At 33.9% G+C, this 56,439-nt stretch overlaps 1 protein-coding gene across 1 annotated transcript; it reads right to left on the bottom strand.

The window, feature by feature from the left end:
- Nucleotides 1–26,478: 26,478 nt before the first annotated feature.
- On the bottom strand, nucleotides 26,479–47,797 carry LOC128240410 (uncharacterized). The gene is made up of 6 exons (XM_052957050.1): nucleotides 47,732–47,797; nucleotides 31,455–31,519; nucleotides 30,615–30,710; nucleotides 29,952–30,050; nucleotides 28,838–28,923; nucleotides 26,479–26,608 (listed from the first exon to the last, which is right to left on the bottom strand). The coding sequence occupies exons 2-6, from the start codon at nucleotides 31,480–31,482 to the stop codon at nucleotides 26,531–26,533; spliced, it is 387 nt and encodes a 128-aa protein (XP_052813010.1). The 5' UTR covers nucleotides 31,483–31,519; nucleotides 47,732–47,797; the 3' UTR covers nucleotides 26,479–26,530.
- Between the last annotated feature and the right edge of the window lie 8,642 nt (nucleotides 47,798–56,439).

Raw genomic sequence — 56,439 nt, 5'->3', positions numbered from 1 at the left:
CAATGTCCATGTGTTATCATCAAATTGCTTTGGATAATTGAAAAGATAATGCATATCAACATACATGAAGTCTTCTTGTTTTAAAAATGTTCTCTATCATTTATATGCATAATAAAAATACATTTTAAATAGAAAATAAATTAATTTAAATTAATGTAACAAGATAATCACATACATGTTTTATTGATTTATAAATTTAGTTTATTTTTAAGACTTCAACCAGTAACAATAGATTATGTTTTAAGAATACCCATTATATTATTATTATTATATTTATCACGAGCAGAGACATATCATTAGACGCACATGGACATTGTAGACAATTAAAATGTATGAAAAAATAATTTCATTCTTCAAAAGTTTTATTCTTAACAGTTTTATTCTAAACTCAAGCCTTAATTAAGTGGAACTAATTACGAAACAATATAAACTGACTGATAAGTTGAGATTATATGAAACTAATTGGAGAGTACTGATATGTCAAAAAAGCAATTGGCTTGCTTGTACAATATCAAGCCACATTCAGAAGACTCCTCAGATCATTGAAGCTGTTTTTGATATGTATTGTATACACATTGATTAAAGGCTGAGCAGTTAGTTAGATGTATCTCCATATAGCCAGAACGAACACTGTGTTTGTTTTCCCAAGTTTGTTTGCAGAATCAATATGGCAATTTAGATTAACCCAATTCACCATTTATTGAAAGCAGTGTAAGCGCTTAGAGGCTGTAGCGATGACAAGCTTTTATTTACTTGTTTACAATAATGTTCGTAAGGAAATTTAGATCGAATCAAAAATATATTTAAGTGGCCCTAAATTTTTACCAATACACGCCCCTCATAACCTAAGAATACGTAACGTAAATTGATGATACAGACACTGATGAACGTATATGTTCTAGGGGTTATGCAAGTCAATTTCATTTCGCAAGTTTATTTCTTGGCTGAGGCCGTTTTGACTATATGTAGTAGGAACATTATGGCAGGGTCTTTAAGTAAACACATTTTCATTTTCTGCGTAATTATCTATACTCATCTTTACCTCTCGTTCCTTACCAAGATTTGTTTTAGATTCTTTTTTGCACTCTTATGAACGTATCTAAAAAGTGGTATTTTAATATGCCTTATCTAAGCCCGCATACCACCAAACGTCCAAGTTCGTAACCCCGGCTCATTAATTATTTTAAAATGTCATGTCATAAAATAGATCTTACGATACCTTATTTCGATTTGAGAAACTTAAGCTTGTAGGCCTTAGATAAGAGTTAAATAAATTTATAAAACAGTAACAACCTTACAGTTTATCAGGCGGTAGTAACGTTGATAGGACAAACCCTTGTGAAAGATAAACAATGACTTAACACAATACATTACAATTTGAGTTTTGACAGGTGTATAAGTAGTATCTGAGTAAGAGTTATCAACTATTGCTCCGGATTATATAATTGTCCCGTCCTATACACCATTTTGCATTCATTTATATAATACATTAAAGCCACTGTGTCCTTGATTTACCAAGGGCATGGGCTTAAATTTTAGAAATCGCATATATATATAATATATATTGTTTACTAAAATTGTGACTCATCTAGGGCAACATTAACAATACTTTGCTCAAGGACTTTCGTTTCTAACGATTTCTTTAAACAGAACGTATGAAAATTACTCTTTTTTTTGTGGTCACATTAAACGGCAGCGATAAAAATTTCAGCTGTAAAAGGTTTACCAATCCGTCCAGAAATCGGCCAGAATTTAGTAATACAACTTTTGAACGAAGGAAGTCCATCAATTTTGGTTTGAATGCCCTACCTTCCTGTGATTCTAGATCATCTCTTGATATACTTACTTTTTGATTTATTATACATTCATCAATTCCAAAAATGTGATAAAGTCTTCCTTCAATAGATGATACGTCCTCGCTTCCTTTGGCAGATTAAAACAAATTGGGTACAACATATACAGTAATGGCCGTAAAGCAGAATGTAAAATGATGTGATTTGATGACAAATTTGCAAGCTGTGAATTTAAATCAATATGGGCTTTATCAGTCAAATTCTCATCGGAAACCTCATCATCTAAGGCGTAGACTAAGATTAATAATGATTTCAGTTTCAAAGAAAGAATTTTTAAAAAGATCCAGAGTGTTGCCGATATTACAATCTTTACTGAAATCTTAGTACTGTGCGCATTGGATGGTTAGACTATAAGAGCTCAGTTCCATAGATTATTAATATTGTTTGTATTTAATTGCAAACTCAATAGGTAAGGAGTTCAGAACTTATCATCCAAACCTCTGGTCTGTGTCTGGTTTTCTACCTGGTTCTACTTTTATATGAACTCTGTGTGTTGCAATGTAATCCTCAGGCTCAGCCTTGTTCGAAGCAGCCTATTAGCGGCTTTGCCGCGCCACCATAGATCAGGATCTATTTGTGGTCATGTAATCTTAACACCTTCTCCCCTCCTCTCTCCGTTTATTAGCCACCTCCACCACTTCCAAAAACCACAGCCACTATGTCCCAGAATCTCATCGGACCCCATAACCCCGAGTAAGCCCTATCCAAAGTACATACATGTATGGTTTAACTCTCTCTTGGAAAGCGGCAGCATCATTACAACACACTGCCCAAATACCTCCATTACAAGAGAAACACTAACAAGAATAAATAAAGGGTGGCTTTTCAGGGTAGCCCAAAGTGACATACAAAAATAGATCTTAAACTGTTACTTTTATAAATTGGGCTGTCCCTGTAACCAGTGTCGCGTAATGCCAACGCTCACTTAACTTTCGTGATAGTTCGTTCAGTAACCAACCAACAACTGTTCAAGTGTTCTAAGTCTTTATTGTTCCCCGTTCTTTCTAAGTATAATAATCAGTATATAATACAGCATGACATTTAAGGTAATCCCACATCCTAACTGCCGTCCATTAAGGACCCAAGGCCGGTCTCCTTGCCTAACCTAACTCTGTTTTCACATCCCAAATCATCTCTTTTATACTAATTTGTTGTCTACATATGACAGCTTTACAACCACAGGAATACACGTTTTTGTAATTAACATGACCATTTTGTACATTTGTACCAGGTCGGCTGTCAACCATCTTCATATTCAAATGACAATCAAATATGCCCTACATTACTAAACATACAGTATGTAGACACATATCCATTTGATTAAATCTTAATTATATCTTAAATATAAAGTATTACGTCACATTCTATAGTAACTCTGTTACGTGACACCAAAAAATGGCAATTACAACTAATTAAAGCGTAATGGTAACTAATTAAGTCAATCATGATTACAGAACTACCCGTTAAACGGGTATTTTCCCTCAGGATACTGGTCAATCGCCTAACAAGCTCATCCCTTATGATTGCGATCTCCCACACAATCGACCCTAAGTAATACTGGTGACCGACTTTCTACGAAAAAGTGGAGGAATACGGATTAAATTTCACAACCATCTAAATACTAAATGTTTTTATTGTTGCATACTAGTCTCAAATCAATGTAAAGGTTTGCCTTGTACGTAAAATGTATAATTTGATAAAACAGCATATGGTTGGAAGATTTGCTTATGCAGTTCATATCATATCCTCTGACATTGGACGGTAGCATATCATAATGGGGTATGCACCTCTGACATTGGACGGAACACATATCATAATGGAGTATGCACCTCTGACATTGGACGGTACACATATCATAATGGAGTATGCACCTCTGACATTGGACGGTACACATATCATAATGGAGTATGCACCTCTGACATTGGACGGTACACATATCATAATGGAGTATGCACCTCTGACATTGGACGGAACACATGTCATAATGGAGTATGCACCACTGACATTGGACGGTACACATATCATAATGGAGTATGCACATAACGAAATGGAGAATTCACCTCACATATTGGTTGGTACACAAAGTATAACGGAGTATGCACCTCTGATATTGTTCGGTTCACATGTCATAATGGAGTAAGCACCTCTGACTTTGGTCAGTACACATATCATAATGGAGTATGAACCTCTGATATTGGACGGTTCACATATCATAATGGAGTATTCACCTCTGATATTGGACGGTACACATATCATAATTGAATATGCACCTCCGACATTGGACGGTACACATATCATAATGGAGTATGCACCTCTGACATTGGACGGTACACATATCATAATGGAGTATGCACCTCTGACATTGGACGGTACACATATCATAATGGAGTATGCACCTCTGACATTGGACGGTACACATATCATAATGGAGTATGCACCTCTGACATTGGACGGTACACATATCATAATGGAGTATGCACCTCTGACATTGGTCGGTACACATATCATAATGGAATATGCACCTCTGACATTGGTCGGTACACATGTCATAATGGAGTATGCACATAGCGAAATGGAGAATTCACCTCTCATATTGGTTGGTACACAAAGCATAACGGAGTATGCACCTCTGACATTGGACGGTACACATATCATAATGGAGTATGCACCTCTGACATTGGACGGTACACATATCATAATGGAGTATGCACCTCTGACATTGGACGGTACACATATCATAATGGAGTATGCACCTCTGACATTGGTCGGTACACATATCATAATGGAATATGCACCTCTGACATTGGTCGGTACACATGTCATAATGGAGTATGCACATAGCGAAATGGAGAATTCACCTCTCATATTGGTTGGTACACAAAGCATAACGGAGTATCCACCTCTGACATTGGACGGTACACATATCATAATGGAGTATGCACCTCTGATATTGGACGGTACACATATCATAATGGAGTATGCACCTCTGACATTGGACGGTACACATATCATAATGGAGTATGCACCTCTGACATTGGACGGTACACATATCATAATGGAGTATGCACCTCTGACATTGGTTGGTACACATAGCATAATGGAGTATGCACCTCTGACATTGGACGGTACACATATCATAATGGAGTATGCACCTCTGACATTGGACGGTACACATATCATAATGGAGTATGCACCTCTGACATTGGTCGGTACACATATCATAATGGAGTATGCACCTCTGACATTGAACGGTACACATAGCATAATGGAGTATGCACCTCTGATATTGGTTGGTACATATATCATAATGGAGTATGCACCTCTGACATTGGACGGTACACATATCATAATGGAGTATGCACCTCTGACATTGGTTGGTACACATAGCATAATGGAGTATGCACCTCTGACATTGAACGGTACACATATCATAATGGAGTATGCACCTCTGACATTGGACGGTACACATATCATAATGGAGTATGCACCTCTGACATTGGTCGGTACACATATCATAATGGAGTATGCACCTCTGACATTGGACGGTACACATATCATAATGGAGTATGCACCTCTGACATTGGACGGTACACATATCATAATGGAGTATGCACCTCTGACATTGGTCGGTACACATATCATAATGGAGTATGCACCTCTGATATTGGTGGGTACATATACCATAATGGAGAATGCACCTCTGACATTGGACGGTACACATATCATAATGGAGTATGCACCTCTGATATTGGTTGGTACACATACCATAATGGAGTATGCACCTCTGATATTGGTTGGTACATATACCATAATGGAGAATGCACCTCTGACATTGTACGGTAGACATATCATAATGGAGTATGCACCTTTGACATTGGTCGGTACACATACCAATATTGAGTATGCACCTCTGACATTGGACGGTACACATGTCATAATGGAGTATGCACATAGCGAAATGGAGAATTCTCCTCTCATATTGGTTGGTACACAAAGCATAACGGAGTATCCACCTCTGACATTGGACGGTACACATATCATAATGGAGTATGCACCTCTGACATTGGACGGTACACATATCATAATGGAGTATGCACCTCTGACATTGGACGGTACACATATCATAATGGAGTATGCACCTCTGACATTGGACGGTACACATATCATAATGGAGTATGCACCTCTGACATTGGACGGTACACATATCATAATGGAGTATGCACCTCTGACATTGGTCGATACACATATCATAATGGGTCATGCACCTCTGACATTGGACGGAACACATATCATAATGGAGTATGCACATAGCGAAATGGAGAATTCACCTCTCATATTGGTTGGTACACAAAGCATAACGGAGTATGCATCTCAGACATTGGTCGATACACATAGCATAATGGAGTATGCACCTCTTACATTGGTCGGTACACATACCATAATGGAGTATGCACCTCTGACATTGGACGATACACATGTCATAATGGAGTATGCACCACTGAAATTGGTCAGTACACATATCATAATGGAGTATGCACTTCTGACATTGGACGGTAGCATATCATAATGGAGTATGCACCTCTGACATTGGACGGTACACATATCATAATGGAGTATGCACCTCTCATATTGGTCGGTACACATAGCGAAATTGAGAATTCTCCCCTCACATTGGACGGAACACATATCATAATGGAGTATGCACCTCTGACATTGGTCGATACACATAGCATAATGGAGTATGCACCTCTGACATTGGACGGTACACATAACATAATGGAGTATGCACCTCTGACATTGGACGGTACACATATCATAATGGAGTATGCACCTCTGACATTGGACGGTACACATATCATAATGGAGTATGCACCTCTGACATTGGACGGTACACATATCATAATGGAGTATGCACCTCTGACATTGGTCGGTACACATAAAATAATGTAGAATGCACATAACGAAAGGGAAAGTGAACATTCTACACTACAATGATTAGTACACTTAATATAATGAAATGTGAACATAACACAATTCAGAAAGTATCTAACATATTAATAATAAGTACACATAACATAATGATGTGTGTACATAGTGAATTGGAGAATGCACAACCGCACATGTTAATAAGTGTAAATAGCATAATGGGGTAAGCAGATTATAGATCAGTACAATAAGGCAGCAAAGGCGTTCCATGTTGATGATAGCTTGATGTATGTGTATGTATACAAATAACATGTCTTGATCTCTCTGAAACTTTTACCCCAATAATTATACAAAGCAATGCATTATCTGCAATACAAAACATACGGCAAAACCGAAAGTTTAATCTTATTGAGCACACATGAGTCGCTAGTCAGGTGTTTTTCTTAAATGACCAGTATGCTTAATTAGACTTATCAAAGCATGTCATCAACTTCATTTGCTTACCGACAGGATAATAATAGACATTCATTGATCGATTGATTGTTGTTTACAAAAAATCAACAAAACTGAAGTAGATTCTTAATTAAGCGCCCATGTATCTACTTCAGTCCGAAGAACTCCTCTTGTACTTTGACCGGCCCTATTGCGTTCATATCCCCCATAATTACATCAATCCCGAACTTCATTACTAATGTTTACAAAAATAATTATTTTTTCATCAGAGAATTGTTAAAAAATCAACTTCATTTCATTTAAGGAAACCTTAGAATCATATTTTCTCACCCATTCAGTTAATAGAACGACCCGCCTGTAACCGGAAACATTTTATCAAATGACGTCTCAAAAACGCGGGAAAACATCACTCACTTGAAATCCCTTTTAAACGAAAAAATAGAACACTAATTACAAAAATACATTTAATTTATCATAAATTTACTCTTTATTTAATGTTCATTTACTTTTTTTTTATATGTTCACTACTATAAATGGTCTTAAATTCAAAATCAAAGTCAAATCTTATGTAGATACCATTAACCAGAATCAGCAATTTTAAACAGCATATAATACACTAGCGGCTCCAGGAAGTTCATTTAGACTAGTGATGTTTATACGTCATATGACCTTGGTCCTCCACTGGTAGCAATCTAAAGAAAAGTTAAATTAATATTTTATTATCATACAAATTATAAGTTGTATGAGAAAATCTGTATTGTGTCATATCTAAAATGGCTGATTTATGACTATTGGGCGCGGATATCAAAATAAGCCACATGAATAGTTTTAGGCAGTATGGAAGGGGGCGGAAGATGGGGGGGGGGGTGTTCCCTAAGGGCCAATGTTTCTATAAATTTAAAGGGTAAGTTAACAAGAGCGAGGCTAAGAGGAGATGGCTTTCACAATAAACAAACCAGTTATAAAAATGTTGCTTTTACTCAAATGACAGTATGACAGTATACTGTTTTGTTTAATAATTTACAGAAGTAAAAAACTCCTTATTATTACCTCACTGCTCTTGGTGTTTTAATCTGGTGCCAGAAATATGTTCCAACATCACACGGGCTCTACTGGCTTTTGCTGATGAAAAACCGTAAATGATTATTTATATTCATAACCACAATTATGAAATGGTTGTGTACAATTGAACATAAACATGACATGTTAATCACAAAACTGTGTATTTAAAAGCGTATATATATTAATTATAAAGAACACAAAAAATACTTGGGTATGATTTTTTTCGAGTCCTTAGGTCATACAACAGCTGTTGTTTTTATCAAAGATAAAGTTTTTTTATATTATCAAGGCACTGTTCAGTACCTGGTTAGCAATCACCCCATTGGTCGCCGGCATATAAAAAGAAAGCAGTTGAAATAGACTATAGACTGAGGAATTTTTCATAGAATATGCCGTTATAGCAGTCATTAATGTTCAATGTTTACAGGCGGTTGAATTTGATTGTAAATAAGTGTGTGCATAATACTCAAAATATGTCCGAAGTGGGATATATTTGTATACAGTAAGATCGAGACCTGCAGTCAAGTGTTGTTCTTGAACAATTGCATTGAATTTTGAAAGATGTTGGAATTTTTTTAACGCGAAACAAGGTAATTTACAGATTTTTTATTTATCACTGTTTTTGTACATGAAATTGTTTCCTATGAATATTTTTAAAGCATAAATTTGTTCACACAGTGGTTATTGACGATTTCTTAGCTTTTTATTCCTGTAATTTATTGATATGGATGTAATGGAAAAGTTTTCTATTCACAAAGTTTCAATTTGTCTTTAAAATCGACGAAATGAGTTGTGAATCGAGCGTTTGTTTATGTCTGGTCGGCCATCTTAATTCCGGTAACCGAGCCAGTAAATAAATTTACACACCTCTTGAAGGAGAGTAAATTTTACCGTGGTAAATAGCTCGATAAAATCTTGATCCTGTTTTATACAATTACTTAGCGCCGATTTACCAGAAAAATTACCGCCGGTAAAATATTACCCTGGGTAAATCTGTTTATACAATTGGCTGCAGTTGGCAAAACATATTTATCTTTGAGCATATACCTCCATTTGAAAAATCAATATTTCTGCCAACAAACATTAGCTAAAAATAGAAAAAATGATCCGTTGTTTTGTCATCGAATATTATTTATGATCGCAAATGAAAATATATTAATGCCATGTTAATACATAAAACAATAAGAAGTTATATCGGAGTAGTTGTCAGTTCATAAAATGTCAATATAGATCGATCAGAAATTTTGCGATAATCGACAACATTTTAAACATTCCGAAAACTATAAAATCTAATACAGACACCAAACCCTTTCCCAACACCTTGTTGTTACCACAGCACCGCGTATGTAGCCGTCGTTTAATGTGTTTCGTCTGTGTCCGATTTATCTCCCTGTTAATGAAATGTATAAACCATATGTTATTCATTTCCTGAACACAATCTTTCTCACCTGTCCCTTTTCTGTGAAACACCCGGCATATTATATATAATCATCATCGGTCGGCTTCCGGGAGGGAGGTTATAATGGTGCACATTTAAGAATCAAAGGAGCTTTAACTAGTGTAGCATAATTACAACTACACTCCGGCTCACAACCTAACAAGACCAGAATAATATCACTTGGTGCAACGACGATAGATGACTTTCCATGTAAAATAAATGTACGCTTTCAACTATTACCAGCACAATTTCTTCATGAATAACTTATATGACGTTACGAACAAAATATTGGTCGCAGTTTTCTTTATAACTAAATATTTATTATGTTTATACTGTGAACTTATTTCAAACAAATAATAGAAAATGGGAGAACTGGTGTGTAACGACTTTTTTCTTTTCACTGTTGATGTTGTTTTTGGTATGGTTAATAGAATGGTATGAAAATTTAAGATCCCATATAAAAGAAGCGGTTCATTTACCGCGCGCTTACAATGAAAAATGTCTAGGACATCGGTTGTCAACGCGGATAAGCAAACAAATAAGGATGATCAGTAGATATAATCAGATTATATTAAACACTAATATAATTAAGAGTGATAGACGAGCAACACAATTTAAAGACAAAAAGTAAATTACATTAAATGTATAAAGCCTATAAGTTTTATGTACCACCCACACACAAGGTGTGGATAGATACGTCTGGTTTAGGACAGAAACGTTGTAACCGTATCGATCCGTACCTGTCCCGTGCCACACCGTACTATCAATGCGTACTTACACTTGACCAAAACGTTTTCAAGACTTCTCCCAAACTTGCAAGTTCCTCCAACTTTGGAACATGCACAACAGTTTGAGCGATACATGATCATTTGTATGTGACTTTGTTCCAACTTGGTTGAAACCTATTCATCTGAAGTTAAACGTTCTTTAATGCAGTATTCCGTTCTGAACGTAGCTATCTGTAGTCATACATATTGATCCGAAGGTGCAGGTATTTTAACATAGTTCACCGCAGATACGCCAATACGCTGCCCATCGCAGAAAAAACGATTTATGATCGTTATAACCTTTGTTCGTGATCATTATCAATCTTGATATTTCTTTCAATTAAATGTTACCTGATATCTCTACAGTAAAATATGACTGAAAATCATTTAATCCTATGTATAAAATATAACAGGCAAACTAGTTGACTTAGTTTACGATGAATTAATGCTGTGTCCGATGTACTAGTCTAAATTTTGTTCACATGGGACGTTAGTGTCTCGTTGTTTAAAGAACGTAAAATAGTAATAGGAATTGTTAAGGCATTTTAACGGGTAGTTCAACTCTTGACAATCTATGGTGGACAAGAAACGTTTTATTCATCGCTCTTATTGTTTCAAATATCAAGATAAATCATTCAAATTTATGTAGTGTGCGTTTTAGCTTTTAATAAAGGTTTTTATTTCAATGAGTGTAGTCCAACTTGGCTTACTTAATCGAAATTCTTCTCAATGACTAAGGTTGTCTCTTAAATTAAATGCCGAGTTGGTGACGCGAAGGGGTATTTCTTTTCTTTAACTCAAACGCACTCATGGCGCCACTTAAGTAAACACTTAAGGTTGTCATAAATATTTTTTTTATGTTGTATATTACATTTTTTCCATTTGTTAAGCTTTCATTTTGCACAACGTTTAAACAGGAAAAGGTAATGGGAAGAAGATTTTAGTATTTTAATTCCTTGTTAAGAAGGCCAACATTTTCTAGAAATTTCAAATGTATGACATTATATATGTTTCAGAAATATGATTGTTAACTCTTGCAAAGTTATGTTGTTTACAATCCAATTAAGTATGCATCCTATTTACTATTGATATTACTTGAGGACTAAAATGAGGTAGATAAATGGCGAAGCCGGATCGTTTCATGGTATTTGGTAAGAGTACCAAGCATCGGTCAGGATCCGTCATGTTTTAATTATTTAAAACATATGTTATCTTCTTTGGTAAGTTTACTTTATATATGTTAAAGTTAACCATCACTTAAGTTGTACTTATTTCACCTTCAATCATGACGACGATGAGTGATCTTACTCTCATTATAACTATTGGCAATAATTATAGACAAAGCCAAGACGGATCAAAAACAAACATTATCATGTTGCCAAATCATTATCCATAAATTATTTCTATGTGAACATTTAAAATATAACTGTAAGCTTGAACATTCCGCACTAGGTAAATCCAAAGTTGTTCTGTACGAACCACCGACTATCTCCTTTTGCATGCAATGAACTTCACAATTTCAATTAATCAAAATTGACTTAAAATAGACAGAACTATGATGTCGAAATGTGTGTACAGTGTACGAAATTTAAAGAAAAACAAATAGGCTGCTTCGTTTATTTCTTTGTTAACGTTAAATTCAAAATGCCACCTAATACGTTGAGCGGTAGTAGTAACAACTTTATCCCATGGTTTTGTCGGTCGCCATTTTAATTTCAGAACGAACAATTCAACTTGGTGTAAACATTACTCATGTAGAAATATATCGAGTATTGGCCGCGGGCCGCATCACTTATTAACGTGCAAACATTCCATAGACAAAGCCAAGCAATTTTTCCGGAAACCCTGTACACAATTCTAACCATATATAGTCGCATATGTTTTAAGAATGTTAATTGAATACTTTCCGGTGTTTTTAAGAAATCAGTGTATCAAGTGAATTATCAATTACATATGTTGCACTTATTTGAAAGCTCTCAGTTCAAATAAAACAACAGCTCTTGAAATCGTGAAATAAAGCTTTCGTATCTCGCTCAAGGAGATAAACTACGATACGACATTGTTTGGCTTGAATATCATCTATAGTTGCAACGGTTTCCTTAAATTACCTTTATTAGTTGACATGTTTTCCTGAAGTTTCATAATGTAAAAAAATCAATAAACGCCAATTAATGTTAAATAGTTTTATTGAACACTCATTATTATTGTACTTAACTACAATACAATTACTAAATTAAAAGAGTAAACTGTACATACATAAGTATTCTAATAAAAGTATAAATGATATACAGTATAAACTCACTAAACCGGAACTCCACAAAACCCGAATCCTCGGGATACCGGACTTTTTTCATAGTCCCGGTTTTCACCTTCTATTTTCAATGTAAATGTGTTAGTTGACAACGTAATTTTACCTCTCAACACCGAAAATATATTTGTTCCAACATGTCGAAATGATTTTATGTATTAGGAATTCACGAATCGCGTGTCACTTTGTTTTGACAGCTGGTGCGTCGTTAAATATTGCACCTGTGATGTTGTGTTAACTCGATAATCGATAATGATGATTGCGCTGTGGATTGGCTTGCCGCACGATAATCAAACTTGTGACAAGAAAATTGATTGAAACATTAATGTGTTTGTAGTAGGAAATAAATAACTAGAAACGGTTATTAAGTGATCATTTTGGAGGGTTGTTTTATCTAAAGACTTCTATGATTGAATCAAATTAGAGCGGTGCGTTAATTAAACTATCAAACATACTTAACAAGTATTAAATTACAGATAATCAGATAATTTGTTATTTGTTACTCAAATCAAGAACTTTGATTGGTGATGAAGTGGTCATTTTCGCGAGTTGTTTTATTTTGAGACTCCGTACATCAAATCCTCACTAGACCGAAATCCTCACTAAACCGGAAAGTTTGCCAAGTCCGGACCTTGTCCGGTTTATTGTATTTCTACTGTATACACTATTGTCATGCCTAATATGAAAACTATTATAAATATATCCCTACATTATATAAGATGTATTAGTTACTTGAAACAAACATCGTTGTGTGACTCAGAATGTAACCAGTTAAATTTAATTATGATATAGAGGATATTTGTTGAATTCAGTGTAAGATCGTATTTATCAGTCTTCCTTTCGTCAGTGTTAGAAGGGTTCTGGTGTACGTGCGTGCGTTATCTACATACCTACGACAAAACTATCATTTCAAGAATTAATTTGATTTAAGAGATAAGCCTACGGTTTGACATTATTATATCGACGGGAAACCTTTTTGATAATATTATGTAGAAAACCACGAAATAAACGGAGTAAAAGGTAATATATAATCATGGCAGTAAATCAATAGAATAGTTCATTGTTAACATCTGTCCTTCACAGAAGACAATACTCAAATTCATTTTTTTCTCTGCTCGTTAACTGACCAGTCCATATAAATAAACATGTGAATATTTTGCAAATATAAATATATAATTTTGTTTAATCAGGCCAAACACAAAGTCCTTTGTTTCCACTGATATCTCAAAAATAGGGTAGATAGGTAGGCATAACGCTGTTTTGTGTGTAGAACCGGTATTCTGTACCAACATTTATCGGGTTTTATCACTATTGAAGAATGTTTAGAATAAGGAATGGTTTAAATTTTACATGTTCACTAAAAAGAATATCCTTTGAAAATTATGAAGCAAAACTCAATACAACGGTAAAAATGGGTCAGGCTAAAAAATACGGTCATTCGGGTAACGCTTGTTTGGGCTAATCAAACTTATAAACCAATACTCTGTGTAAATGTGTAATAATCGAATAACTATGGGTATTTTGAAAGCTAATAAATAGCAACATACATGAAGTCCTTTTATAAAAAGGTTCTCTACCACTGATCTGCATATAAACAATACATTTAAATAAAGATTGAAATAATTAAATAAATACAGTTCTCTTCCACTGATATGCATATAAACAATGCATTTGAATAAAACTTGAAATAATTAAAGAAATACAATTTACAGTAGGAGGATGATGACATGTTTTCACCAAAAGAGTATGTATTTATAATGCATTTTATATAGTTAACCATATCTCGGTTCGCTCTCTTCCTAACAGGTGTTTTTTATAATGGAATGACTACCTGATAACGGAGTATGTGGATCGATAGTGCGAGATTAAAGTATTGCTGTTAGATTTGCAAAATATTTGTTTAAGATTTTTTTGGATTTGTTTTTAAGTTTAGAATTGATTTGGCCGACAAATGTAAGCCTCATCTTGATATGGACTTTGTATGTCTGTATGTTAATGTTTGTTTTTACCTTATTGCACTAATATTTGGTCCGTTCATATACGTTCATAATAATGATGCAATAACGTAATGGAAATCTATTTTATGTCATTAAACACACTGGCCTTTGCAACTGTTATGCAAGACACATAATATCAGAGTGCAAATAAGACCATTAAAGGAGGACAAAACATGTTGTTGCTGTTGTTTTTAAATTTAATACATTATTATGTTAAATTCAATTGAGATTAGTGGTAAAAACAAAAGGAGTATGCGATTTGATTATAGATAAACAAAAATCGCCGCAAAGCGACAAAACCAGGTTTTCAATGATTGACAGAAGAACTTCAGCCTGTATCTGTTTTTCTATTTTCAGTAACAATGACCTTGACCATAGGAACCCCAAACGCAATCACATGAAAGGTATCCATAAACTCCTCTGTTATACCAAACTGGTTCACGATATGTCAATCCTAACTAAAGTTATTCAGTTTCAACCGTTTTTCTGGTTTTAGTAGAGTGACCTTGGCCTTGACTCTAGGGACCCCAAACGCAATCCCATGGAAGGTATCTAAAAACTCTTCCTATAGGCCCAGTTTGGTCAATATATGTGAACCATGACTCAAGTTATTCAGTTTCAACCATTTTGTAATATTAATAACAGTGACCTTGATCCGAGGGAGCCCAATCACGGTCCCATGACAGGTCCCCATAAACTCTTCCTTTATACCAAGTTTGGTCAAGATATGTGGACCCTGACTAAAGTAATTCAGTTTTGTCTGTTTTTTTGGTATTTTTAGTAACAGTGACCTTGACCTTGACCCTATGAACCCCAAACGCAATCCCATAAAAGGTCTCCATTTATTCTTCCTTTATAACAATTTTGGTCAAGATATGTGAACCCTAACAAAAGTTATTCAGTTTCAACTGTTTTTTTAAAACAGTCATGTTGACCTTGACCCTAGGGACCCCAAATGCAATCCTATGAAATGTATCCATAAACTCTTTTTTTAGACAAAGTTTGGTCAAGATATGTCAACCCTATCTAAAATTATTCAGTTTCAACCGTTTTTCTATTTTAAGTAACAGTTACCTTGACCTTGAGCCTAGGGAACCCAAACACAATCCCATTATAGGTATCCATAAACTATTCCTCTAGACTAAATCTGGTTAAGATATGTCAAAACCCTTACTGAAATTATTTAGTTTCATAAGTGAGTTTGACGACGCCCTGCCGCCCGGCCACCCGAACATCGACGTTCGTCATTCTTATAACCAGGTTTCACTTTGTGAAAAACTGGTTAAATATATAAGCCTTTATTTATCGAGTTTTCATTAAACCCTTCGTGGCCGGACTTTACCAAGCAAACAAAGCGTCAAAACATCGCTAATATTTGTTATCTGTAAACAAATATAGAGTGTAAAGAAGTTGAATTAAATAAGTACGTTGACATCACCACGCACAATAGACCAAGGTACTTGACTTATAAGATTCCGCTAATCGATTTTGAACTTTCTATAAGTTGCTAGTAATGAACTATAGGGTAAATGAATCAAAGTGCAAACCCTGTGCCTACATTAAGATTCAATTTTATAAAGTACTTGTCAAAAAAACTTGCCATGTGAAGAAAAAGGTGCCATACAGCTGAACTATATATGAGACAAAATTTTAATTTAAACCTTTAATTCCAATTAACAGTTCTAAGTACTCACTTATCATCTTCGGATATGTTCGGTTCGGTTCGCAATTCATTGCATGACAATATACATGAAACTATTGATCCTGTTACATTTTAGAAAAAAATATTTTATATTTTAAATGTAGTGTTGCCATGAATGTTTCAATTTCACGTTTAAAAGTGATTTCAAGTAGTTGATCTTTTCCCGCGTTATTGTGAGGTCATTTGAAAAAAACGTTTCCGGTTACAGTTTTTAAATGAAAAAATGGACTATTGGTGTAGATATTAGTAATGAATTGCGGGGTTGATGTCATCATCGGGAATATGAACGCAATTGGGCTGGTCAAAGTACACGTGGCGTGCTTCGAACTACACACACTTTGACCAGCCCAATTACGTTCATACCATGATAATGACATCAACCCCGCATTTCATTTCTTAAAGCAAAACAGCTTTCACTATGCTGATATTATACGTAACATGACAGTACTTACTGCGATTGTGTAAAAATCCAAAACATGTACACAGGTTTAGCTAAGATTCACCTTCGCAGTTTACGTATGTATTATTTTCAATGTTTTGCACGTTCAGATAATGTGATAATAAATAAAAATAAAAATAAATTGATTCATAACAGGATACATTTTTATCTTTTTTTCAGTTATTATATAAAATAGTAATATATATAAATATTATATATACGTTACTGAAAAATATTATTTTAGTATAAGAACTAATAACGAAACGGAGATCAAACCTTCAAATCTTAAAACATTATTATTGTGGAATTCCGCATTAGTTTGATATTGTCAATGTGTATTTTGAGCGAAGGAAGGTAAATTTATTCGACTATATCTTCCACCGTTCAACAATAAGGAAAGAATGGTGTACCTCTTTTTGTATTAGTTCAGCTGAGTAGCAACATACATCATTCGGTATTCCGTAAATGGTATAAGAATATTTTACAATATTTTGAACAGTTGTTAACATAATCGGAATCAGAATGAACTTTATTTGGATTTTAAGCTTGTAGTTAATTGTCCATACACATGCAATGACAACAGATGAAAGTCAATATAGAATACATGTATAAGCAATTTATAACAGTTGTTATTGTATGCACAACCCGGTTAAAATAACGCAAACGAAATTAAAGCGTTAGGCATCGAATGAAACTTCAGCTGTATCCGTTATTTCTGATTTTAACAACCCCAAACTAAGCCCTAACGCAAACATATATTGGAGCGGTCAGCCTAGGGTTGCAAAGTATGTGACTAGAACCGAGCGCAGGTCACAATCTGCTACTCCCTACAAATGTCAGAACTCGAGCTCACAAACCAGATCAAAAACTAACACAATGGTTTAACCCAGTGACAAAAAAAGCTCTCCGGTTTTGCCAGGTGCTTAAAATAGCACCGATCGCACTATACGAGCCGTCCAAGCGAGAAATTACGGGGCGGGGGAGGGGGGTGGCGGGGCGCGGAGAGTAAGGTCAACAGCCGTAAATCCTAGAGGCGCGAAGCGCTGTCACAAACTAGGACGCTGTACAGGAGGCCAAATTGCGTTTTGCGTTGTTCGATGTAAAGGGATTATTTACAAGGCGTTTTAATTTATTACAATCTGAAGAACTGATTAATGTCTTTAATTCGCATGATGTTGTATTACTTACAGAAACACGGGCAAATGAATTTTCAGATTAAAATGATAATGGATTCGAATATTTGATTGGAAATCGAACTGAACTTTTAAAAACTAGTAAACGGTCATCAGGTGGAATAAATCTTTATATATGAACTGAATACCTTTGTATGTAGTACTTTTTCAAACGGAGTCTAAGTCATCGTCGGTGTAACACTTTTGATCTTGTTCAATAACTCATGAACAACTTGATGCAGAGTTTTTATACGTTGGTCATGTGCAGAAGGTGACCAATATAGATTTTAGGGTAAGTAGGTCAAAGGTCAAGGTCATAGTGACCTTTACTAGATGCTAGAAAAATGATGGGCGCATCCAATTGAGAAAACATCAGATTCATTTAATTATATTATTTTGTAACATTCTTCAATTTCAGTTTTAATTCTCGTCCGATTTGAATGTTTTTCTTTGAAAAGAAGAGTTTTCTATGGTCAGAATGATATTTTGTGTTGTTAATGCTGGTATTGTTTGCAAAGCCTTTAAAGTCAGACTTTCAATATGCAATGATGTTCATATTGATAACATAGATGAACTATGTAATAGTTCAAACATCAAGATTCACTTTGTATGTGTAGACTCTTCTAAACTATAAAATATTTTGTGAGTATGGTCCCTAGATGTCTGCAAGCAGACATCAGACATACCAGATTGGCTTCCACATGCAAGTTATATTTATCAATTTAAATTCGTCAGGTATCAGACATGCTAAGCTAACATATAAAATCTGTTTTTAATTTCTTTTCATGTAAACTCTCGGGTATGCAAGAAAACATTACAAAAGTAAAAATCGCGGAAGAAAAAGCCAATATGAAGTCCATAGTCACGTCAGTACTAAAAGCGGCCAAAGTTCCCAATACGGAGGAGAATGCATTCCGATTTGCCTCTCAGACTCCAGTGCTGGTTACCAAAGCAACAAAAGAGGGCGGGGATTCCAAACTGACTACGAACTGTGAAAAAATCGTGATTGGTGCTATGTTGACGAAAGACATTAAGAAAGCTTTAGTGATTGATTAAAGAGGAATCGAAATGACCCCAAACCACCATGATATCAATATTCAAAGGGAAGGGTATTACAGTCTTATGATAGCCCTGAGCTGAAAATGATTGTGGAATTGGATTTTATAAAATTAATACATTCTTTTGATAAATAAAGTATGGAATTATTCAGGATGGGCGTTACCCAATTTAAGGGTCATATCTACTTGGTTAAGTGAATGTGTGTCATAGTTATATCATTGTTTCATAATAATAAGTGCATATATATATATATATATATATATATATATATATATATATATATATATATATATATATATATATATATATATATATATGTGTGTGTGTGTGTGTGTGTGTGTTAACATCAGCAGTTTCAATAAATTTGGCTTTGTCTCAGGATAAGAGTTGATTTAGGGGAAAATTGGCCCAAAGTCAATTGGGATAGTATTTTTGGAAAAGAAACACTGCTGTTTAATGCGGCCTTAATTGAAAAAAGTAATGCATTTGTCAGTTACTAATTTTTTTTTACCATAAATCTGCCTTTTTGGCTAAGATCAGCAAATTCACTATCATTTTGAATGTAATTTTTAATGATTTGACGCTGAAAACGTGTTTGTAGATTGATAAGTGATATTTGTATCTATTTGTGGTTTGGTGTGAACCTTTTGTTTTGTTTTAAAAAAAATGAATATAAATTTGAAAATTCATTTTCTGATATTTTAAGAAGTTTATACAATAGTGTAAACCTATAATATAGTATGGAGTATAGGTGTTATTTTAACATTTTATTTGTAAAAGGCCCAATTTCTCAACCAAGGGAATGTACCCTTTTCCCGAAATTTGGATTAAAATTCCCTTCCATAATCCCAAAATCTAACCCTTGAAAAGATGCTTGAAGGTCAAATATCAATAAAAAGTCTCATTTATTATTGACACTACATTGTGTACTGTGTTTTGATACCTGTACAATTATGTCTCGTATTGTTTTTGCCCTGTCCGTCAGTCCGTCAGTCTGTACGTCACATTTCGTCTCCACTCAATAAATAAAGAACGCTTGCACACAGGTACTTCATGCTTTGTATGCTAGTTGGTCATACCTAGAAGATGAGCCCTATTGATTTTGAGCTCAGTAGGTCAAAGGTCAAGGTCGCAGTAGATGTTCACTATTTAATACGGGTGAATAAACCAAACTTCACTGATGGATTTCTCCAGTCAAAAATTACAAATTTCATGTCCATCATTATTTTTTTTCTCAGCTACGACCACACAATAGGGAAGACAAGCGCTTTTTCAAAAAAACAATCTCTAGTTTAAATATTAATTTTACATCAATTTGCATGAAAAATAAATTGTTTTTGTTTTTAACTTGCAAAATTTCTGTTTTAGCAAAAAAGGTGCTTTAATTCTCTTTCCTCAGGCCACCCTGCCCCATACCCCAAATGAAGAAAGACAGCCCTGATTTGCATTGCAAAGCACTCTTGGGATCAAATTTTCTCTTTGCTAATAGTATTCACATTTTATTGTTTAAATGGAAAAACATGTGAATTAGATTATTTTTATTTACTTCAATGTATGTATCTAGTGTTTGTTAGAAAAGAAATGATCATACATCTTCTGATTTTTTGAAATAGTTATTTAATGTCCCAATGTAAATTACACAATTTTTTCTGAAATTTGTTCCTTACCAATTAATAATATTAAATAATTGTTCATGTTTTTTGAGCAGATTTGAAACTTACATGTTCATATTATGTATGTGAATATTGAACTTATTTTATGTGCAATAAAATGCTTATCAAATATCAAATATATTATATAAATGTTTTCTGAAAAGAGTTTATAGATTATGATAAACTTAATTTTCATTCAATTTCATGTATAAAAACAGTCATTGGCAACTTGGACAAGTAACAAATCCTACTGCCAGTTAGCAATGATGGTAAATTGTTAACCCTGGTGACCCATATAACATTGGTATTATTTGAAATGGTATTGTTGCTGACTACCAATACTACAATCAGTGATGTTTTTGGAATTATTTTCACCGCCTGTGCCTTGCAAATTTGGAAAATGAGTTAAGATTGATAAAAATACAAAATCAGGCCAAAAAAGCTGATATAATGGCAAATATACATGTTTTCACTTTTTAAAGCATACACTATTCTGTGAAGGAGTTAGTCATGTCAAAATTGTGTTTATTGTTTCAAGAAATTCATCGCTTTTTCATTTATGAACGTCTTCTGCATTTATCAAATAGGGAAAAAATAATAATATTTTGGGAAAATTGACATTTTTTGCAAGGGGAATCAGCCTTTATAAGGCAGTTAATTGCACAAAAAAAATCACTGACAATACATGCCCATAAATACTTCATGGTGGAAAAAGTAATTGGGAGTTTGTAATTTTGTTTCTTAGTTCACCTTTAATGTCAATAAAGTAGTCTATTTGGCAGTCTTCCAAGGCCAAAACAAATGATTGTTTTGAGTACATATTTTACATATTCTGTCTCTTCATATCAAACCCTTTCAAATAGTATAAAAATGATATTGGGCCATAAGGCATCTTAAGTTGACATTATTGTACAAAGCCTTGGGAAAGGGTTCCTAACATTTGGCGGATTGTTCAGAACTTTTATGAAGTTAACAACGTTAAAAGCATCGTTGTTTACTTTGAAAGTTGATGCTTATATGTTTAGATAACTGTAAATCTCAAGTGTGTGGCCATTTTTGTTCATGGGTAAATGTTTGAAGTTAACAATGATGACATTAACAACGTTGTTAACTTCAACAAGGTTATGAACAATCGGACCATTGTGAATAAAAATTACAAACGAGAGGCCATAGCCAAGTATGTGTTAAAAATGTCTTCTCTGTTAATCTTGTTTTCATGAGAAATTAATGAAAAGTGATACTACGTTATGTAATAAAGATACAATAAACAAATTTTAGATGTACCGTTAGTAGTTTTAGTTTTAAATTGTTTAATTTTGCGGATCTAAAAAATGAATATATTCAAAAGGTCCATTGCTATATGTGAATGCCTCTCGCACTAGAAGCTGTGATTTCGAGTCTCAGCATAGGTTTTAAATCGAGTTTTCAACGCAAACAAGGTTATAAGAATGAGGATTGAGTTGGGCGGGCAGACAGGCGGGCAGACTGTGTCAAACATTGGTTGCCACCCATTAATTTAGGTTAGCATTGATGGATAGTATTGAAAGTTGGTATGTAGGTTGTTTATATTAAAAGCAAGCTTGGGGTTATTTTTTAGGGTGTTGGGTCAAGGTCACTGTTAGTTAAAATAGAAAAATGGTTTCCGCCAAGCAAATTAAGTTATAATTGATTGAAACTAGACACATAAGAAATTTAATTAGAGTATTTTTGTAACGTTTCTTTTCTGGTTGCCCATATTAAAACCCTAGTTTCGTCGCACTGCGGCGCTTCTAATAATAAATGAACATGAGTACAATTTTTTTTCAAATTTATTTGGAACAAAAAACGCTGATATTGTGCTAAGGATCGCCGACGTTTCTACCAGCATGTTATCATAGGGTATATATCGATTTCCCAAAATACAAAAGAAAACCACCAGTGATAAGTTGTTTTTATTCAAGATGTTAATGACATATGGAACTAAAAGTAGCAATGTTATTAAGAAAACTTTGTTTACACAGAAAAGGCCAGGTGTTTACTGAATTATCATTAAACTTGGTCGAAATATTTGTCATTATAATATAAGTAAGGTCGGTTCAAAAAAGGGGTTTTAAAAATCAATCATAAACACCCGGTCAAATGGTGAAAGTCGGATAAATACCCTTTCAAAGGTCAAAATACATACTGAATATGGCATTGAAATAACAATACAGTCAAAACTCGCTATGTCGAAGTCATTCGGACCTAGGGAAATAATTCGAAATAACGAATATTTGAAATAACCAGAACATAAAATAAACAGCTGATAAATAGTCGATATTATTCAAGTTGGATCACGATAAACACAAGCCTAAGCAGTAAACAGTAAAATCACATATTAACATACTTGACATAAACAGACTTGAAAACTTAACAATATCACATACTTAAAGGCTTTTTGAATCTTACTATGTTACTTTATGATATATCACATCGCTTACGACACATGTATCTTTCGCAGTTTTTGCGTAGTTTTCAAATTCGATATTTCCTGGTTTTGTCTACCAAGTAAATCCCAACAAATTAGAAATAGCGTCGGAATATGTATATATAGCAATTAGACACATACTTTGTTTAAAAACAACTCTGATGGTGAAACGAATATAATTACTATGAATCAAAACATGTGAAAGTTGCGTTTGTACATTGACAGTGCTAAATACATTTTGATGATGTCCCACAAACAAATTACATCTCGCACTTCAAATTATCAATACGATTATTGCAACAGATGAAGAAATAAAAATGCACTATTACGCCAAAACTATATTTACTATATTTGATACAATTGTTTAAATATACCAAAAAGGATGAATAAATGTCGAAAACAATGTATTTATGAAGGATACAGAGTTTACCATGAAACAAAGGTGCAGAAAACACGGTATTTCTACCTTATTAGACAATAGAAGATTGCAGTAACTTTTTAGCACTCACCAATCATTTAAAAAATGCGTTTTTAACTATTCAATACACGGTAACATTCATGTTAATTTTTTATCAGTAATTAATATTTTCGATAAATGCATTATCAAGGAAGTAAGAAAAGGTGTATCACTCAAAAATTATGCTTGTTATACATGTGTATATATTTATTTTAAATAACTTTAATGTTAACCTAAACTATCAAAAATCATACTTATCATCTTTTTATTTGTTAAGGACTTAATAGACATGCTATGGTAGATGCTTTTTCTCCCACCTCAGTTATACAAAATTAAGTAAAATTGTATTATTTGCTGGAACTCCTTTGTGCTTAGTGAAAATAATTGCGTATGGATATGCGATAATTCGTGGTTGTCATGGATATGCGCGCAGTGATTCAGATTATGTAAATATTCATTTTTTTAAATAGTTCTAAGGAGATTGAAGCATTATTTCTTGAAAGGTGCGTGACAACTGTTTTATGGGGACTTTTGAGGCGAGAAATACTTAATTAGCGTTCTAAATATTGCCACAAGACCTGATCTTCATGCCGCTACAGACGACAGTCTTCAACAAGGGAGATAATAACAATGTGATGACCATTAAAAAAAGGAGTTCCATACGGGCATTTTAACCTCGCCCGTGGGCACGAAATGAATTTCTAGCATGGTTAAATTATTGAATCTACTTATCAGAGGTTGGAGAAAGGTTCATCTCAGCCCGAGCGTAACATATAATTATTTGTGGAAACGAATCTTACACGGGCGGCCTTTTCTCCCACCTCAGTTAAAAAAAAAAAAAAAGTTCTTTCTCTCGCTTGAACCAGTTTGAGCGTACTGCGTACTGAAAAAAGTTCGCGTATAGATATGGGATAATTTGTGATTGCCATAGATATGCACGCAGTGATTCAAAATTTGTCAATAGTAAAATCGTTCTTCAAATAGTTCTGAGTAGAGTTCAGCAATAATCATTGAATGCAACTTGAAAACTTTTTTGGTGTCATTTGAAGCGGCAACAATCACGCCGGGTAATCATTGGAGTCATAACATTTTGTTATGTGTTGAAAATGCTCCAACGCGTCTTCGGTTATAGTATCAAATGAGTGGAATATGGATGTAAACAGTGAGTATGGTTTCTTATTTTTCCTTTTTAGAGGTTTATACGAGTAAATTAAAAAAAATGGAGAATGTAGTTCCACATAGGAATGGCCATGAGTTGTTCTAAAGGTAAATGTTCTGAATAAAATTTCATATCTGATCGTCTAGAACTTGCATAACTTGCTAGACGTTAGTGTTGACAACGTACAAATCTGGATTTTCGTAGAATTGTTCTCGTACCTTAGGTTTAAGCATTTTCTGTACATGTGTGTAGCTTTTTTATTGACACAAGGTTGCCGCGTTACCAATTTTAGAACTTTATTTGTTATACTTGCTGCACTACGCTCGATTTTCTGAACGTTGTGGTGCCAATAATTAAGTTGTGGTGTCCATGAATAGTATTTTGTAGAAAACGAATTGTGAAAAAACTGTAGCAATTTCATAACATGAAAAATAACAATTAACTGAATTAATATCATTTTCGATCTTTTTAAAGTATGACCAACTACTACACTGCTTCGCGAACTTTAAGGTTCATTTTGTGTCTGATAAATTAATACTTAATAGCAAATGGTCGTCATAATTCTAATTTGTATTTCCAGGTATCCAACCCATCTGAAAATATATAAACACAATCGTTAGAATTTTGCCTCATAATACCTGGAAATACAGAATTGGAATTACGACGATCATTTCCGTTTAAGTATTAATTTATTAGACACAAAATGAACCTTAAAGTTCGTGAAGCAGTGTAGTAGTTGGTCATACTTTAAAAAGATCGAAAATGATATCAATTCAGTTAAATGTTAATTTCCATGTTATGAAATTGCTACAGTTTTTTCACAATTCGTTTCCTACTAAATTACTATTCATGAGCACCACAACTTATTCATTGGCACCACAACGTTCAGAAAATCTAGCACAGTGCAGCATGTATAACAAATAAAGTTCTAAAATTTGTATCGCGACAACCTTGTGTCAATTCTCACGAAAATCTAGATTTTTACGTTGTCAACACTAACGTTTAGCAAGTTATGCAAGTTCTAGACGATCAGATATTAATTTTTATTCAGAACTTTTACCTTTAGAACAACTCATGGCCATTCCTATGTGGAACTACATTCTCTTTTTTTTTAAATGTACTCGTATAAACCTCTAAAAAGTAAAAATAAGAAACCATACTCACTGTTTACATCCATATTCCACTCATTGGCACTATAACGGAAGACGCGTTGGAGCATTTTCAACACATAACAACTTGTTATGGCTCCAATGATTACCCGGCGTGACTAAGTTATTTGGAACTTAAATATTGCCACAAAAATAGGTGTCCATGATGCTACAGAGGACGGTCTTTAAAAAGGGAGGTAATTGCATGATGACAAAAAAAAAGATTCCATACGGGTACTTTTTTATCTTTGCTGGCTGTGGATTTCCCGAATGGCTATTTTTATCTATTTAACTTGGATGGGAGAATAAGTCATCTAACAACGTTAATACATATATGCTATTTCAGTTCATATATATATATATATATATATATATATATATATATATATATATATATATATATATATATATATATATACATGTGTGTGTGTTATTCAGAAGTTGGAAAGTGCAGTTTTTTGAGTATCGGTCTTTGATGTGGCCTCTCGCGGTTTAACTCTGGTTTTCATCACCATAGTTTCTCCATAGCTTCCTCATCAACCGTCTGCATATGTTGTTGGTTCCCCTTTGCTACCAGTATGCAAACAAAAATTGTCATTAATTAACAAAAGTAGGGTGGGTGCTACTTAAGTGGCAGCTGGCGCATGCATATTATTTAAGATTTTTCGTGAATACGAACTGATATTTCGTAAATACGTAATAATATTTTGTAATGATGAAATACATTTCGTGATTAGATCTACAAATTTTTAAATCGTATTTTTGAAATAAAATTTTGTAAATACGAAATGATATTTCGAACTTACGAATTAAATATTTATCGTAACAAAAAAAAATAACAATAAGTGTCGGATTTCACTTAAAGCTGCACTCTCACAGATTTACCATTTTTACTACTTGATTATTCTTTGTCTTGGAATGAGCAAATTTGTGCGTAAATGAGGTTGTAACTGCCATACGGTGGGAAACATCCATGATCTGGGTTGATATATGCTATCAAATGGCTAATTATAACACACTTCCTATAAGTATAGGGCATGGTATACGAACCGTTTATCTAATCTCAAATGAGAAACCAATGGACGAATGTACCACTCTATCCTGAAATCAGAATGATATAACACCACAAGCCATGTGAATGTTTACAATCAAGATTGCTGACCAGAGCAGACCTCATTAGCGCGATTAACCATACCTCCTCTGCTAAATAGGCTTAATTGCTGTCCGGTAGGATATTTGGGGTCAGGCACCCCGGCCTTAAAATATAAAAATCTGCTATCTATTGTTCTGTCAGTAGTATAATTATTCTGGATTTAATGGATTTTCGCAAAAATTGGCTCGTTTCGAGACAAAAAATAAATTAGTTGTCAAACGTTCAATAAGTGAGAGTGCACCAAAATAAAATTGTATGTGCATGGATATAAGTTAGTCAATGCAAAACCAAAAAATGTAGGTGAGTATTTCAAACCCTTTTTACCAAAAGTGGAAGTAAATATCAGAAAATCATATTTGGAGTAACTTCCCCTTGTATAAAATTTGCAACTTCGTATTGCAGGCAATTTTAAGAACAACTTTCCCTCAGGTAAAATTATAATGTTCAACGGCTACTTTCTTGATAAGATCATTTGATAAGTAATTGTCCACTTTCTTCACAAAACCTTTTAAAAGGATAATGAATTTGCAATATTTTTCCATACTGAAATTAGGAACATAATTTTCGGAGCCAGAAGTACATAATTATGATAACTATTATACCCTTGTAAACTTTCAGATTTGATGATTTCATTGATCATCTTTCATAAAATTATAGCAAAATTGAAGTACTTGTGTACCCCATATTGTTTTGAAATATTTAACATTGAATCTGTACGAAAAATACCATTACTCTTTTGACAAATAGGTGTCAGATCCATACCCCTCACACTATGAAACAAAAAAGTCAGCTGTGTTTCCCCTAAACTACTTCGTAAAAGGTAAGTCATTTGAAAAGAAGAAGGCCAAATGAAATGTATAAATTAAACAAGTTCATGTTAAAAGGGCTACTTCCATAGCAGGTAAATACATTTAAGTTATGACTGATGTTACTCTATTGTATCAAATAATGTTTCAATTTGAAAAAGAGTCTTAAAAACTTAGTAGTTTTAAAAAAAAAACACACTTAAACACAAGAAACACCACTGATTGTTATCAAGTGGCCTTAAAATAATTAATTGTCTCCGAATCGGCTGATTTTGGCATGAATAACTTCAATTTAGTCATATGAGACAATTTACAACAGAACATATCTCCATTGTTTGGAAAACTTGCGGAAATGAATTAAAGCACAATTAAACGCTCATTTTCGAACGTAAGTATAAAACACTGCGATATTATTCGATTTAGTGATAAAAATATAGAGTTGAATTCTGATGTTTATTGTGAATTCTGGTGTAAAATGGGTGTTCTGGTGTAAAATGGGTGTTCTGGTGTAAAATGGGTGTAAAATGGGTGTTCTGGTGTAAAATGGGTGTTCTGGTGTAAAATGGGTGTTCTGGTGTATAATGGGTGTTCTGATGTTTATTGTGAATCCTGGTGTAAAATGGGTGTTCTGGTGTAAAATGGGAAATTTAGGTATAAGAGATGGCCATTGAGATTAATTCTTAGTAAAAAATAATTTGATTTCTCCCCGAAAAGCATTAAAAAACACGTTTTTTTTTTTTTTCGGACAATTATTAATTTCATAACCATATCAAATCTCACAATAATTTAATCTTAAGTTAAAAAAAACTTATTTTCACAAAATGACTATAAAATACATACCTGTATTTTATAAAAAAAGATCTGTGTTGATACCGTCAGAAGCTCCAAAACACCGAGTAACAGGATATACCACGGAAACATCTCATCTGAAACGAAATGCCAAACGATTAATGCATTAATCAGGGAGAGAAATCACGTAACTTGAGAGGGATTCGCACATGGGCCAACGCGGGTCGCAACCGATGTAAATAGCATGTAAGTGATGTTAATTTCTAAATCACGTTTTTGACAGGAAAGATATTTACATATTGCTTGGCCTATTAAAGACTAATGCTAAATGCTACTTTTGCTTCTACACGTATGAAATATTTTAGATTTGCCTGTTTTTTAACGATGCGACCCAAAATTTAAACAGCGTTATTTCGTTCTACTAAATTTCGCCAAGTTGAAATTCTTATTTGATCGTTAATTTATAGATTAAAAGGTGCACAATATACCCTGCACTTGTCAGATGCATTTTCTCAACTTTAAAGAATTAAATAGATATTACGTTAAACTCATTTGACATTAATGATCACCACCATTAAGAGCATATTGCCTGTGTACAGATTCAAAGATTTTAGCGATATATATGCGCCTTTTAACTAGATAATCTGTGGCCATGTAGCTATAAGTTCAAGACCCCGTTTATAAAAGCTAATAGTTATTCAACCTGTACACAAACCATATGTTTTTTTTTTGCTTTGAACCCTCAAGTAAACTGACTCAAACACTATATTGCATTTTACAAAAGAAATGTGCTGTTGTTCCATGTTTCTTATTTGTGACTGTTTGTGTTCTATGTCTTTGGTGTAGACCCTGTACCATGAAACGGGGTTTATGTTTAAACTTTCGACTACGGTACTTGTCATTGTAGATTTTCATATCAATATTGCAGCTGTAATTCTATTGTGCCCATTTGAATATAGTATAGTCAAACAGATATAAGATCACAATCGAGTTCTTTTCCTTGATAGCAACCAGAAACTACGTACTTTCCTAGAGTCAGAGAACACGTTCCTCTATTGTGCCTCGCACCCACAATGTGTTGTCAGTCTAATTTAATTAAACAACCCGCTGTGTTTATGATACTTTACATGATATCACGAAAACCATGAAGTGTATATAAGTATACCTGAACGGTAAAGATGAACCCTTGCCGAAACACAGGAGGCAATGAACAGGAGAAACGACCATCCCGGGAGGGCCCAGTTCAAGCATGCTGACCTATTGACTTAAAATGTAAATTGTATTCTAATAATTTTTTGAGCCGTAATCATGTTAAATTTGGACGCCTGATGCTATATAAAAGCGGCATTATTTGAAAGGACATCGTTTGCTTATACTAATTGATACTAATTGATGATCGTTATGCCAAAAGATATGAGTTCTTGCATTTTGGTTATTTGTACAGAAATCGGACGTAGTATCAACTACTTTAAAATCTTCCAGGTATGTTATTTGTTTGCAATATTTGTGTCGGTATATTTTTTACATATTCCTTTTTCGAAATGATAGACTTACTTATTATATGGGGTAACCCGGCAACTAGATTTCACATTAGTGTCCAACATTATTATTGACTTTTAAATACTGTGCGTTTCAAACATTCAAACTTTATAATTCATAAGCAAAATAAATATTTTTATTTGAACAGACCTAACCACCTTAAGTATCATCACTTTATTCACTATGAATTACAAAATATCCGTATAAAGTGTTAACTTATTTATATGTATGCGTTGAATAAAGAGTCCATCATTGATGTTAACAACACCCAATTAAAACAAAGAGTTACCTGTGCTAAAGCGAACGTTTATCATTATGCACAGAACTCCTGACAAAATGCTCAGAAGTATTACTACTAAACACACAAGTGCCAGTTTCCATGATTCTGAAAAAGACAAATTACAGCAATGGAGGTAACGCAAATACAATTAATACCCTTATACAACCATATTTGATTAATGTAGACATATTCTAAAGTGACTATATATGTCCATTTCTAAATGGAAATGTGCTTTGGACAAAACGGAAGGCGTTAATAATGTGCCAAGGTTGTAATGCCATTATGTATTGTAAACTTCTTGATGCTTGTATGGTCAGTGTGTTGTTCTATTTACAAATACGTTTTGTGTCTCTCGATCATAGTCGTAAGGGCCTTACCTCTTTCCACTTAACATGGTTTTTATTTCGACGGGTAGACGCGAAAAGGTTATTTCTTCTTATTTATTCAATAATTTGCATTATTGAATACTGTGATTGTCCTTGTAGTTTTCATTCTATTACTAAAGTCATATATCGAGGGGAGAAAGCAAAAAAGTTATATTTTCTTCTTTATTTAAAGTCACTTAGAACCTTTTCACATTCACCCTCAGTATATTAAAAATACAAGTTTGTGCTTTAAATGGTACTTTCAAACTTAAACATTTCTTATCAAATTTTACAAACACCAAGCATGTCATTTTTATAATTTATAATGAGATTTTGGTCAACTAATAGTTTTGTTTTCGTATTGGCTTATGACAGCACCTTGTAATATCACAATGCGATAATCTCTACCAATCACATGAACGTAAACAAGTATATTAATTGAATACTGTTCGTATAAAACTGAAAGTAAATGTAATTTAAATACCAAGCAATACTCCAGATGCCGCAGTCATGGTTACCTCTTGCTGAAATACTGCCTGGTGCTGGAGACTTATGAAATATATAAACATGATATGACATCAAACGTGATTAAACAATTTTCGTCATACAGAACCTTTAGTGTGGCCATCTGTGTATGGATTTTATAATGTTTGTGTTTGGACAAAGGCATACATATGCTGATAATGCCAATAAGCTGAAACTGTTAAAATGGTTTTTAAATTTCTTCAACGATAGAGAAACGATATTCATGTTGAATTGGTTGAAAATAAAATTGGGAAATTGTCGAACACTTTAAATCAGTATTATTAACACTTTGATGACGGTGGTGCACGGTTGTACGCTTCCTTAATGCATTTGGCATGCGACAAGATAGTATACAGTATAAATTATCTTAACCTTCCGATTCATCTGATTAGAACAATAACAGCTGACTACTTATACACCAAAATAGATGTAAAGCAGATTTGAAAAAAGCCTTAATATTGTAATTACTGAGATACACATAATAATCTCAAACGTTTAAGAAGATTTATATTTTACTAATTGACTCTGTGAAAATGTCTACATCGATAAAATAGTATAGACGACTTAAACAATAACAAACGATACCACTTCTAGTAAACCCAAACTGAAATAATAGGGCTGTTGCATTGACAAACACATAATATGTCTTATTAAATGACTTGTTTCAGGAATCCCAAGCCAAATCAATCTTCTACGTCGAATAGTACTCAACTGGAGGATCCCAGGAATTCGAAACGTATTTTTTAAAAATGTGGAATATTTGAGTACTCGGAAACTTCTATACAGGACGTGAATTATGTGTTTAAGTACATATTTGTTAACAAAAACGCAATGCGTTATCAAACAAAGTATTAACACAATAACAATATATTGATAAAGGGAAGAAGCAAGTGAAAAAAAATATTTCCGAAAACTACAATACGTATATTAATATTGGTGCCCTACTCTAGCCCAAAAATATCCACGTATACTCTTAAAAGAAAGTTATACGAGTGTTTAATGGTGCTAAAGACTTTAAAGGACATTTGGATGTCAAAAAAGAAGAACAATTGTTCTGAAATAGGAACACCACTCTTACCAACGAGTTTGAGGTTTTGAGCGTCGCCAGGGTAACGTCGACAAGATATTTAGCACGGAATTGAACTAATATTAATGAGAATAAGCTAAACGTGTACATTTTTATGCAAACACATTTGATAATGTTGCACCCAAAAGTCGATGTGTTTATTAATAGCTTATTGTGTTTCCCAAACATTCTGTTTTACATTAGGTCATTTATGATATTTTCATTTGCAATTTTATAATAATCTACATCAATACTCATAGTTTGAAAAAAAAACACGTCTGTATTTTAATATATATCCATTCTACTACGATCAAATGCAAGGGACATTGAAAATACATAGATATATATTTATAAGAGGCTAACTTCTACCATTTACTATTATTTTTTGTCATATCTTTCGTAGCTTTTAATTATTTTAAATACATTTATTAATCGCAGATACTGTAATCGTTAGTAATCGTTAGGTAATGCCATACCTTTAAAATTTTATTTCATACCTTAGTAGTATAAAACACATGTAAGATCCATTGAATGACAATTGAAGCAATTGTTTTAAATTGCAACCATTGAGGTGTTTATTTTAAAATCCAATTGCATATATTGTTAAAACTAGTTTAACTAGTCAATTATATAACTGCAATGGTTAGCTTTGATATTTTCTGAAAACTGGATGACCTAAATTACGTGGTTCTTAAATAATCATTTACGTCAAGTATTTATTATTACATAGGTACATTTATAGCGTTATTTATAATGGCTTAAAGGTAGTTGTTAAAAATTCCGCAAAATGAGCATATGTTTAGTTGAGATTCACCATTGAAGCTATATATTTTTCTTTCATGAAATATGGTTTTAACAGTGAAATAACAACAGTGAAAATATCAATTTGATATTTTCACTGCAAAATAAGGAGTGAAAATATCAATTTTCAGAACTACTTTTAAAATCCTTTGTTGTTAATGTACTTGCCTTGGTCAAAACAGAACACTGGACTTCAGTAATTATGTCAAAAAATGTTAAAAAAGGAAAAAATATTTTATAAATTTAGATAAATATATAATTGGAAATTAACAACTTACCGTTTATTACCGGTTATCCCGTTTATCAAACATTTTACTGATCTTTGAACTGAATGTTCGAACTTTGCTTTCATTCCAAACAAATTACAGACAAAAACAACTGTTCAAACATAAATAAAATTTTATAGCAGCGTTCAAATGTATTTGGAAAAATTCCGCAAAATGGGCATATGTTTAGCTGAGATTCACCATTGAAGCCATATATTTATATTATTATTATTATGTTATTATTAGCATATAAAACAGTTACTTAATTCATCCTAAAATCCAATTAAGTGCATTGTTTACACAGAAAGCGAAACAGCTTTCACTTTACTCATATTATACGTTACATGATTTAAAAATAATACTTAATGCGATTGCATACAAATCCAATACATGTACACAAGTTTAGCTCAGATTCGCCTTAGCAGATCTTTACCGATTTATTATATTTTAATATTTTGCAAATTAAAGTTATACGTTCAGCGGTAATTAGAAAAATACGTGAGCATAAATAAAATTAAAATGTTATGATATACTAGTTCATATCATATTCATTTGATGTTACATTTCAATTTTTTATAAAGAAAACTCGCATTTGTTGATATTTTGGAGATCAAAGATATCAACTTTCGAATTACCCGCCACAGTTCGTAGCCGTTCGTAGACAGCTTCGGAATCGATCATTTGCATAATACATGAATGAAGCGCCCGTATGTAAACAACCGATACGGGCGATAGCGACTTTCATTCAGCTACCAACATGATCAAAAGAAATGTTTCTACCAGTTACTCTTGAGGTTAGAGCGTTATTTTATTTTACTTCTAACCGACTTTTTAATGAGGTAACGAACGAACTTGCATTTTATTGTTTATATTTTCTAAATTCTACCATAAATCAAAAGGCATGTCTACAGTAACTGAAGTGGGTGGGGTAAAATTAAGTTAATATTCAATCGCGCCTAATTTATCATAGGTATCGTACAGTATTATGTTTGGAGCAACGCATACTTGTAAGTAAACGTGCATTCGATTTCTGGACCATTAATTCATGATTGATTGACTTATTTCTATTGTAAAAAAGATGAAACTAAAAGTAAATCACGTAGTGATCTGCATGGGTGTCAGGTAGATAATTTACTGTACAGTATAGATAAAATTCTTATTTTTGTATTTTCAGTCACCTCCAAGCATTCCCTTATTATTTTTGTATTTTCAGTCACCTCCAAGCATTCCCTTATCCCAAATTGATATTAAAAGAGAATGTTGATGAGCCTGATCCGTCGATTCAAATACCATAACACAGCCAACCCCCCCAAAAAAAAACAGCGTAAGTTTATAACACGTACATCATCTTAGAAATCCATTTTAAATGTGTATTTGAATGTACTTGAATGATGCAGAGAATTAAGAATCCAAAACTAGATCACTCTATAATTTGACACTTCACATAAGTGAAACCACAAGTTGATCAAGTAATAATTAATATGTTGGGGGGGGGGGGGAGGACACAATTATGTTTGGTGGGTACTCCTTTCCATATTGTTTTTTATATTGTATATTTTAAAGCTGAATTCTCACTAATTGACCGTTTTGACTTCTTATATATTATTTGTCTTTAATTGCCATTATACTTCCCAAATGTTCTTCAAGTTTCCAAAACATGTCAGTATTTGCAATTGAAATGTGAACATGTAAGAATTATGCAACAGTCAATTGTAACTACGCCCCCAATCCCCCCAGGTCCGGCGAAATGGGCCGTGTTTTACCTCCAATGTGAACCTGGGTGAATGCGGTGGTTTTGTCTAGTGCTTAAATTGCGGGGAATGAGCCTTACCTTTGATCCCCGTGGGTGCAGTTGCATTTGGTGGGGATTTTACCAGCAGTTCAGGGATATTTTCTGGACCTAAAGTCAAAGTCCCTGCTTTCCGCACCGGTGGGGGGGGGCATGGTTACAACTAACTGGTTTGTTGTTTTGGAATAAATGTAAACAAGTTGATCAATAATGAGAGTCAGCTTCAGGGCTTTTTCTACAGTACCCACAGCTGCGACTATCAGACCCATTCCCAAAGCAAAATATACAATATTTTTTCCCAATCTTCAGAAAAAAATCCTAGTCAAACAAAGGCAAAAAAACCAAACGTTTTTATGGAAGTCTTTTTACCTGTACTGGCTCATTCAGCATCCTAATTAACCATGTGTTATGTAATCTAAAGTTTTGGAAATATATGAAATCAGAAATTATTGATATTCATCACATTCAGAGATCGATCAGTATGAAATATTTTGTGTCATGATTTATTGCTAAAGATATTTATACCCCAAGTATTGATATTTCAGGCATTTAAGGTCTTTTGAACGGGAAAATAAACTTATTTATAAAAAATTCTCTATTCGCAGGAGACTGAAAGTCTTGTTTTTTTAACTGTAAAATTTCCCTATTTAGGAATATTCGCGACTCAAAATTCCCAAAATGTCTAGTGCCTTTTGCCAAACAAAGCGCTGCGCTATTTTAAAGGTACAATTTTACTTGTAATATTATTTATTATCTTTAGAAACAAGTGAGCAAGCTGACAAAGCTGCAACTTCAGGGAGCAATTATAAGGGTCATCAAGATGGAACCAGGATTCATGATGCTCGTATTAGAGGTGCTGGACCAGAGTCTGAGGAAGGGAGTAGAACTCCAAGCTGGTTTGAGTGTGCTTCAACTGCCGGGACATTTCAATGCAGAGTTGAAAAGTTTGTTGTCGCCGGGAGGCCAGTCTTTCTCAAACTGCTGTAAGAACCTTATAGAAACTAAAATTCAGTATAGATCTAAGACATGAGTGTACCTAAATGTTAAATGAAGTTGATATTTATGAACAATATTATAACATTTCATGTGAATTTAAAAGCTGGTTTTACATTATTTAATACTGCTAATGAGTTCTTGAAAATTTGTACTGAAAAATGGATACTTGACAACTCATTTGCATGTTTGTACTTCATAGGAAGTCTAGTGTTGTATTTTTCTAAAAAAATATGGTTTTAAACATCTTAACATGCATGTAGTCACACACAGGCAGACCAAGGTGAATTGTTGGCATGTATGAAATATGGGCAGTGTTATTTTATAAACGTTTAAAACTATTTTATATGCTGGCAAAGTTTGTATATACTAAGTTATTAAAAGCACTCCTGTTTAGGTGAGTGCTGAGAACTTTCTTGAACATTCGTACTGAAGTAAGTATGACTTAATACGGTAGTAGCACATCACTGGATATTTCTTATTTTTAATCTTAGTATCTGTGAATTATGCCACTGACTTTTGATAAACCTTCCCTCTTTCAGGACTCTGACCTCCTTGTTTTGAATGAAGAAGTTCTAACCCTTGCCCATTTGATGAGGCAGGATTTCTTGTGTTCATTGATGAGGAGGACCAGGTGCAACCCAACCGCTACTAGGCGACTTATATTGTGTTCTGACACAGAGTTATTTTTGGGCTGGTGACAAGAGGGCTATTCCCTTATGTTGTGTGGAGAGTCCAGGAAACCTTCCCGATTCTCTAAGAACAATACACTGGCCTTGTGCAAAGGAGGGTTCAGTAGATGAACACAATTTTTGCAGACGGATCGTATCTGTTCTCTTGATTTTCTTAAATATTAAAATATGATATAAACAATATCAGGTCATTTTTGTATACTTTTGTGAATGACTTGTTATTTTATAAATACTGATTTGTACTGTCTTTGGTTGCTAAACTGTCATTAAGTAATTATCTCGTTTCAATTTGAAAGCCAGAAAACCTGCATGTTATATATACTCATGTTATTGTTTATATTTATGCCCCCTCCGAGGAAGAGGGGTATATTGCATTGCACATGTTGGTCGGACGATTCGCAGCTTTGTTGGTAGACCAAAGCTTGTCTAAGTGATAACTCAACAACTGAAGGTCAGATGGTTATCAAACTTGACATGAATGTTGGGCCTGACCAGTAGATAACCCTATTGATTTGAGGGGTCATCAGGTCCAAGTTCAAGATCACAGTGACCTTTAATGGTATAAAGTTGTTAAAGCTTGTCCGAGAAATAACTAAAAAATACCTGAACGTACGGTATGGTTATCAAATTTGACATGGAGGCTGGGCCTGATTAGTAGATGACCCCTATTGATTTTAGGAGTCATTGGGCCAATGGTAACAGTCACAGTGACCTTTAAGTTGAAAAGGTTAACAAAGATTCTCTGAGTGATATCACAACAATGTCTGGCCCTATGATCATCAAACTTGACATTGAGGCTGGGTATGACCATAACTGATTTAAGGAGTCATTGGCCCTAAGTGACGAAAGTGCGTTAAGAATGAACGAGTGATAAATCAACAATGCCTGCACCCATGGCTCTCAAACATGATAAGGGAATTTGGCTTTACCAGTAGATGGTTCATTTTGATTTCAGGGGTAATCAGGTCAAAGGTGAAGGTTACAGTGACCATGAAAGCATATTCGTGTGATTACTTGACAATGCCTGCACCCATGGTTCTCAAACTTGCCATCTAGGTTGGGGGTGACCAGTTGATGATCTTATAGATCTTGAAGTCAGAGGTCAACCTATATGCATGATTAAGTATTTTGTCATATTTACTTATTTCCTGCTGCTGAAAGGATATATTTTTATCTGCAAATATCAGTCATCATCTGAACATGATTTAGAACTTTACTTACTATCCTCACACTTTGAACGGTCATAATCTTAAAACTGCCGCAAAGGCATCCAATGTCAATGACAAGTCAGCTGTCATTTCAGTCTTTGCATATTTAATTCAATTTGCGGAATAAGCCTGACAACTTGGCGCTCCTCAAGGGGAGGGGGTTCATATGTTTGACAAACATCTCTTGTTTTTCTGTTTAAAAGCGCTTTCAAATGACACTCAAGCAATATGTCTGTTTGAATCCAAATTTCACATTTTATCTTTAAAATGTGTCATACCTTTCTCAACCTTGTTTAGAAATAATAAAATGGACCTAAAGCAGGTTCAATTTTGATACAGCCCATTTCTTAAGTAGAACAAAGATTAATGCAAAAAACCACATTCCCACAAAGAAGTAAATAACTGAAATAAAACCATGAAGATCCCACAGTTTGTTGACTTCTTCTTGATTTAAAAACTCAGATCTTATATATCCGATAACTTGTGTAAGCAAAATAGTAAACAAGAGGGCCAAATGGCACTGAATCGCTCACCTGTCATATATTGCACATTCTTCCATTATATACAAGTATTAAAAACCTAAGCCAATGAACACGGGGCGTGGCCAATTTTGACCCCAGGGCTAAAGTTTGGACAATCTTAATAGTGGTCCAATAAACAATGCTTCATACCAAATATCTAAGGCCTTCGCCTTTTGGTTTCGGAGAAGAAGATTTTTTAAGTTTTCATCATATACATATATATAAGGAAACCCATGACCGCCCGGGTGGGGCCATTTTTTGACCCCAGGGCCAAAGATTGAACAATATTGGTACAAGTCAACTAGATGATATATCATGCCAAATATCTAAGCTCTTGTCACTACTTGATTTTACGTGCGTATCTATATATGTATATTTGTTATTAATTGTTGTATGTGGCCCATATTGAAAATTGGTATGTGCACTAAATATGTTATCCAGTTTAAATTAAGACGTTACTTGTCTTTGTGAGTTCGGAGAAGATTTTTTAAGTTTTCACTATAATACATATAGAGAAAACCCATCAGCCCCGGGGTGTGGCCAATTTTGACCCCAGGGCCATAATTTGAACAAACTTTGTAGAGGTCCACTAGACGATGAATCATGCCAAATATCTAAGCTCTGTCCAAGTAAGTTCAGAGGAGAAGATTTTTGAAGTTTTAACTATAAACATATAGAGAATACCCTAACCCCCCGGGGCGGGGCCAATTTTGACCCCAAGGCCATAATTTGAACAATCTTTGTATAGGTCCACTAGACGATGAATCATGCCAAATATCTAAGCTCTAAGCAACATAAGTTCAGAGGAGATTTTTGATTTTTTTACTATAAACATATAGAGAAAACCCATGACCGCCCGGGGCGGGCAAATTTTGACCCCAGGGCCATAATTTGAACAAACTTTGTAGAGTTCCACTAGACGATGAATCATGCCAAATATCTAAGCTCTAGCCCAAGTAAGTTCAAAGGAGAAGATTTTTGAAGTTTTCACTATAAACATATAGAGAATACCCATGACCCCCCGGGGCAGGGCCAATTTTAACCCCAGGGCCATAATTTGAACAATCTTTGTAGAGGTCCACTAGACGATGAATCATGCCAAATATCTAAGCTCTAGTCCAAGTAAGTTAAGAGGAGAAGATTTTTGAAGTTTTAACTATAAACATATCAAGTATACCCATGACCCCCCGGGGTGGGGCCAATTTTGACCCCAAGGCCATAATTTGAACAATCTTTGTAGAGGTCTTCTAGACGATGAATCATGCCAAATATCTAAGCTCTAGTCCAAGTAAGTTCAAAGGAGAAGATTTTTGAAGTTTTCACTATAAACATATAGAGAAAACCCATGACCCCCCGGGGCGGGGCCAATTTTGACCCCAAGGCCATAATTTGAACAATCTTTGTAAAGGTCCACTAGACAATGAATCATGCCAAATATCTAAGCTCTAGTCCAAGTAAGTTCAGAGAAGAAGATTTTTGAAGTTTTAACTATAAACATATAGAGAATACCCATGACACCCCGGGGCGGGGCCAATTTTGACCCCAGGGCCATAATTTGAACAAACTTTGTAGAGGTCTACAAGACGATGAATCATGCCAAATATCTAAGCTCTAGTCCAAGTAAGATAAGAGAAGAAGATTTTTGAACTTTTAACTATAAACATATCAAGTATACCCATGACCCCCCGGGGTGGGGCCAATTTTGACCCCAAGGCCATAATTTGAACAATCTCTGTAAAGGTCCACTAGACGATGAATCATGCCAAATATCTAAGCTCTAGTCCAAGTAAGTTCAGAGAAGAAGATTTTTGAAGTTTTAACTATAAACATATAGAGAATACCCATGACCCCCCGGGGCGGGGCCAATTTTGACCCCAGGGCCATAATTTGAACAAACTTTGTAGAGGTCTACTAGACGATGAATCGTGACAAATATCTAAGCTCTAGGCCAATTAAGTTCAGAGGAGAAGATTTTTGAAGTTTTCACTATAAACATATAGAGAAAACCCATGACCCCCCGGGGCGGGGCCAATTTTGACCCAAGGGCCATAATTTGAACAATCTTGGTAGAGGACCATTTGGTGATCCTACCTACCATATATCAACGGCCTAAGCCTTGTGTATTGGGAGAAGAAGATTTTTAAAGTTTTTCCTTTTGGTTGCCATGGCAACCAGAGTTCTGCATGGAATTGAATTCTTTGAACAACTTTGATAGAAGACCACCCAAGGAACATCCCTATGAAGTTTTATTAATATTGGCCCAGCGGTTAAGGAGGAGATGTCTTTTAAGTAAATTGTTGACGGACGACGCACGACGGACGCCGGACAAAACGCAATCACAAAAGCTCACCTTGTCACAAAGTGACAGGTGAGCTAAAAAAGAGCTGCCTCTGTATGCACCCGAAGAGTTGTTCGGGATGGTCAGTATGTATGATTTGCTGGTATGTGACAATTGCTCCTTAAGTGCTTATTATATTTTGAAAGTTAATATAAACAGATGAATTCTTGAAAATGCTAGTCAATTTACAAAATACCCAACCACAACACTGTTCTGAAATGGTCTTAAAAACGTTTGTTTAGGTTAACATCCCCAAAATTATAAGGCAGGTAAGGTAGAGATGTTATTCAAAAAAATGCTCTATCTTGTGATTGTTGTCATTTCTCGCAAACATCACTATTTCTAGCCAGTGTCACTTATATAAAACTGTTGTTACGGAGCTATATAATGTCAAAAGTTAATGAGAGTTAATGTTTAAAAGAAATACTAATGTTGGCCCAGTTATCTAAAAGCAACTTGTCTACATGTTGTGTTTTTTTTTCTTTAACAGAAAGATTCCATGAAAAACAAAAGTTTAATTTGACATTTTGTTTATTTTTGAGAACTTCACCAAAATAATCATCACATATAAATCAATATACATGTATGAAGTTCAACTTTCAAAGTATCCTATGTGCTTTTGATATACCCTATTTTCAAAGGGTTTTGGTCAAGTTCCATCCACTTTAATATAAAATCAAACTTTTTTTAAATACTTAAAATGCGTTAGCATGTCGCAGGTAACACGACTTATAAAGCTGAAGAGAACAAATATACACACAAATTTACATGATTGCGAGTACATATTTTGCTTCTAGTACCCAAGTATTTCTTAAGAAGTGACCATATTTTTTACCGTATGTGACAAACTTGATCTCCCTTAACATTTCATCAAGGTGAACATTCTCACTAAGTTTGAACACATGTAATCTTACAAAGCAATATCAAGGTTTGATTCACAATGAGACCATTGTCATTAAGTTTCATGAATATTGGAGCACACAGTAAACCTCTAGAAATGTCTCTTATTAAACCTAGATTCTTGCTCGCTGTACAATTCCCTTCTTGGTTAAGGTGATAACTGTTCAAGGTGGCTAGAGATTTGTCGAGGATAGTGCTTCTCCATAACAGCCTTTCTACCCATACCGAAAAATTGTTGGTCAAGTGACACATGAAGATCAGTTACTTCAGCGACTCTGTATGGATAGGTCTTTTTTCTTTCACTGCGTTTACTGGGGAATATTGCCATCCTCTTCTATTGTTCCATGCACGGTTTAGTCTGCATACAAAACAAGAAATGTTTCATTTACAGAATAAGAATTGACCACATCACACACACACACACACGCACAATTATCTAGAAGTAAGATAGTTATCGAAATAAATATTTCCACTTATAACCAGACTTAAAGCTGCACTCTCACAGATATACAAATTTTACATTTTTATTTTTTTTTGTCTTGCAAAGAGCACATTTTTGCGAGAATATCTGGAAACCAATAATATAAGATTGCTGACAAAAAAATCAGATGGCAGTTTTTCATATTTCCGTTCGAAAAATAATGTTAAATGCATAAACATCACTTTCTTTAACTCAAATATAAAAATCTGCTCGTTCCAAGACAAAAAAAATAAAAGTTGTCAAAACGTTCAATCTGTGGGAGTGCAGCTTTTAAGCCTGAAAATGTGATCAGATCATTTCAATTTCATGAATTATGATGCAGTTATTTTATGAAATGCTTATTCTTGTTTCCTGTATAAATAGCCTGAATTCCCTGATTTTTAATATAATAATATAAAAAAGGGTATAACTTCAAACTTCTATTAATATAAGATGTGAAAAGAGTCAAAGCTTGCTGTACATTAAATTTATTTACCTGTATACTAGATAGTATGCATCTTTGATGGAAGGTGGTTGTCAAGGACAATCACTCTGAGGGCTTTAAGGGTACTAAAGTGTTTTTTTATTGTTAAGCCATGGTGAATTCCTCTCCTCTTGGCTCAATGGCCCATGACTTTACTCATAATATTGAATCGGGGGAGGCCACTCATGCTCATCCGTCAAATGATGGAGAAGAACAGCTGAGATGCCCTTAAAATAAATAGCATTTCATTTTATTTTCATTTATCTACTTATATCATCAATAAATGTTACATGTTAATTATCAATATTATAAATACTTAATCAATATACCAACATATACTTCCAAGCTCAAATCACTGCATTTTCATGACACAAATATCAGGCCTTATTTGATAAAAAAGATATCAACCTCTTTTCTACCTTTTCATGATTTTTAAAGCTGCATTCTCACCTATGGACTGTGTAAACATATTTTATTTCAATTTTTGTTTTGGAATTCATTAGCCACTTTTTAAGCTTATATCATGAAACCAGTGATATAAGATATGCTGACAAAAGAGGTGAGTGCAGTTATTTATACTTACTTTCAAAAAGTATGATGTTTTTTGCCTAAAAGCCTTTCTAACACTTATGAATAGAAAATGAGATTTTGGAGTTGATAAAACGCTGCCTTTGATTTTCTATATTTGAAAAGTTCGAATGATATTTTTTATATTTGCAAAAAAACTGTACTTACAGTTCACTTGGCATGTTCAAGCCAGGTTAAAATCTGTGACATCACCAGCCTCCTGACATCGGAGTCTTGAAGCGTGATGTCAAAAGATACTGAAACCCAAAATACCGTAAATTTTTATTAACTATTATTATATTATGTTTATATAGAAATTTCAGCAAATCATTTATCTTATAATAATTAAACCCTTGGTACATGTATTTTGTAGAGTTCATATACAAAACAGAAATATAAAAAGAAAAGAAATATAATTTTTTGCATTATTTTTTTGCATAAAAGATGGATGGACTACCTTTAACATGTTAACTAGTATCACATATGTACCAATTTCTATTTAAAGCCAGGTTCTTATATTATTGATATAAAAATGATAAAATATTTTTTTTCAAATGCCATTTCAATCATGAGCAGGATCAAAACAATCATTGAAATCAGACTTTTTGATGAAGAAGCCCTGATTCGTATACTTTAGCTTTGAATCAAATTCCAAACAAGCCCTACTATAAAAAATCAGAATTTGGGTAAGACCCGAGGCATTTTACCAGTGCAGGGCTTGTGTTAATTTCGACCATTTGTCAAAAGGAATGGATTTTCTTAACAAACGAATGCTTTATCACAGCTTATTGAAGGGCTGTATTTACACATTTGGGGGTTGGGCTCAGGTCCTTCAGTTAGTCAAAAAAGACATCAAATGCAATTTTTTGGTAATGAAAATATTTCAAAACAAATTACATATATTGAAATGCCAATAAATGTGCTGTATACAATTGTTCTTTTCAATTGAATTGCAGTTGCTATTGGATTTAGCTTGACTTTTTCAAGTTTTTGACGATATCTCTAACTTGCATATGATGCCAACTACCGGTATTTTGCCCTTTTAACATTTGACTTAGAAATTCTGGATTTTGCATGTAATCTTATTTTACAGTGATCCAGGCATGTTTTGCCAAAGCTTGCCAAAGGCGGATCCAGTAATTGACACAAGATTGGAGTCACTCAGGGGTTGTAACCTTTCAACGTGTGTCCCCCCCCCCCCAGAACTGAATAATTCTGGTCAGCAATGATGGCAAACGGCCAGGTTCACCCCCTAGGAAATGTACATAATATCTAGTCCGAAATGGTACATTTTGGGCAATTTATTTCTTTTTAATCCTATATAAAAATATGCCACCTGAATGACTTTCAACGAGTCGTTTGACCATTATTATTACTTAAGCGTACAAGGAAAAGATAAGAAATGTCAAAACAATAAAAAAAGTATGCCTGATTGCTTATTAGTGTACCAGTACCATTGAAATAGGCAGTAAACAAGGAAGTTATGGGGTTAGGTGTGGGGTGTGCCCCCCATATTGATATTGCAAGTGCTGAAATCCTTAATGCTTATGTACCAGTCATTTTGTAACCACAGCCCCGTAGGTCCGGGGAATAGCAGGGACTTTGACTTTCGTTCCAGCCTACCCCGGGTAAAATCCCGGCCCTGCCGGGACGACCAGTTGGTAAAATCCCCGCACCCCAGGGACCCTAGGTAAGGTCCATTCCCCACAAATTTTTGCGAACATAAAACCACCCCATTTACGCGGTACTGCGGGGCCACCTGGAAGGTAAAAGCACGCCCCATTTCCCCAGTATACCCCCGGACCTGGGGGGGCGTGGTTACAACTGACTGGTGCATTATAGCAATGAAAAAAGTCGATCATGCTGACTCTGACAGCTCTTGTTTGTTTTCGAAATAATTTTGGATTTTGAATAGGAACTTTCACTAACATTTTGGCGAATAAGTACATCCGTTCTCCAAGGAAATGGGGTATGTGCACCCGCACGAAAGTGTGTCGAAATATAGCCCTACTGACTGTTAATAAATAAACTATCAATGTTTTTCAAACATCAGGTAAAATCATAAAAATGTTAAAGATAAAACACAAACCTATCGTGATGTTTCGTTTCCACGCCCTCCATTTTCCCACTCCATTTGAAGCTTTAAATGCTATCCTTTTCTTTCAATCAATGCCTAAATAAACCATCGACGTCAATATCTTTCCTACATTTTTCATTTACCGTCGCTTTCTGATCGATTTTGGCAATCTCTGTCTGCCTCTGTTTCTCTTTTCATTTTCATCTGTCCATCTTTGTTTTGATTTGCTGACCTCATTGATTATTCATAACTGTCACGTGCTTGTGCTCCCTTTACTTTCGTAGGCTTTCGGAACTGCTCGGAATAACTCCGAGTAGGCCATAGCGGATTTTTTGGTAACCACCAAAAAATAAATATGGTCTGAAAATCGTGTTAATATCAGGCCATCGGAGTGGAATCTAGAGACGAAATTTCGCACAACGCTAAAATAAGGATGCCTTTTCACGACAGTTGTGTTATTTTTGTGTTTTATAACCAAAATTCTCGCTGAACGTACAACTTTAAGATAATGTTTTAATCTGCATGTTTTTTTTCAGTTATTATATAAAATACTAATTTAAAACCTACTGAAAACTTGCAAAGTATTATTCTAGTATAAGATCTAATATCGAAAGTGAGATCAAACCTTCACATCAATAAAATATAGTTATTGTGGAATTCCGCATGAATTTGATATTGTCAAAGTTTATTTTCAGCGAAGAAAGGTAAATATATTTACGAACTAGGACGCTGTACATGAGGCCAAATTGCTTTTTGCGTTATTCGATGTTTAGGGATAATTTACTAGGCGTGTTAATATATTACAATCTGAAGAACTGATTGATATTTTTAATTGGCATGATGTTGTATTACTACAGAAACACGGGCAAATGATTTTTTAGATTGAAATTATAATGTATTCGAATATTTTATTTTAAATCGAACTGAACTTTTAAAAACTAGTAAACGGTCATCAGGTGGAATTATTTTAGCTCGACTATTCGAAGAATAAAGAGGCCTATACTACTCACCCAAGCGTCGGCGTCGGCGTTGGCGTCACACCTTGGGTAAGGTTTTGCGTGCAAGCACACACACTATTAGGTTAATATCTCGACAACTACTAGAGGTATTGCATTGAGACTTAATATAATGGTACTCAACCATCCAACCTACTTGATTAACCAAGTTAGATAACTCTAGTTTGCATTTCATGCAAAAAATAGGCCTTTATTATTTGACTTAGATATTCTGGTTAAGGTTTTGCGTGCAAGCACACATAGGTTTATATCTCAGCAACTACTTGAGGTATTGCATTGAGACTTTATCAAATGATACTTAACCGTCCAACCTACTGAATTAACCAAGATCTGTATCTGCATAATTGGGCAAAACCTTTTGGGAAAGATGGGGACACACTATTTTTCTGTCATTTTTTAATATGAATTCAAGTGACATTACTATTTTAAGACACAGTTAAATTTCACATAAGTTTTATGATGTTTCCGTAATGTGTAGGTGTAATACTTTTTGAGCTATATGCGGATCATGATTGTTCAATCCATGTATACTTGATAAATTGTATTAACAAGTGTTAGGCAAATGCAAAAATAAATCACAGGTTCAGACTTGTCCTTGTTGACCAAGATTAATGTCACCTGAATTAAATGAGATAATGTAAAGTTATTCCTATTTTTTTAATATATTGTATATACTGTATGTTATTTGTGGAGTTCGTGTTGTTTATCCGTGTTTCTGGTTTGTTGATGTTTGGGTTTTTGTTTTTTACTTGGAGCCTGTGTCATTGAACGAGGTTTATGTATAAGCTTTCGATAACAGGACTTGTTTCTCTAGAAATTTCATAACAATATTGATATAACAATATTCGGTAAACAACTTATTATAGTTATTTAAGTACGAGAGCGGACCCGACGCCGTACAGCATGATACCTTTGATTCTTTAATTATACGCTGATGAGCAATGAGTACTAAGATGAATTTAAATACTTGTACAATAGAATGAAAAATGAATGTTTGAATGCGTTTCATATATAAACACTGAATATTTCCAATAGCAACATGAGATACAACTACTTACTTTTGATGAAGTTCTCCTTTTCAATTATTATAAATTTTAAAAGTCCGTTGCAGTGATGACTCGCTGAATGCGTTCTAAAAATGAAATCGCAAAGACGACAATGCATATTTAAGCTGGCATTGCTATAATAAAAACATCTTGGGTAAATAAAAATGATCATGCATAATGTTGATTATAATTATAATCAAGTAATTGGTGGTTATTTTACAGATTATGTCAACTAATTATTTGTCATGTCTTTGTGCGAAAAAAAATTAGAATAAATGTATTCCTGATGTGTTTTACCATTTAAGATAATTAAAACGTCATGATACTTTTCCTGACCATGCTTCTCAAACTGTGAATTACAATTTTATCATCCTGTTAGGGTTCTCACATTATAGAATACTCATTATTTATTGTATGGCAATGACTTGTCTCGACTGCTATGAGTACTGACTCATGATTAACAGGTGTCCCTACTGTCCTTATACGTTTCTCACGAAAAGACTGCTGGTTGCAGTTTCTATTAGACTTCTAAAATAATAACATTAAAATGGTATTTATTTTGGTGTTTTCTAAAGGAGGTATTGAATGATATTATTGTATGCATGTTAAACCGTCTGGCAGGATTAATTGAACATGCGTTTATCCTTTTTCCACCGATGCCGATCTCGGGGCAATATCGTTCTTCTACAGAAGAGTTCTTAAGCAGGTGCCCATCTAAGCATTCCTGCGTCACTTGTTGTGTGACGTCATTGTTTGCAAATATTTGGATTTGAAATAAAATACCATGGCTTGCCGTTATATATAGAGATGATGCAATAATGGTCATAGGCAATATTTGAAGTTCGAGAGAAACTGAACAGGCATGTGAGAGCAATGCATGTCAAATATGTCATTCTGGCACTGTTTAATACGTTTGATCGTATTTATATCATGATTCATATGAAGAGAACACACAACGTCTTTTTATCGCAATGATATTTTTTTTTAATTTAAATGTGAAAACGGTTTAAGTGTTTGAATCCAAGTATTTGAATGAGCGAGAGATATACCTATAGTGACGCAAATTGTTTGCACCACGAGAGTTTCCTCACAAGGACCCCAACGGGCACACCTTCTCCCAGCCTCGTTATTTTATATGCCAAGATACAATTCCTTAAGTTCACAACAGCGACCGTTGGCTTCTGAGATAAAACTAAAACTAAGAAAAAAAGTCAAAATTAATTCATAAAGTTACACATTTGGACATTTTTAACAAAATTTCTTCAATTTAGTAGAATTCTTATTTATAATTGAACATGAAACACAAACAAAACGTGTTTTCATCGAAACAGTAATACAAACTATGAAGATGGTTAGGTTGATAATACATTAAATTATAGTACATGTACATTAAATTACATGACAACAAACTTATACCAAATACATAAATATAATCATCACAAACAAAATATACCCTCATCAAAGTATGTTTCCGTTTGATGATGAGCTTACCGCATTAGAATGGTCAATGAAACAAAAGTTTACTGGGACTCGAGTCTACTTGAGGTTTTAGTAAGTAAGTATGGTCGTAGCCCCACACGTGTCCCATCAATTACCATTAATTACAGAAAAAATAAAATAAATAACCCTCATGGATCCATAGAAATCCGCAGGAGAAATAGCAATAACAATCAGAGATTCAAGATTGTATTTTCATTTTTGGGGGTATGTCGTAATGCTTAATAAAGAACCAAACAAAGTTTTTTTTATCAATATGTGATATCTTTTGTGATATTGTTTTTAATAATTTAGCAGTCATAAGTTTACTATGCGAGCAAAATTCATCCACATCCGAACGTACTCAATGGCAAGCGAACCTAACATATTGCGAAATAAATACATCATAAGGCGGGGATATTGGAACATCGCCATCAATAGACAAGTAATTTACAATTTTAAAATAAAATCCGCTTTTCATTAAGATTGATGGTCAACTTATCATCTCTTTCTCCAAGTTGAAGATCTAAAAACAAAGCAATTGGATCGGACGTATTTAAAGTCTGTATAGTATAGGAATTTGATATGTTTCGTAAATAAGAGACTATTCATACTCAAAATGTCATTAATGTACATAAAAGTGTTGTTTAATTTCTCAGAAAGCGCTATATCTCAAATAATAGAGATGTTGATGGTACCCTCGTAACAATATAAAAATAGGTCTGCAAGTAACGATGCATATAAAAAAACATAGGAATACCTTGTTTGCCGATATTACTTATTCCGAAATTAATAATTTTTAATAAATAATTTATCAAGTACAAAACAAAGTATTACATTAACTTCAGAGCATGCTCAGTTTATATATGTGTCTAATTGAGTATTAGTTAAAAACTCGATTATTACCATAAACAGCTAAACATGTAGTCTTTTGTCGCGCAAATGCATTTTTAAAATAAGAGGTTTCAACTATTTGATAAGTATATGTTGAGGAAAAAGTTATTAAGTGTTGAAAAGTCAAATGTTTTTTGGTTTTTTTTTTATCGTGGTGGCATCAAACCTTTTAACTTCAATACTACTAACAACATCTAAAAAATATTGAAACACCAGAATAGGTTTATTCCAGAGTTTTCATATACTCTGTTACAATATATTTAACACGAGTTCAAATCGCAGTCAAACAAGATGTTAGAAATACACATACTTGTTTAGTTAAACATAAGATTGAATTTACAATAAACCGTGATTTTTACGGCGTTTTGTAAATTTGGGGGATCAATGTTGTGTTGGGACTTTAATGATCTTCCTAACTACTTGGTCTCAGTATGATATTTGATTATGTTATGTTCGTTTCATAAAGTGGGTTAGGAATGTAAATACGAGTGGATTGTAACATGAGATTAAAATGAGAGTATTTACCTAATACTTGCTTGATGGTCAGCTCAGGTAGTTACGTGAAAGGGTTATCTTCATTTCTTAGAGTGAAAGGAATCTTTTTGTGGGGGCACCACTGAACCATAAAACTGAGAACCAGAAAAGCTTGTCATTCATTGCTTTTATAAAGCGCGTGCAGGCAAGGAAAATTGACATGTTTGCGGGGTTGACCTCTTGATGTTGTATCGGCCTTCGCATTTCAACCGAGACTCCGATAGCAAATGTTTTTGTAGTCAATTTCAAGGATTTGTATTCCTGAAATTCTGCACAACGTGTGTTTATATCTAATGTATTACAACATAATTATAGAGCTGTGTATGCCTTAAACGATTGTTAACAGGAATTTTGCATACTTATACAGAAGTGGATTGTAGTTTTATTATGTGTCAGAAATGCTGTTTTGTTATTTGCAGATTTTAATGTTTGTGCGTGTTTGTGTTTACTCAAATGTGTGACATTTACAGCTAATTTGCTTTAATTAGGCAAAATATAGACAATGACAAAATACCATTGTGTTGTTCAAAGGTTTGTGGCTTTTCATTGGCCGAAAGGGCTTTTATTGCTTTTTACTTTATCAAGTATTGAATAGGCTCTTGTCAAACTTCGGGTTGTGTTGCATTTAGCCTGAACGTGTTGCGTTTTGAGCTTGTTTGAACCTCTGATTTGCCAAAAATCATACTTTAATATGCTCAAGAACCACAGTCATTGATAAAATCAAGCTCTTTTAACAGAACAAGAGTGCTTGTTTTCTGAATTAAGTATTTGATTATTTAATTCCTAAGATTTTAAACAGCCATTTTCCCTTTTGGAACTTTTATTTTGGCTGGCTGCTGGGTTTCTTGAGAACACTGTCAGAATAAAAAACATCATAAATTGTCCCGAATCTATCTTTTATCAGCCGGATTAAAATGCGTTGCATTTTAATGAAAGGTATTTAGATGGTGAATTAAATATCATATTCCAAGAATTGAATATCCCTTTTACTATTGTTGAAGTTAGAAAGGCTTGTAAAAACTTGATAATGGTAAAGCCAATGGGCCAAATACTTAATAAGCGAGTTCAACAAATAAGGGTGCCATAACGAGATATTGTGTTGTGTTTTATGTGCAATGTTGAATAAGTAATTTAATTATGGTTATTTCCCAGACAAATGGTCAGAAGAAGTTATTGTTCCACTGCATAAGAAAGAAGCTGTAACTGAACCAAGTAATTATAGGGGTATTTTTTTGTTAATCTTAGGCTGGCTTTAGAAAAAAGACTGATAATACATTTGTACCATATAGTATAATCACATGTTAACTTGGTAGCAATTAGAAATTATATGCAGCATTTTTTTACTTTTCCACAGCATTTGATTATGTTGTTAGAGATATTCTCTGGTATAAATTAATAAAATGTGGTGTTAGGGAAAAAAATGTTAGAAAGTCTACGTTCTATGTATCTGAATGTTAAGTTACAAGAAAAAGATAACAATGAATTAAGTGATGATTGTTCATGTTTATTAGGGGTACGTCAAGGAGAATCTCTATCTCCGTTCTTATTTTCCATGTATATTAATAACACAGAAGAGTTTTTATGTACTAACAGCTATCAAGGTATTGATTTTGATATGTTTAATATATTTATATTTATATTACTATATGCTGATGATATAGTGTTTTTTATCTGAAACAGAGTCAGAATTAAAGGGTGGGTTGATATTATTATAAAATTATTGTGAAATATAGAAATTAGGTTTCAATTCAGAAAGGTTATGGTGTTTAGAAAAGAGAGAAGGTTAAGTAAAAATGTAAAATGTATGTATAAGGGTAGATAGTTAGTGGATAAATTTACTTAACTCGGTATAGTTTTTACACCTAGATACTCCTTTTCGAAAAATGTTGATGTTTGTCTAAACAATCATTGAAGGCAGCTTTTAAGCTTAAAAGTTGTTTATATTATTATCCCTGCATTTAAATTAAGCATAGATTGGATCTTTTCGATAAAATAAATTATACAGTCCTAGGTTACGGATCGGAAATATGGGGTCGCAAATATAGTCCTCAAATTGAAAGAATATACTTACGTTTTTGTAAAAATAGTTAGGAGTTAGATTACAGACCCAAAATAATTTGATTTATGTTGAACCTCATAATTTTGTAAAAGGTTAGTTAATATCATAATATATTGGTTAAAGATTGTAACAATCGACACTGTTAAATATGTCAAACTTATATATAATAAACCTCGTACGCAGTTAGAGAACATCCCACATTGTAAGTCTTGTGCTCACACGGTAAGACATTTGCTAAAAGCATAAGGTTTAAATGATGTATAGCGTTAAATTTAAGGTGTTGGTGACATAAATTTGTTCCTATTAGTCCGGCAGCGGAAGTCGAGTACCTTGCATCGGAGTGTATAGAAAATGTTTTTGGGTTTTTTAAGTAGCTCTGACCCTCCAGTTAAGGAATCCGTTTGATAGCCTAGTGCCACCCTTGGGGAAACCGAGATATTCAAGATGGCGTCCAAGATGGCCGCCAAATTTAACCAAAATTAACAATTAAATCGTAATTTTGTTTTAATGATTTAATTCCTGTGCAAAACTAAACCATAAAGTTTTTTTTTCTCATTTATTTTCTACATCGTCAGATGTTTCATCTCAAACACACACGAGTGATACTTGCTTTCAGTACCTTCAATACTATGCCTTTACCTGCCGTAGCAGCAAGTAGTAGTATCTGATCCTGATAGTGCGTGTGCTGCAAGTAAATCTGGAACTATACGTTTGTAGTTGTTGGTTGTGGCTGTTATATCTATAAATAATATGTCTTTCACAGGTCATTCCATTTAACTTTGTTGATATTTTGCTCCAGGTAATGGTGAAGAAGAAGTACAAAACATTATTAATAAGTTTTGACAATATATACTCATATTGATAAAATTACTAAAATGCCTCCGTCGTTGTCCTTTACTATACAAACAGTTTGATGGGCAACAATATTGTCAGTTTCTTTATGTGTGTTGCGCATATAATGATGCGTAATTAATACAGTTGGTGTAACTTCAGTTGGTGAATCTTTATCTCACATAACAATAAGCACTCACATGTCTAGGGAATGAAATGTTGCTACCGACATGATCTCTTTCTTAGGAGGAATTTGCATTGCATTTGACAACTGATGTACGCGCTACGTATGTGATCCTCTGTTTTCCCGTGTTTCAGTTTCTGTGCTGTATCTGGCAAAGAAAAGTAGCCGTCTATAATTATCAATGTTACTTGCTTTGTTGCAGAACGTGCTGACACCTGAACTTGCAAAGACTTTTTCAGCACAGATTTGGATTTGGCAAGTCACATTCAAATCGCTGTTGGAACATGGGACAACTCATATGTCAGCAACTTTTCACATCAAAGTCATGTAAGCTCGCTTGAAGGCCAATCACTCTTGTGAAAATTAATTATGTCTTAAAGACCTTCGTATCACAAGCTTGTACCCTTTCGTGTTTCAGCTTGTGTTCTGGGTCCGTATTCACTTACGTCCCGAGTCTGAGTTAGAGACTCAGGCTCAGAAAAGCGAACATTTAATGTTGTTATAAAAATGTTATTACATGAATATATATTGTCAAAAGTGGATCTGTTACAAATAATCTGTTATACAATCAGGCACATATCTTTTGTCAAAATTATATATATAATAGATATTTTTAAACATTTAAGAATTCAGTTTTTTTTAAACTGAGTCTCAAATTTGATTCCAATTATAACAGCTTGATCAACATTTACAGTTTCTGGTGCTATCTGACCTGAAACTTAGTTAATGATTTCATTAGGGTAATTCGACGGGTACAATGGATTTATACAGTCATTTATCGCTCCCTGCAGTGATCTATGATCGTTGCAGTCACTCAATAATCTTGGTTTCGTTTCCTCTTTGGATTTATCATAAGATGATTAAAGTTGTTCACTATTTGCATGGCATGAGTTATCTGCCTCCAACTTGCTACAAATGTGTAGACCAAGCGACAATATCTTGGGTGTGTCGGATTTCAATGTAAAACCAATAATGCCTTGTTTTCCATACCAGTATCTCATAAATGTTGTCTCAATGAACATATCACTCGAAATGCCGTTCCAAACGCCAAGAATGTGAGGCATCACATGCTCCCCTTTCCGAAAAATTTCCCTACTCGAAGCGGGCATTGACTCTGTAGATCGTAAAAAGGAGCGACAATACCAAGTGTAATGCACGTGTCCTGTTGTAAAGAAGTAGGGAATCATAGATTTAATAGCTACCAAATTAAGACTCTAATCAGTTTCTTTTTCAGCTATGATGTGAAGCATCATGATCAGCATTGGTTTTATAACACAGTTATCCATAGCTTTCATGTTCTACTGCTAGATTACAGCTCTGCAAGAATTTCATTGAGGTCACCCATGCTGTCTATAATTCCACTTACAAATGTTTCTCTCAGTAGTTCTTCAGAAGTAAATTGGAATAGATAAAATGCCATTGTTTTTATACATATATGTAAACGGTTGTGCTTGTTTCATTTAGTCTTTGTTAATTAATGCTTATTTTGGCGGCCATATTGGACGCCATCTTAGTTAATATGTAATTTTCTAATGTCGTTTGTGATACCTATATTGCATATATACATTGTAATGTAAAAACGAGATTCATGTGTATAACAATTGATGGTATTTGAAAATTAACCTAACTCATTTGTCAATTTTCTTTGTTTGGCAGCCGTTTTGGATGCCATTATGGCCTCATTATGATATAAATTATTTCAGAATGGATCGGTTTGCAAAAAAATACATAATGGTATAATTTTGCACAGGAATGAATGCATTAAAACAAAATTACTAGTCAATTGTTGATTTTGGTAAAATTTGGCGGCCATCTTGGACGCCATCTTGAATATATCGATTTCCCCAAGGTTGGTGTGAGGCCATCCAACGGATTCCTTAACTAGGGGGTCTAAACTACTTAAAAAGCTAAAAACATTTTCTATACACTCCGATGCAAGGTTCAGCCAAAATATCCCATTTGGCTGCCGGACTATATGTATGTTTAAAAGTAGAGCTACTGATAATTTTATACAAATTAGGCAGTCTGAGCTCAGGGAGTCTGGTAGAGCCCAAAATTATGTACATGTATCGTTATTTGAATTACAACCATATTTGTGTTAATATAACAAAACTAAAGTATGCATTGTCTAGGTTAACAATGTCATGTCATTTGTTGAGCGTCGAAACTGGTAGATAACATAAGCCAAAGATAATCCCTTATAATGATTGAAAATGTTTATTTTGTAACGCTCTCGAAACGAATACCACATTTTACTTAAATGTCAATTGAATGCCGAATTACGTAAAATGTATATCAAACCGATTATACTTAAGTTTTTTTAGTTAATGACCCCTCAAAAAGCTGTTGTTAATAGAAATTTGGCTATGTATGTGTATAAAGCGTTTAAATTACGAACAACTTTTCATATGACTGTTTTATGAGTAGAAAACTTATCCTCGTTTTGCTCTTAATACTTCCTGTCTTGAGACTTAGGACATATTTGTATAACAATGTACCTTTTATAATGTGTATACTCATGGACATATTGTCTAATGTATTATAAAGTAGTCTGTACAGACTGTTTATAATAAATTGTTATCATTATAATCATATAGACGCATAAATATATGAATGGTTTTGATAAGAAATTGTCGCTTGTTCTATTTGAATCTACAGTCAACATTAGAATAATAATTACTTACTGCTTTAAAACCTAATATGCATGCACATGAATAAAATAGCGCTTGCTTAGCTCAGGCG

Source organism: Mya arenaria, chromosome 7, assembly GCF_026914265.1.
Source record: "Mya arenaria isolate MELC-2E11 chromosome 7, ASM2691426v1".
Taxonomy (NCBI): domain Eukaryota; kingdom Metazoa; phylum Mollusca; class Bivalvia; order Myida; family Myidae; genus Mya; species Mya arenaria.
Note: the sequence above shows the minus strand (reverse complement) of the source record. Positions and strands in the feature narration are given on the sequence as shown.

What these genes read in the sequence shown, in the direction of transcription:
- LOC128240410 (XM_052957050.1), bottom strand. Translation starts at nt 31,482, where the DNA reads ATGACTGCGGCATCTGGAGTATTGCTTG. An exon ending in AAACGTTCGCTTTAGCACAG is followed by an intron (nt 30,051 to 30,614) that starts GTAACTCTTTGT and finishes TTACATTTTAAG; the next exon opens with TCAATAGGTCAGCATGCTTG. An exon ending in TCTTTTTTTATAAAATACAG is followed by an intron (nt 26,609 to 28,837) that starts GTATGTATTTTA and finishes GCATACTGGTAG; the next exon opens with CAAAGGGGAACCAACAACAT.